The sequence below is a fragment of the Lutra lutra genome, chromosome 16 (assembly GCF_902655055.1).
Source record: "Lutra lutra chromosome 16, mLutLut1.2, whole genome shotgun sequence".
Lineage (NCBI taxonomy): Eukaryota > Metazoa > Chordata > Mammalia > Carnivora > Mustelidae > Lutra > Lutra lutra.
Window position 1 is genome coordinate 20,732,473 of NC_062293.1, and position 67,122 is coordinate 20,799,594.

At 54.4% G+C, this 67,122-nt stretch overlaps 5 protein-coding genes across 6 annotated transcripts in view; all 5 read left to right on the forward strand.

The window, feature by feature from the left end:
• The first annotated feature begins 20,392 nt into the window (after positions 1–20,392).
• On the forward strand, positions 20,393–24,740 carry LOC125087551 (keratin, type I cytoskeletal 19). Its single transcript, XM_047707986.1, has 6 exons — positions 20,393–20,889; positions 23,085–23,167; positions 23,397–23,553; positions 23,855–24,016; positions 24,131–24,256; positions 24,388–24,740. The coding sequence occupies exons 1-6, from the start codon at positions 20,458–20,460 to the stop codon at positions 24,628–24,630; spliced, it is 1,203 nt and encodes a 400-aa protein (XP_047563942.1). The 5' UTR covers positions 20,393–20,457; the 3' UTR covers positions 24,631–24,740.
• Positions 24,741–29,284: 4,544 nt separating this feature from the next.
• On the forward strand, positions 29,285–33,910 carry KRT15 (keratin 15). Its single transcript, XM_047708453.1, has 8 exons — positions 29,285–30,237; positions 31,085–31,167; positions 31,290–31,446; positions 31,918–32,079; positions 32,166–32,291; positions 32,503–32,723; positions 33,015–33,040; positions 33,556–33,910. Exons 1-8 carry the CDS (start codon positions 29,734–29,736, stop codon positions 33,648–33,650), a joined length of 1,374 nt encoding a protein of 457 aa, XP_047564409.1. The 5' UTR covers positions 29,285–29,733; the 3' UTR covers positions 33,651–33,910.
• A 7,292-nt stretch (positions 33,911–41,202) lies between these two features.
• LOC125087793 (keratin, type I cytoskeletal 13-like) lies at positions 41,203–45,410 on the forward strand. Its single transcript, XM_047708454.1, has 8 exons — positions 41,203–41,795; positions 42,826–42,908; positions 43,091–43,247; positions 43,424–43,585; positions 43,674–43,799; positions 43,889–44,109; positions 44,760–44,785; positions 45,140–45,410. The coding sequence occupies exons 1-8, from the start codon at positions 41,301–41,303 to the stop codon at positions 45,214–45,216; spliced, it is 1,347 nt and encodes a 448-aa protein (XP_047564410.1). The 5' UTR covers positions 41,203–41,300; the 3' UTR covers positions 45,217–45,410.
• Positions 45,411–56,781: 11,371 nt separating this feature from the next.
• On the forward strand, positions 56,782–60,547 carry KRT36 (keratin 36). The gene is made up of 7 exons (XM_047708452.1): positions 56,782–57,240; positions 57,904–57,986; positions 58,236–58,392; positions 59,108–59,269; positions 59,373–59,498; positions 59,673–59,893; positions 60,289–60,547. The coding sequence occupies exons 1-7, from the start codon at positions 56,782–56,784 to the stop codon at positions 60,482–60,484; spliced, it is 1,404 nt and encodes a 467-aa protein (XP_047564408.1). The 3' UTR covers positions 60,485–60,547.
• A 3,215-nt stretch (positions 60,548–63,762) lies between these two features.
• The window catches only part of KRT35 (keratin 35), a 6,035-nt gene continuing 2,675 nt past the window's right edge, over positions 63,763–67,122 (forward strand). Inside the window, exons 1-4 of one of the 2 annotated variants that reach the window (XM_047707410.1) lie at positions 63,763–63,880; positions 64,620–64,692; positions 65,202–65,979; positions 66,826–66,908. In XM_047707410.1, coding sequence (XP_047563366.1) covers positions 65,509–65,979; positions 66,826–66,908 — 554 coding nt within the window. In that variant the 5' untranslated portion in view covers positions 63,763–63,880; positions 64,620–64,692; positions 65,202–65,508. Of the gene's footprint in view, positions 63,881–64,301; positions 64,693–65,201; positions 65,980–66,825; positions 66,909–67,122 lie in introns of those variants that run through there. The other variant, XM_047707411.1, reaches the window with a different exon arrangement.

Below are 67,122 nucleotides of genomic sequence, written 5' to 3' on the forward strand. Positions count from 1 at the left end.
TGAGAGACAAGGGGGGTTGGTGGGGACGCTGAATTCTGGGCTTGTTGAATACATGTGCTCAAGTGTGACAGATGCAGGAACCCCTGGCTCTATTGATTAATGATTCTGAAACTCCTCAATTTCTTTCTTTCTTCTTTTTTTTTTAGGATTTTATTTATTTATTTGACAGAGAGAGAGCAAGCATACAAGCAGGGGGAACAGTAGGCAGAGGGAGAAGCAGACTTCCCACTGCAAGGAGCACGAGGACGTGGGAAATGATCCCAGGACCTTGGGATCATGACCTGAACCGAAGGCAGATGCTTAATCTGAGCCACATAGGTGTCCCTGAAACTCATTAATTTCACAGAAAACCTTCATTTCCCAAGTTTTCTCCTTCCTGTGAGGCCTCACCTCTCTCTCCAATGTCATAGCTCTCCTCTGCCACAGGGGAATGCTGCTCTAGTTTTCTCTTAGGTCCGAACACCAGGAAAGCAAAATACTCTTTTCTCTTCCCTTGGTTCCCTTCCTTTCCCTTCTTGCTGATGTCTGAGATGCTTTGGAATTTTCAGACGAAAGTTTGGCAACCCAGGGAAGGCTTACTAAAAAGCAACAAGGAGTATTCAGAGATGGACAAACTTGCAGGATTCAGGGATCATGAAAGGTTTAGAAAACCATGCCAGGGAAGTGGGCCCACTGAAGGTCCTGTGTTTGGGCTGTGCAATCTTCCAATGTCAAATTACTCGAAGGCTTCTCCATTGCCCACATTTCCCACTGTGTGGGGAAAATGCTGGGGGATAGGAGATCTTGGTGGAGGGTCCCCTGGTCCAAACATAGACCCACCACCTCTCCCGCAGAGTGTCTACTCCCACTGAGCGGTTTTGGGAGGTTCAGTGAGTTGTCTTAGACCAAGAGCTATGGAGAAACTCACTACCCTCCTGGATTTGAACCCGAGTACATGGGATTCCATGACTAGTGGCTTTTCTTTTGGCATCCTGTCTCAGCCCTTTGCAAAGGATTTAGGGCTGTTTCTAGGTCACATTGGATATAGGCTCCTATCTGCCCTGCCTTCCTTGGGTTGATCTCCAAGAGTCCTAATCAATTCCACTCCCAGTAGAACTGGATTAGGAAGATTGTCCTATTCCTGGAAGTGTTTAACCATTCGGGTCACACTGTGATTCCAGCAGGTCTGGTACTGGGAGGCAGGAAGCTGAGCTGAAGCCAGAGGGGCACCAGGGGCAGGGAGTTGGGCTGGGGAGACGTGGGTGCCAGCTTCCTTCACAGCTGTGGCTGCAGCGGCCCCTTGTGGCCATTTTACACACGGGGAAACTGAGTGTTAGATAAGGGGAAGTACCTTCCCTTAGAGAGATGGCCTCCTGCATTCGTTTGTTGCCCAGAGAAGGAAGGACGCATGCCCGGGGTCGCACAGCTGGAATCCAGATCCTTGGACTTCCAGCCGTCCTGGAACTCCTTCTCCTGTTACCTCTCTCAGCTCAATGACCTTTCTTTGTGCGTAGAAAGGCCGGGGAGTAGCCTGGAGTGTGGGGCCTGCCTTAACCACATAGGTCCCCTCTGGTCCTTCTTCTCGCTTCAGAAATGAGCAGGGTCAAGGGTACGCAAAGAGGGGTCAGGTGGCAGGAGGGAGCGCGCCTGGTGGCAGGGCAGCTTCTCCGAGCGGCCTCTAGGGGCCGCTGTGGCACCGGACTCTCAGTGTGGGCCTGTGTGGTGACTGGGGTCCTCCCCCAGCTCCCTGCCCTCTCCTTGCTCCGCCCCTGGGCGCCCGCTGCAGGGGCGGAGCAAGCTCGGCGGAGGGAGGACAGAGGGCGGGCAGCCGGACTGAGGAGAGTGTGGGGGAGCCTGCAAAGGCGGCAGCCTGCCCTGTGCAAAGCTGTGGCTGGCTCCACAGTGGACACCAACACGTCTTTCCGTGGCTCAAGATGCCAGACCTCTAATCCACCTTGGAACCCCTCCTCGAAACTGCACTTTCCAGAAGCTACCTCTTCTTGTTGAGTTTCCCCACATCCAGGGAGGTGGGTAGGCAGGACCACTGTCCCTGTTACTAGGATGGCAAACAGTTTCAGAGAGGCCGAGGTCTTGGCCAGGTCCCCCCAGCTGATAAGGGGGAGGCTGGCTTCCAACCAGAGCTTCAGACTCGAAATCCAGTCCCGTTTCCTACACACTCAGGTTGCTGTGAGTTTGGCTCGGGGTTAATGGGAAGGTGTGCTGCAGCGGGAGAGGGGGCTTTGAAGTCCCCTCCACTACTACCTGCTGAGGGGGCCTTGGGCAAGTCACTCAGCCTTTCTGTACCTCCTCTTCTCATCTGTAGAATGGGTGGTCATCATTTCCCTTGGGAGGTGGCAATAAGAAATGGACATAAGGATGGAAAGAGGCAGCCAGGCACCTGGTCTAGGATGGCCAGTGTTGTAAATACCGCAGCCACTAGGCCCTGTCCTCTGTATAGCTTTCTCCCTAGGGATCCAGGCTGGAAATGGCAAAGCCCTGCTGTGCCTCTCTGAGGCAGAGTGTGCTGGTCTGGACTCTGGGGTGCAGAGCGTGGGGCAGTCATTGCTCAGATTGCTGGAGCCATGCGGCAGTGGAGCTGAGAGGGGCCAGGTTTGCTGGGGTCAGGGGCAGGGCAGGGTGTGAGGGATGCGGGGTGAGTCACTCACCAGCCCAGATGCTTCGGAGTGAAGGGGAAGGAGTGTGGGGGCTGGCCAGGCCTAGCGGCACCAGGCACCAGGATACCAGGCAGGGAGGGTGGCCGCCCAGTAGTGGGAGGAGAGGGTATGGTCCTGTGTCTGGCCCACACTGCCAGCTCCTGTCTTGTATGGTGCACCTCGGGAATGGGCCAAAGGAAAAATGTGGTCTGGGATTCTCAGTGTGGGCCTGTGTGGTGACTGGGGTCTTCCCCCAGTTCCCTGCCCTCTCCTGCTCTCCCCTGCTCTTCACCCTTGCTAAGGCCTTTCTTCCTGCCCCTGTGGCTAGGGCTGGAGGAGAAAGCTCTGTGGGCCTCTCCCAGCCCCCAGAGCGTCCCCATCTAAGACAGACAGACCGAGACAGTGTCCACAGTACATCAGGCCCGTTGCAGCAGACATTAGCCACACCTGCCTGGGTCAGGGGGTCTGCAGGGTACTATGGACACTCAAGATCAACTGAAAGGACTTTACAGAAAGAACAAATTTTGGAAGTGTGAGCAGGAGCAGGGTTGGGCCCGAACCTGGGGCGTGGAGGGTGGGAGGGGAGTGGGAGTAACAGCGGGAGGCTTAGGGATAAGTGAGGGTGTGGTATGATGGTCGCTGGTGAGGGTGGTGGTGGGGAGGGGTGCCCAGGGCGCTTAACAGATACCCCCCACCACCTGCAGCTGCCTCCCATTGGCTGACCAGCCTTCCTCCATCAGAGCAGGGCACAGAAGGGTGGGGGAATGGATCTGGAAGGACTCTGGAGAATGATCAGTATGATGGGAACATCAGATGAATAAGCCAGGCTCTGCCCTCCAGTTGCTCACTGGCTGGAGGAGGCAAGAGCCAGCTAAGCTCCCCAGGTGGGAAGAGGATAGTCCCAGGAGAGACAAAGCATTAGACAGGCCTGGAGGAGGGAAGGAGCTGGGCCTGGGCCGCACGGGGCCGGGGACCCCAGTGGCTTTGAGGAAGAAGCTTCTTTTGGTTGCTGTTACAAGTTGTCACAAACTTAGTAACTTAAAACAGCACCAGCTTGGTGTCTTATCGTTGTAGGGGGCAGAAGTCTGAAATGGGTCTTATGGGCCAAAGTCGTCATGTCAGCAGAAACGTATTCCTTCTGGAGATTCTAGGGGAGAATCCTTTCCTTGCCTTTCTAGCTTTTAGAGGCTGCTGGATGCCTTGGTTCGTGGCCCCTTCCTCCTTCAAAGTGCATTGTTCTGCCCTTTTTCCATGGTCCCATCTCCTCTCTCTGACCTTGACCACCTTGCCTCCCTTTTATGAGGACATCAAGCCCACTCCGATAATCCATGATATTCTCTCCAACGCAAGACCCTTAACTTCATTGCATCTACAAAGTCCCTTTTTGCCACAGAAGGTGCGTGTTCAGGTGTTCTGGGGACATGCGTCTCTGGAGGGCCATTATTCTGCTGACTGCAGGTGGCGCTGGAGGCAGGGTGGGGCTTAGACGTGTGAGGGCTGAGGGAGGGGACGCTGCAGGTGGTGGGGACAACCTGAGCAGAGGCCGGGACCAGAGGATGGGTCATCATCAGCTGGCTCCTGGTGTGTGGTTGTAGGAAGCTGTGATTTGGGGGAACAGCCCTGGGGAAGCTGAAAGGCCATTGCCCACTCCATGTCTAAATAAACCCAGCCTGCTTCCGAGGCGACAAGGCCGACTAGCCCCTGAAGGGTGGTGGGTGTGGGGCAGGCCTGTTCCTCCAGGACTTAGCACTGCTCTTTTCGGGTACGGTTCCCAGAATACCCTGATAATTGTTTCCCAGGGGTGTCCTCCATTTAGCCCTGCCCCCTCCCACCCATGTGACTCCCACTGCAGACTTCCTCAGAATCTGTACCATCCACTCCTTCCCTCTCATCCTCCCTTCCTGCTCCGAATGGTGGATCTGGGCTTGTTTTCCCTCCGTGGCCTGTGCCAGCCTCCAAATTCTGATTATTTCCTCCGGCTTGACTCCCCAGCCACCCTGAACGGTTCCCTGCTCCTGAACTTCCCCCTTTGGCTCACTGGTTAGGCCCAGACCATTCTAGCAGCCCCCCTCCCCCTTCCCCACTATTCAGCCTTGAAGCCTCAGCTCTTGGGAAGGCTGCCTCCCCCTTACCTCCTCTCCACCAAGCATGGAAGCTGTGAGCGGCTTCCAAGGGATCTTATATGATAGCCCGTGCCTGCTGAGTGGCCGTCCAGTGCCTGGATGATGGACACATCACCTTTAGTCTTCCTGCCAGGAGTAAGCACTGTTGACTCTTGAAGGCTTAGTGTGTGCTGGGCACTGTTTTTCTCCTTCCTCCTCCTCCTCTTCTTCTTCTTCTTCTTTTTTTTTTTTAAAGATTTTATTTATTTACTTGTCAGAGAAAGAGAGAGCACAAGCAGGGGAGCAGCAGGCAGAGCAGGCAGAGGGAGAAGCAGGCCCCCTGCTGAACAAGGAGCCTGAAGCAGGGCTCGATCCCAGGACCCTGAGATCATGACCTGAGCCAAAGGCAGCTGCCTAACCGACTGAGCTACCTGGGTGTCTCCCTGGGCACTGTTCTTGACACATGGTTTTGACTTCTCCCCAACAAACCCTCTGAGGCTCATCTTATTGGCTGTAACTGGCCTTGAGTGACATGGCTTTAAAATAAATAGTGGATCCATGAAATAAATCCAGGCCTCATTTTATAGGGGAGATTTAATAACTGGGCTAGGCTAAGGAAACCAAGGTGTGGCTCGTTTCAAAGGCCACGCTTGTTGCTGTCTCACTACATGGTCACTCATTAATCTTAACTGCCACACGATGCCACTTAGCCTCTGCCTTGTTGTTTGTACAGATTTCTCCTACCCCACCTTCCCCTTGGCCACTATCTGCACAGCTGGTTGGGTGCTGGGCCTGGGTCTCTCACCTCTGTGTTCCATACCTGGTACAGGTCTGGCTCAGAGCACAAGCCTGGCCAGATGAGTGAATGGAGGACTAAATGACGTTTCCCCAGTCATGGCTCTGGGCAGAGGCCACCAGCAGCCACTGAGACCTGGAGGGGCTGCAGGCTTGAGGTCGTGTGAGGTACAGACCCAGGGTTCCGGCCCCTCCACATTTCTTGGCAGATCCAAACATTCAAGTCTGCTTTTTAAAAAAATTTTACAAATATATTTTATGCATAGTTCTGGGAAGAGGTAACACACGCTCAGTAGAATACAAAATTGTAAAAGGACAAAAAGGATCTACAACGAGAGGGTCATCTCCCTGCCTCCTGTGAATCCTGTGCTCCAGCTCCGGCTACAAGGAGCAGCCTGTGCTGTCACTTTCTTATGTGTCTTTCTAAACATATCCCTGCATTTAAAAACCTGTTTGTGGCTATGTTCTCCCCAGGAGCATGCATACAAGGTGTGGCCATTGATGCACATGGCTCTGCAGGCTTACTTTTTCATTTAATAAAATATTTTGAAAAATCTTTCCTATCAGTCTGCTGGACACATTCTTTCTGGAGGTTGCACAATATCTTATTGTACAAGAGGCATCCTATGATGGATATATCGGTGTTTTCACTCTCGCAACTACAAATAATGTGTCGATGAATATCCTGGTACGTGGTGTCACTTTGCACGTGTGCAAAACTAAACCTGAAAGATAAAACACCTGTAAGAGAGGTTGACAGGACAAAGCGTGAGATTTAAAATCCTGATAGATGTTGGCAATCATTGTTCATGCAGGTTCTCCTGATTTGACCTCTACCGATAACGTGTGGGTATCTGGCTCCCCCTGTTCTCAACAAACAGTAAGATATCAACCCTTTTTATCTTTGCCGATCTGACACCTGTTAAAAAGGAGATTTTAGGATGGTCTAAATTTGCATTTCTCTTACTGGGAAGCTGGACAATTTCATATATCTAAATGCTGTTCATATATTCTTTCCTAGGAACTGTTTGCTTTTATTTTTTGCTCTTTCCCTCCGGGGTTATGGATCTCTTATTCAGTTCTTTGTAGGAAGTCTTTATATGTGTTAAGGATATTGAACCTTGGTCCATGATGGAGGTTGCAAATACCTTCCCTATCGTCATTTCCGCAAGGTCTGTTGTGAAAGGCTACCTGCTTATCACTTTCCACCTTTGACTCTGGTGCCTTGCCCCCCTGCCTTATCTCTTCCGTAATTATGTCTCCTGGGCTGGGTGTCTTCCTCTTGTGTGACCTGGTTTACAGCTTCTAAGCTCCATGCAATAAGAATTCCCATTTATGGACATATCAGATAAAGGGCTAGTGTCCAAAATCTATAAAGAACTTAGCAAACTCAACACCCAAAGAACAAATAATCCAATCAAGAAATGGGCAGAGGACATGAACAGACATTTCTGCAAAGAAGACATCCAGATGGCCAACAGACCCATGAAAAAGTGCTCCATATCACTCGGCATCAGGGAAATACAAATCAAAACCACCATGAGATATCACCTCACACCAGTCAGAATGGCTAAAATTAACAAGTCAGGAAATGACAGATGCTGGCGAGGATGCGGAGAAAGGGGAACCCTCCTACACTGTTGGTGGGAATGCAAGCTGGTGCAACCACTCTGGAAAACAGCATGGAGGTTCCTCAAAATGTTGAAAATAGAACTACCCTATGACCCTGCAATTGCACTGCTGGGTATTTACCCTAAAGATACAAACATAGTGATCCGAAGGGGCACATGCACCCGAATGTTTATAGCAGCAATGTCTACAATAGCCAAACTATGGAAAGAACCTAGATGTCCATCTACAGACGAATGGATAAAGAAGATGTGGTATATATACACAATGGAATACTATGCAGCCATCAAAAGAAATGAAATCTTGCCATTTGCGACGACGTGGATGGAACTAGAGGGTATCATGCTTAGCGAAATAAGTCAATCGGAGAAAGACAACTATCATATGATCTCCCTGATATGAGGGAGAGGAGATGCAACATGGGGGGTCGAGGGGGTAGGAGAAGAGTAAATGAAACAAGATGGGATTGGGAGGGAGACAAACCATAAGTGACTCTTAATCTCACAAAACAAACTGAGGGTTGATGGGGGGAGGGGGTTGGGAGAGGGGGTGGGGTTATGGATATCGGGGAGGGTATGTGCTATGGTGAGTGCTGTGAAGTGTGTAAACCTGGCGATTCGCAGACCTGTACCCCTGGGGATAAAAATATATGTTTATAAAGCTGTAAAAAAAAAAAAAAAAAGAAAGAAAGGATGAATCCCCAAGTTTTGTAGCAACATGGATGGGACTGGAAGAGATTATGCTGAGTGAAATAAGTCAAGCAGAGAGAGTCAATTATCATATGGTTTCACTTATTTGTGGAGCATAACAAATAGCATGGAGGACAAGGGGAGATGGAGAGGAGAAGGGAGTTGAGGGAAATTGGAAGGGGAGGTGAACCATGAGAGACTATGGACTCTGAAAAACGATCTGAGAATTCTGAAGGGGTGGGGGGTGGGAGGTTGGGGGCACCAGGTGGTGGGTATTGTAGAGGGCACGGATTGCATGGAGCACTGGGTGTGGTGCAAAAATAATGAATACTGTTATGCTGAAAAAAATTAAAAAATTAAAAAAAATATATACATAAACCTCTTACCTTTTTATAACTGGAAAAAAAAAAAAGAATTCCCATTTATGTTGGGAGACAATTATTCATGGATCTGTCCCATGTATTCTGTACACCTTGCGACCAGGGGCGCTGAATGGCTTTCGATGTGGTCTGTCGTCTCCAGAATGTTTTAGGAGCTGACTGCCTTGGAGGGCAGAGAGAGCATCTCCCACTGTTCCGTGTAATAATGACGATGCTTCCCGCTGGAGTGAAGACTGCCCAGGTTTGCTTGCTGCTCATTATAAAAGATCTGGTTTCCCAAAGCTTGGGGTTTCTCACCTGTGAATCAAAACCCGTGGCATATGGAGCACCAGCTGGGTCAAGCTTTGCATCACCCCATGGTCCCTGATGGACGGGGTGAGAGGCGTCAGCCCAAACACCACACCACAGCTGCTTGCTGTGCCTTGAGTAATCAGATCCTTTGTCTCCGACCCAGGAATCTCTGGTCTGTCAGCATCCAGAAAACTGCGGCAGGCTAACTTGTTAGCTTGCCGAAAGAGTAAATCTCAGACCCTTACGGTTGTTGACAATTCGGCAGTTGGACAAGGTGAGACTTTGTTCACCTGAGCCCAAGGTCACCCAGATAGAACGCAGCAAAGCCGGGCCTGGAATTGGATCTCTTCCTTCCGAGCTTTGGCTATGCATAGCCTTCCCTCGCTGACAGGGAAGCTGGCCATGTCTAGGCTCTTGAGGCTGATTTATCTTCGTGTCTTTCCCATGCCTCCTGCACGGTTCCAACATGGCGGTTTGATGACTCTCATTCTGACGCTAGTGGTTCTCAAGCTGCAGTGAGCCTCAGAGCCATGAGCATATAGAAGCTGTGGACTGAGAGCGCCTGGGGGGCTTTGTCATTAAGCGTCTGCCTTTGGCTCAGGTCATGATCCCGGGGTCCTGCAATCCAGCCCTGCATTGGGCTCCCTGCTCAGCTGGAGGCCTGCTTCTCTCTCTCCCACTCCCCCTGCTTGTGTTCCCTTTCTCGCTGTGTCTCTCTCTGTCGAGTAAATAAATAAAGTCTTAACAAGAAAAGAAGATGGGTACTTATTGAAAATTTAGGCTCACTGCCAGAGATTTGATTCAGTAACCCTGGGGCGGGGGGCACCCAGGCATCAGCGTTTTAAACAAGCTCTTCTGGTGATGCTTATGCAGGGGGTCTAAGGACCCCAGGCGGGGAGTCACTGCTGTGAGCTGGCGGCCACTGCAGTTCATGGGCAGAGTGACTTGAAGGAAGCTGGCTGGAGACGGAGGAGCCTGGTACTGGGAGAGGCACGGGAGATCAGCCCTGAGGGAGGCACCGCTGTTGCTGGCTCTTGAGGTGATAAGGCTTGGATTAGGGGGGCGACAGAGGGAAGGAATGAAGGGGGTGTGGGGACGCTTAGCTGGGACCATGGCCCTGGTGTCCCAGCTTCGGGGCATCCTGTAGTGGCTGTCTGACTCATCTGACACTTTGCATGTGTCACCTTGCTTCTGCGTTCCAAAAAAAAAAAAAAAGAAAGAAAGAAAAGAAAGAAATCCGATAGCCTGGTTTGCAAGGTCCTTCCTTGACTGAGTCAGCTCTGCAGCCTCCACTGCGCTCATCCTTCTTTGGCACAGAGGTTAGACCACGAGTCATAGGCCAGGCGTCCTGGGTTCAAACCCCAGCTCTGCCACTTACCAAACTCTAAGCTTAAGCCGGTTGGCCTCAGTTTCCTAGTTAGTGAAATGGGGAGGTTGCTATTGGCCACAGTGTCTACAGCATAGGAGCCCTGATGATTTAAACAGGTCAGCATACTTAGAGAGTCAGGCCTGTGGTAAGGACTTGATAGATTTGGATCCTTTGTTCCTGGGACTTTCTGCCCATCTGCCACCTCCGTGTGCTCACTCCCTTCACTGTTTATGGTGGTTTGCCCCAGGCTCTACTCAGAGCCCTCCTCCTCTAGGAGGCCCTCCCTGCTCACCCCAGGCCTCCCTCTGGGCGTTGTCCTTCCCTGAGCCCCAGCAGCCCTCTGATTTGCATCCTTCTCTAACCCTGGCCTGCACATCTGCCCTTGTCCAGAACCTGTGATGTTTACCTTACTCTCCTGTAAGCACAGATCTTCCCTTAGGGGCAGACAGTCCGGATCCGGGACACCTGCCCGTGGGGCCCAAGTTCAGCGGGAAACCAGCTGTGTGAGCAGGGGCAGGTGGAGTATCAGCTACTGTCTCAGTTTACTGATCTGCAGACAAAGGGAGTTGGGCTGACGCACCAGCTATGGGAGTTTAAAAGAGGGAGACCTTCTGCTTAAGCAAAATCTTATGGGAAGCGGTATGTATGTATGTATGTAGCACGAGGGAGGGCTGAGCTGCTCTGGGTGAGTGTGCACATGTGTGTATGAGTGTTGAGGGTGTGAGTGTGTGAGCATGTGAACACATAACAGTGAGTGTGGAGGGTAGGTGAGGGTGTGCGAGCGTGTGTGCATGAGTGAGTTGAGTGTGGGCAAGTGTGTGTGTATACATGACTGCACGTGTGTGTGTGTGTGTGTGGCTGGTCAGCGGCTGCTCTGTGCTGTGGGCTTTGTGGGCCACGCTTGGAAACCTCTCGGTGAGGAGGTTTCGACACTCCCATCTTACAAGGGTAGGAGTTTGTCTGATTCATCTCGCTAGGCTCCTAGTAGATGCTTTTTTTTTTTTTTTAAAGATTTAATTTATTTATTTGACATAGAGAGATCACAAGTAGGCAGAGAGGCAGGCAAAGAGAGAGGGGGAAGCAGGCTCCCCACTGAGCAGAGAGCCCGATGTGGGGCTCGATCCCAGGACCCTGAGATCACGACCTGAGCTGAAGGCAGAGGCTTAACCCACTGAGCCACCCAGGTGCCCCTCCTAGTAGATGCTTAATGCTTCTCAGTGGTCAGGAGGAGGAGAAAGACAAGGGAAAACAGGCCTGGCAAAACTGGCAAGTTCTATGTTCCTGAAGCCTCCCGCTCCCCTTCCTGAGCTCAAACCCTTCCTTCAGAAACCGCAGATACCGATCTGTGTGTATGAAGGCGTCTGTTTGGTTTCTGTGTGCCGGGGGCCCTAGCTGTGTGTTTACTGAGCTAGGGCTGATGTCTTTGCTGGATGTTCTGGTCTCCGCAGGCCCCTGCCCTAATCCCAGATGAGGTCTGCAGAGGAAGTATCCCCTCCCCAACTCTAGCACATTCCGAGGGAGGGGGGCTGCGTCTCAAGTAGGACTGGAGGGCTTCCTAGCTGCTTCCCGATGCCTTTTCAGTGTTGGCCTAGTCGGAAGGCCTCAGGCTGGTGCTCAGGCACCTTGGTGAGGGCTGGGCCGGATAGGTCCTGCCTCGACTAGCCGTGAGGTGCCCATGGGAGCCAATGAGGCTTTGTCCTCTGGTAATGGTGTGTGTGTCTGTGTGTGTGTGTGTGTGTGTGTGTGCGCGCGCGTGCACGCGCCTTGGCTGCAGTAGAGATTCCCTTTCTCTCCCAATCCACTGTCCACTGATACCAGGCCCCTGGCTGGTGCTTTCTCTGAGTAAAGGGCATCTCACCCATCAGACCCCAGACCTGGGCACTCCTAGTGTTCCCAGCTTCTGGCAGCCCACCTTGCCATGGTATTCTCTGTGGTGTCTGCTAACGAATGTTTATGCTGCAGCCGGCTGGAGCCAGGAGGGGCCAGGCAAGGCCAGGAAAGGGGGGCTCAGCATTTTGTCTCTAGAGCAGCTCTAAATTCCAGCTGCTCTCAAGAATGTCCCCCCGCCCCTGCCTGTCTTCCTTTCGGAGGAAGAAGCAGCTTTTCCAGAAACTCAGCTAACCTGACCATCCCCACCCCAAGTGGGGGCCCCACTTGCCAACTTGAAGCCAGTGGAACCTGGGGCAAGTCAGAATTGAGAATATATAAACGCCCCTTATCTCGGATTATAGAGGTGATACCCGTTCATTGTAGCTTTGTTGAAAATGGAGAAAACCACACGTCAGAGATCACCTCCCTGCTTCCTCCCCGATCTGTGGGCTTCCTGGGTGAGCACAGCCTTTGTCCTTCCCCTCCTTGAGGGGGTGTCAGTGCTGCCAGGCTTGGATACAGTGAGGGCTTGGTGCTTGGTGAGAGGAGCCCAATGAGAACCTAAGGCTGCTTGAGGACCCAGCTCTGGGGATGACCCTGGGGTGACCACTATCTATCTGGAGGGGCATCAGAGAAACCGTGGCCCCTGCTGACCTGTCCTCTGACTGCAATGCAAAGGTCAGCCTCAGACCTCAAGCTCAGAGTCACCTGGATGCCTCTTCTTCCCTCTGCTGCAAGGGAACGCACCCGCTCCCCCTGTTCAGAATGCCAAGCCACCTCTCACATGTACGCACACACGGTCCCCCCCATGGCCCCAGAATAAGCTCTCAGCATCTCTAAACTTTATAAGAGTCTCTTATCAGATTTCTAGCTTCCACCCTTGCCCCCCACCTAGCTCCAGAGAGCAGCCCCAGCGCTCCCAGTGCTGCTCTGAACAAAGCTCTCAGGACAAAGCCCAGCCCTTGAGAACGGGACTGAAGGCCCTGCGCTGTGCTCTGGCCTGGCCTCCTCTCCTGCACACCCCTCAGCCGGGGTACCCCTCCCAGGCAGGGGCTGATGGCAGTTCCTGGGACACACCCTGCTCCTTCTTCCTCTAGGACCTTGCCCCTGCCTTGCCCGCTGCCTGGCTCCCCCAGGAGCCTGCAGGCTCCTTTGCTTCATTGAGGTCTTTCTGTCCATGTGCCACTTCCTCTGTTCTGGTCCTCCTTCGATGGCCACTCTCCGCTAGTGGCTCTTCACGCCTTCCCCGATCAACTCCTCCCCACACACCACTGTATGTTTGCCCCACCCAGATTGAAAGCTCAGGAGGGCAGGGAGTTTTTGACCATTTTGTTCCCAATGCCCAGAATCTGAAAGGTGCGTGGCACATAGAGGGTGGTCCATAATTACTGGTTGAATGAAAAAAAAAAAAAGGGCTTCTCCGTGTCCTCCTTCTCAGCAAATCTTCATTAATCATTCTCTAGGACTGGAGTCAGCCCCTGAGCCAGAGGTGGGGTAAGCTCCACAGGGCTGTGCCTCTAATGTGGAGAGTACAGGGGTTGTTGGGGGTGGGGGGCAGTAGTGGGAAAAACTGGCCTGGCCTGAGTGCATCACGGAGGACGTTCCAGAGGAGGTGATGCCCAGGCTGGGCTTGGAAGAGGAGCTGGAGTTCCTGACATGGAGGGAAGAGGCAGGCAAGGAGCGAGGGTTCTCCAGGCCCGAGGAAGGTCCTGGTCCCTCCTGGAGGGCGGGGATGTTGCCCTCGTGGCCACATGTTGGCTTCTGGCTCATAGTAGGTGTTCCGAGAAGCAGCTGAGGCAGCCAGTGTGCTGGAGCCACACCTGATCTTGAGGAAGACCATGTCAGCTGCCGGACGGGAGCCTTGTGGGGGTGCGGCTAGCAAGGGCTCTGTAGAGCTTACTTAACGGGATCAGATGAGCTTTGAAATGGACAGAGCCCCAGGTCTGAGAGTCTCTGTCCCTGAGGGAGGCAGCGCAGCTTCCCTGGTGGGAAGGACTAGCTGGCTGGAAAGGGAGGACCATTCGGACAGAATCAGGGCAGACACCAGACACTCTTCTTTCTAGACACTCTTCTTTCTCTCTGTCAGTCTCGTGTCTGGCCCTCTTGGTGTCCCAGCCCAGGTGGGATGGGCTGAGGTTTGGCACAGAGCTCCAGATGGGGCCCAGAGAGCCCGGGGCCAGGACAGATGCAGAGAGACGCACCCCTGGCCAAGAGGACAACTAGTCCCTCCTTGTGTGCCAAGGAGCCTGAGGCTGGTCACGTACTCTGAGCCCCTCAGAAGGGGTGGGGTGGGAGGGAGAGGCAGCCGGTCTTCCCAGAGTGTGGAATGTGGCACCTGGGGGGGAAGCTGACCCTCTCCCTTCCCCCACTGCCTGGACAAGGGGCAGTTCCCTAGGACTCAGAGCTTCTTCCCTTCCCCCAGGATTGGCTCTGGTTCCTGTCAGGCTGGTTTTTCCTCCCCTGGGGCTTGAAGAGGAACACCAGGGGCCATCCTGACCCGGCCTGCCCTGCCTTACCTTCCCTGGCTTCCCATGGTGGGGGTAGTGACTGAGATGAGCTACCATAGAGGCAGCCGGACCTCGGCTGCTGGCCTTGGGGCCCTATGGCACCACGCACCTGGCTGGAGCAAGGTCTTGAGTTCCTCACAGCGTGACCAGTGTTTCATGTCTCTGTCCTTTTACAACCCATGCTCCCTGCTAGGACTTAATTCAGGCTCTCTTTATCTGTAACTTGGGCTCTATCAGCAGACCCTAAACTGGTCTCCCTACCCCAGGCCACGTCTACCTTCCTCGTCTCACCAGCCGTCTCACCACTTGGAACCCACAGCGATTTCTAAAGTGTAGGTTGGGCCACATCACATCTCTGGTTAAAATAACTTCCCATTGTCTTTAGGAAAAAGACCAGCTCCTTGCTTGAGCTTACAGCCCCCTCCCCGACTCCTTCCCTGATCCCTGCCCTCACCCACGTACCCCAACCAGACCAAATTACCAGGGGTTCCCCAAACTGGCCCCAGTGGTGCTACTCTTCCAGGCCCCTGTCCCCTTGCCTTTCTGTCTGATAAGGACCTACTACTCTTTTAGCCTCTTGCTCAAGGGTTGTGCCCTCCATGAAACATCTCTCCATGCTCCCAGGCAGAAATGAAGGCTCTTTTCCTTTGCCCCTGCTTTGCTCCTGTGCAGACCCAATTCCCAGCACCTACACACTTGATTCTACTGATCTGTTTGAGGCCTAATCCCTACTGACTCAACAGTTGTAGAAAGGTGGCCCCCATAGGGGCTACTTGCTCCAGCACCTCTAGAAATCCCCCAGTTATTTTGGATGGTCCCGGAGGAATGCCCCGCTGTGCTGCTGGCTGTAGACCCATGTGGGGTACACTCTGCTTCCCTCCAGCTCTAGCACTGCCCCCGCCCACACGGTCCATGTGTACTACCTGGGCTGAATGTCTGTGTCTCTGCTGACAGGCTGACTCTGGATGTTCCTAAAGCTTCCGGTCTTGGGGAGCCACAGCAGGGGTCTCCCTACCACATCCCTCCTTTCCACATCATCAGGCCTGAAGGAGTCCTCCTGCACCCAGACTCTTTCCCAGTCTCTTTTGTAAAGTTCTGCCATCTCTTCCCTTCTACCCTCTTGCTTCCTAAAGAGGGGAAACCAGTGCAAGGGACCCAGAGGTGGAGGCAGGAGCCTAGAAAACTTCTTGGGGGGCTCTCTTTTCCCCACATCTGCTGCTGCCCTTTCCAAAACTTCCTCTCTAGTGTATGAGACAAGAATGTCAGTGGTGCACCGATGGAGAGGAATCAAATGAGGTTGGTTCTCAGTGTACATCATATAATGTTTCTTAAGAAATTATTACCTGTTCATACATAACATGAAACAGGTTCCATGTAAATACATCCTTATAAAAATAAGAAGAGCAGAGACAAGTGTGGGTTCTCCTTGACACAAGCCTCCCCTTGACTATGAGCCTTCATTCAGCTTCTCTCAGAGGAATCCCTTGTATTCAGGCTGGTGCATCTCCTCCCACATCTATGTGCTTACATGCATAATCATATGTATATCATATATGTTTATGTGCACAATCATACGTACACCACATATACTTATGGGCACATAGGCACACCATATACTTATATGCACAATCACATGCAACCATATGTGCACAATCATATGTACATCGTATGTGCATACGTGCATAATATGTACATCCATATGTGCTCACACGCAACCATATGTACACCACATATGCTTACATTCACAATCATATTACATCATATGTACTTAACATGCACAATCACATGCACATCACATATGCTTACATGCACGATCATACGCACATCATATGTCATTGAGTGCATAATCATATGTGCATCACGCACATATGTGCATAATCATATGTACATTAACGCCAGCATTAATTTATCATGTGTGTTGCTCTCTTGCCACTTTTATCTACGACTTCACTCTTTAGGGATTTTTATGTCACTGTATATTGACATTACTCATTCTGTTTATGTTACCCAGTTTACTCAACTGTCACCAGTGGTTTGTCTTTCCACCCTGACAAACAGCGCTACCCAGAGCATCCTTTCATAAGCCTCCCTGAACATAGGGCCGAGCGGTTCTTCGGAGTAAATGAGAAAGAGTGGCACTGATCGATTTTTGTGGGAAGAACCTGCCCAGTCAGCCTGCAAAGTGGCCACTACATGTCCCCTTCTGCCATGTTTAAGGGAGTTCATTGGCCCCTCAGCTACCCCAACACCTGCCATGATCGGACTTTGTAACTGTGCCTTGGCTGATGGGAAAGAGTGAAGCTGCTGTCTTCTCCTGGCTGCCCTTGATTGGGTAGGGAGTCTGGGAAGGGAGCCTGGTGGTGTTTATGGAAACTTACAGCCAGACTGTTCAGTCTGAGCCTCCACTGCCCCACTTAGGGGACCTGGCACCCCAGTTCCTGATCTCTGAGCTTCCTGCCCCGCCCTCCTCTCCCTATGCTCCCAAGCTCTGGTCTCAGCTTTCTCCTGTCTCTTGTGAGTTATCATTTTGGGGGTTTCAACGTTTTGTGGGAGTTAATCATCTTCTCTTGCCTCTTGTTTTATTCTCTCCAATATTCCCTGTCACCTTAACAGGTTTTCAGGAAGGAGTGGAAATTAATGTGAGTATTCAGGTTAACACATTTCATCAAAACTAATCCATCTCTATAATCCCCTGAGGGATTGTTAGCTTCTGAGAAGCAGCAAAAGCTTGTATATCCTTCTGTATCCCAGCACCTAGTACTATGCCTGGCAGACAGGGGACAGATACAGGGTCGATGAATGGAGGCACAGGTCAGAAAGTACCTTTAGCATCCGTGCTCATGGTCCCTGGAGAAGGGGATGGTGTCTAGAGAGGGGTTGCCAATTTACACAACAAGCAAGTTCATGAGATCTCCACTTTCTTTCTTTCCTCCAGCTTATGAATTCTGTTCTGTTCATGTGCACGAGTCCACCTCCTCTGTGGGGCTGATCTTAGAGCTTTGCTTGAATGACTCACTGACTAAATAAATAATTGCATATTGGAATAGGAAGGACAGGTTAGGATCTTAACAGGTGACCCTATGCCTTTCCCAGCTTGATGACTCTTGCTCCAGGCCAGTGGAGGAAGGACCCCTGACCTCCATCCTGTGAGAGGAACACAGCTTTCCTTTGGTGCTTTGGTCCTTTCCTTTGGTGCTGTGGCTTTAGGGTATTAAAGGTCTGGGCTTGAATACTTATAATGATAATATAACAAATACATGTAAGTATTTATTATAGAATATTGTGAAATATCGTGATATTACTATTTCAGATTATATAATAACATTTTTTGGTGCTCACTATGTGTCAGGCACCCTTACAAGCACCATCTCATTTAACCCTCAAAACAACCCCATGAACCAGGTTGTTACTATTATTACTTTTATCTCTATTTTACAAGTGACTCAGGGCATCAGAGACTTGGGTACCACACACTGAACTCTCTAACGAGCAGTGTTTCTGATCTTATTGGACGGAGCCCCGCTTTCCTTTAAGGACCTCATGATGCTGGGGTTCTGCAGATATGAGTTGGGGGCAGCTGGGCAGGATCCACTGTGGGATCCCTTCATGCTTTAATATTCCCTTCCCCCTCCTGACCCTGTGTGCACCTGCCATGGAGACGACAGAACCCAGGCTCGGGGACCAGAGCTTGGGAAGGGAGTGCCTTTGGTCAGGTTTTGCCTTCAAACAGCCAGGAGCAGATCTGAGACTCCTGGTGGTGGGCAGTCCGTTAGTGACCCCTCAGTTCCATCTCTGGGGAAGGCAGCCTGTAGAGATCGTTCTCCTGAGTTCTTGATGAATCAGAGAACTGGTCAGAAGCCACAGCTCATGGTGGAAGATGCTGGGGACTCTGCTGGCAAAAGAATGGGAATGGGGGATTCCTGCTGACTCCACCTGCATTTCAGTCTGGGGCTTACTGCCCTGGCAACTGGTATACGACTTTGGAAATGGGACCCAAAGGAGTTGTTCTAGAACTGGGACCTCTTCGGAAGGGAAAGCAGAGCCTCTGTCACATTCAGGAACCCAGGCCACAGGGCTGAGGATTGAGAGGCTGGAAGCTGGACTCTGACACACCTGGCTGGGGACCCAGCAGGTCACTGCTCCTCTTGAAGCCTCTGTTTTCTCCTGTGTGAAATGGGCAGGGCTGCCAGAGTATCTGATGAGACCTACAGAGACTGTAAGCTGGACACCCCCAGTCAGTTGTTCTTAGGACTATGGCCCTGGGGTGGGCACTGGGACCGAAGCTCCTCTGGAGTTTAAGGAACTCACAACCCCTTAATATCTGGGGGTGGGGATTGTTGGTTCTGTTACTTTGTTTCTTAACACAAAGTCCTTCCTATCAGGCCAGAAAACCAGAGATCCCAACTGGGGCTTGGTGTGCGTAGCAACTATCTGGCCCATGAGGAACAGGCCTCCTTCTCAGGGTCAAATAAAGGGTGACTCACCTCAGACCAGCCCTGGCGGCTACAACCTTTGTGAAGGCCCAGCCGCACCCTGTTTTCATGGCCAGCTTGGATCACGCCCGCCTCCTTTCCCTTTCGGGCACTTCGGACCCACTTGTAGGTCTGATTCACTAGTTTAAATAGCCTCAGGCTGGCCTTCCTGAGTGGGTCTGGGCTGCTCCGATAGATTACAGGGTATGTAGGCGGTTTCCTGCCCCCGTTCCTGGATAAGTGGGTGGCTAGAAGGCAGTTTATTGGGGAATGGTGAGGCTGGGACAAGTCTTCCTTTAGCCACGGGTGATCCAGGTGATGATGTGTAAAAGGAGGGCTGAGATTTCACTGGGGGAAACTGAGGCCTGTTGCTGGCCCACCTCCCTAACAGCGTCTCCAAAGGGCTTGGAGCCCCTGTCTTGCAACTATGTGACTGCTCTGACCTAAGGAACCACTGGGGCAGTTCTGAGGAGGGGTGAGGTCCTTGGGGACAGGAACTGGGGTGAGGGGCAGGTAGTGTCTGGTCGGGGGCCCGGCCCTCTCAAGTGATCAGAAAGGATGGGGAGAATTGTTGAGCAAGGTGAAGAGCGGGGATCATGGAGAGGAGGGCTCCTTCCTCTTATTATCAAAGCTGTTTGCTTTGTCTGTGAGCACCCTGCAGGGCCTAGCAGCCCACTCACTGATCCAGGAACTAGGACAGGACACTGTCAGGCTCCAGGACTGAGCTTGACACTCGCCTTCCAGATGCTCACAACGAGGGAGGGATCCCATCCCGTTTTCCCTCTCTGGGTGGCAGGTGCTAAATGTCTCATGGGCAAGTTACTTGCCTCCTTTAGGCTCAGATCCCCCCATCATGATTTCAGTAAATCTGTGATGAATGAATGCATGATTTTGGGGTTGGAGGTTGGGGTTGTTCTGGAGGGGTGGGAGGTAAGAGGCCCCCAGTGGGGGCAGGTGGGGGCAGGCTTGAGCTTGTGGTTGCCAGGAAGTCCCTTACAGTCCAGGGACAGAAGCCTCCCTGCAGCTGTCCCCAGGAGTCTCTGGTGGCCCCAGGGCTTTGTCTGGCTCCAGCAGGGCGGGACAGCTTTGTCTCTGGAGGCCAGCGGCCAGGGCATCCTCCTCTGGGGGACTGAGAGGAAGTCAGGATGTGGGTGAATCCCCAAGGGGCAGGCTCTGAGAGGTGTAATTCCAAGTGGGGTTTAGGAATCTCCTGAATGTATTGAAGGAAAGTGTTTAACTCCAATCCCCAGAAAGGGGCTTCAGAACAGAATTCCAGAGGGGGTCTCTGAGTGACGCGGGGTTGGAGGGAGGACAGGGTTTAGGAGCCTACTCTCTGGGGCACTTAATTCCTGGGGGGTTTCAAGCCTGGGGAGGGTGAGAATGTGAATGAGGGCGTCTCTGTGTGTGATGGGGGTGAAGAAAGGAATGAGTGCTCTAGGAGGTGAGGAGGAGTGCAGTCGGGGCTCCGGAGGAGTTGGGGTGGGGCAGTTCCCCGCAGGGCCGCGGGAAGGAAGTGCTGGAGGTAGAGCCACCAGGAACTGACCAATTGGGAGAACGCCCATATTTGTACCCTGCAAATTCCTCGGGGCTCAGATATCCGCCCCTTCTCCCTCCCCTTTTCCCCGCCCGCCCCGGACATAAAAGGCGCCAGGTGAGGCCCTCGCCATTCCTCTCGCCTACCACTGCTCCTCTGACCAGTGTGGCCCGAGTCCTCCTTCGCCATGACTTCCTACAGCTATCGCCAGTCGTCCGCCACCTCGTCCTTCGGGGGCCTGGGCGGCGGCTCCCTGCGGCTCGGGGCGGGAGGTGCCTTCCGCGCGCCCAGCATCCACGGGGGCTCGGGCGGCCGCGGCGTGTCTGTGTCCTCCGCCCGCTTCGTGTCCTCGTCCTCCGGGGGCTACGGCGGGGGCTACGGCGGGACCTTCGGCAGCAGCTTTGGGGCCCGGTCCGACGGGCTGCTGGCGGGCAATGAGAAGCTCACCATGCAGAACCTCAACGACCGCCTGGCCTCCTACCTGGACAAAGTGCGTGCCCTGGAGGAGGCCAACGGCGACCTGGAGGTGAAGATCCGGGATTGGTACCAGAAGCAGGGGCCCGGGCCGGCCCACGACTACAGCCACTACTTCAAAACCATCGAGGAGCTGCGGGACAAGGTGGGCGGCGGCCCAGCTGCGGGAGGTGCACCTGTAGCGCAAACCTAGCCAGCCCCGCGGGCCGGGCGAGGCCGGAGGAGGGACCCGCGCCACCACCCGGCCGGGCGGGAGCTAGCCCGTTAGGAGGTGGGAGGGCCGCAGAGTGGGGCGGAGAGCAGGGGGCAGGTAAGGAGGGGCAGGACGGTGGGGCAGGAAGTGGAGGTCTGGGTATCGGGAAGGGGGTGGGCTAGTGGGTGGGGTGTGCCGAGGCGGCGGGGGCGGGGCTGGTGGGTGGGGAGGCCTGGGAGATGGGGTCCGGAGAAGTGGGAGGAGGTGGGACAAGACTGTAGGTTGCCCAGGGGCCTTGGCCGGGGGTGCAGTTGCTGCAGGGACAAGCAGGAATTTGGCCTGAGAGGAATGCAGTCCACCCCGGGCCAAACCTACCCTCTGCTGCCCCCGGCATGGGCCCGTCTGCATTCCTTTTCTCTGGTGGGGCAGCTCTGGTTTCCATCAAGCTCAGGCTGAAGCCCCTCCTGCCCCGCCCGGGCTGGGGGCGGGAGGACACCCCGTAGTTAGAAACTTCAAAGAAGAATGGAAGGGGACATATGCTAATGGCCTAAGGATCTGGTAAAGGCGAGATAACACAAGCAGAGCCACCCCCCCAACCCCGTCCTTTTCAGGGTTGGGGGTGCTGGAGCCATAGGTCTAACAGGGAGCCCCTAAAGGCTTGCAGCGTGCCCGGAAGAAATGTATCAGTAACCAGCGGGACATTTTAATGATCCCACGTGCTGGGGCTCCAAACACGCAGCTCCCCACGATGTCGCCCAGTGCTCGCCAGGTGCTGGGTGCCACGCCCATGGAGCAGGTAAACCAGACCTGTGGACAAGGAGGAACAGCTAGAGTTGTAAACAACAAAATAGAATACTGCTTACACACTTTAAAAAATTGTAACCTGACAATAATACATTTTACCATGTACCTTCTTCATCCATTCTCTGTCCTACACACACCCAAAATGGAAGCAAAATTTCCCTTTTTTTTTTTTTTAAAGATTTTATTTATTTATTTGACAGAGACACAGCGAGAGAGGGAACACAAGCAGGGGGAGTGGGAGAGGGAGAAGCAGGCTTCCCTGCCTGGTGCAGGGAGCCAGGACCCTGGGAAGTTCAACAACTGAGAGAGCCCGGCGCCCCTTCCTTCCCTTCCCTTCCCTTCCCTTCCCTTCCCTTCCCTTTTTTATTTATTTTTTTTTTAATTTTTTTTTCCCTTCCCTTTTTTAAAAGATTTATTTATTTATTTGAGAGAGAGAGAGGTGTGGGTAGGGACAGAGGGAGAGGGAGAGAGTTTCCTCAAGCAGATTCCCCTCTGAGTGTGAAGCCCTGTGCAGGGTTCCATCCCAGGACCCTGAAATCATGACCTGAGCAAAGAATCAAGAGTTAGCTATTTAACCAACTGAACCACCCAGGTGCCCTAGCGAAACTTTCTTGAAACAATACTTACTGTGCTGTGGGTGATCTCATATTTTATATTCTCTTCAAGTTCATTAAAAAAACTATGCAAATGTCCTCCCAGTACAATGACTAATGAGTCATGACTTGCTCTTTGAAAAACATAAACCCAAGTACCTTAATCAATGGCGTAAATATGTTCATCACAGCAGAGGGACTTCAGGTGGGGGTGAACTTGGACAAGGAACCCTGAGCTTCATTTCTTGCCTCTATAAAATAGGCATACCCACTGACCTGGCGTGAAAGATGAGGGGCAAAGTGCCTGGCACATAACTGATGCCCAAGAAATGGGACTTCTCTTTCCTGAGGCAGAATGTGCTTTGAATGGGGCTATGGACAAAAGTACCCCAACACTGCATCTGGTCGGCAGATCGCTAGAGACTGCCTCCTGTAAGACTATTTAGAGTTTCCCCTGGTACAGTTCTCAGACACTTTCCTCCCAGACTTACTTCCCTGTCCTCCTGCACCCATGCCCTACTGTCAGCTCAGCATCCCTGATGATGGTTTCTCCTGCTGCAGCTCCTGGGCCTGGACTGATTTCAAGACCTTCCCAGAGAGCTGGCCAACGGACGGCTGAGACATGGCTGGGCTTTGGTCTCTAGGGGTTAGAGGCATACTCATTTGCTCTCCTCTCTTTCCTAGGAAGAAAGGGGGTGGGCAGTGCCAGTACACTAAACTGGTGCCAACTTCCTGCCTCTTATCTTCCAGATTCTTGGTGCCACCATCGAGAACTCCAAGATTGTCCTGCAGATTGACAATGCCCGTCTGGCTGCAGATGACTTCCGAACCAAGTGAGTGTGTTTGCCTTGGTGGGTTGCTGAAGCCGGGGAAGAGAAGGAGGGGCAATCCCAGGTCCTTTGGGGGCTCAGTGCAGTGGGGGGACCAGACTCTGTCCTCACTCTTCCCAGCTGGCGTGAAGCAACTGCCCCCCATGGACTCCTGAACCCTGCGGGAGATGGGGGGAAGTCTTCAGGGGTTCAGAGGAAATGCTGCTCTGACTATATCTATTTCCTTTGAAAGGTTTGAGATGGAGCAGGCCATGCACATGAGTGTGGAGGCTGACATCAACGGCCTGCGGCGGGTGCTGGATGAGCTGACCCTGGCCAGGACCGACCTGGAGGTACAGATCGAGAGCCTGAAGGAGGAGCTGGTCTACTTGAAGAAGAACCATGAGGAGGTGGGTTTCAGATTGGGCCATCTCTCCATCCCACCCCAACTTCCCAGGGCTGAAGACATTTTTATCCGGTATCCTCTTGACCTTGGCCATACCTGCTGCACCATTGGTATGGCCCCGGGTATGGAGCGGGGCTCCCAGGGCCCCAGCAGTGGATGGACTGTCCACTAGTTTGTCTTGTCGGTGCTGGCTCTGAGGTCTGCACCCGAACCAGCCCCTTCCGTCTGGGAAATGGGGGAGTGATCTGGCCCAGGCCCAGCAGGCTCTGGGCTCTAACATGCCCATCTCTGCTGTGTCTTTCCAGGAAATCAGTGCCCTGAGGGGCCAGGTGGGGGGCCAGGTCAGCGTGGAGGTGGATTCCACTCCAGGCATCGACCTTGCCAAGATCCTGGGTGACATGAGAAGCCAGTATGAGGTCATGGCTGAGAAGAACCGAAAAGATGCTGAAGTCTGGTTTATCAGCCGGGTACGCAGTGGGTAGCAGGTGTCCTTGGGGGAGGTGGCAGGGAGAGAGATCTTCATGCTCTCCGGCAGAGTTCTGCCTCAGTGCTCATTCCTTCTGCCTCCTCTCTTCTTGCAGACTGAGGAGCTGAATCGGGAGGTGGCCGGTAACACAGAGCAGCTGCAGATAAGCAAGTCGGAGGTCACGGATCTGCGGCGCACCCTCCAGGGTCTGGAGATCGAGCTGCAGTCTCACCTAAGCACGGTCCGTATGCCCAGGCTGGTGGGATGCATAATGGAGCCCGCGAAGCCTTGCACGGCCTGGGCTGTGGCTGTGCCCATGCCCTCTCTGGGAACCAGTCTCCCCTGAGTCTCTTTCCCTCTCCCTGACCTCAGAAAGCTGCTCTGGAAAGCACGCTGGCAGAAATAGAGTCCCGCTTTGGAGTCCAGCTGGCCCAGATCCAGGCTCTAATCAGCACCCTGGAGGCCCAGCTGAGTGAGGTGCGTGCGGACACTGAGCGCCAGAACCAGGAGTACCAGCGGCTCATGGACGTCAAGTCGCGGCTGGAGCAGGAGATCGCCACCTACCGCAGCCTGCTGGAGGGCCAGGACAACCTGCCCACCCCCAAGGCACTCTGAGTCCAGCACCTCCTGGCTTCCCGCTCTCCTGCAGAGGGGACCCCTGGGTAGGGCCATGGGAGGGGAGGGACCCTACCCCCTGACCTGCCAATAAAGTTTTATGGCTTGAGGACGGTTGTTGGGTTTGTTTTTTTGGCCGTTAGAGATGGGCCAGAACTTCTTGGTCCTGTTTTGGTTTTATTTAGATCAGAGTGCACCCTGTCTGTCTCAGGGGAAGGTGGGAGGGTGCTCACCAGCAGCTACTGGTAGGGTAATTCCTGTTTGCGGAACTCTTTGTCTATCTGACCTGTTCTTTATTTTTTTTTTTTATTTTTTTTTTAAGATTTTATTCATTTATTTGACAGAGAGAAATCACAAGTAGGCAGAGAGGCAGGCAGAGAGAGGAGGAAGCAGGCTCCCTGCTGAGCAGAAAGCCCGATGTGGGGCTTGAACCCAGGACCTGGGATCATGACCTGAGCCGAAGGCAGCGGCTTAACCCACTGAGCCACCCAGGCGCCCCCTGACCTGTTCTTTAAAACAGGCTTGTGAAACAAGCATTGCTCCCCCAGCCCCCGCACATTTTTGAAAGGTTTATTTATTTGAGAAAGAGAGAGGGAGAGCGCAAGAACAAGTGTAGTGTCCATGACTGGGGTGGGGGTGGCAGAGGGAGAGAATCCAATCCCTAGGCAGACTCCCTGCTGAGCACGGTGCCCAGCGCAGGAGGCGAAACCAAGAATCAGAAGCTCAACAGGCTGAGCCACTCAGGCACCCCACATCGCTCCCTTTTTATGGATGGGTAAACTAAGGGTCAGGGATTAAGTGGTTTGTTATATATGTGACTCTTCTAACATGGCAAAGGTGGGATTTGAAACTATGGGGTTGTTTTTTTTTTCTCTTCAGATTTAGTTTTCTCTCCACTTCCTCAAGGGTTGGTATATATTTGTGTGTCTGAAAGGAATGCTTAATTGAGCACCTAGTATATACCATTTGATCAAACAACCCTAAAAGGCAGTTCAGATGAGTAGCATCTTATAGAGCAAGAAAGAGTTTCAGAGAGGGTAAGTAACTTGTCAGAGGTCACACAGTGACTTAATGGCAGAGCCAGGACCAGAAACAAAGTTTCCTGATGGTGCCACCCTATACCCCAGTCTCCTGGGATTGATGCACTTTATGCCAGGTCCTTAATACCTGTCAGTTTTGCTCCATGTGAGGGTCTGGGACTGCAGTCCCCTGGGCCAGGTCCTATCAATCCATTCCTCCACCTACCGAAAGAGAGCCTGGGGCTTTGTGGGTCAGAGCCTGAGTGATGGGGGCAGGCCTCCCACTTAGAAAGCCGAAGAGGGTATAGCTGTTGGTGTATCTGTGTGTGTGTGTGTGTGTGTGTGTGCATGCACCAACACATTCATCCATCCCTGGGCAGCCCCACAGAAGCCCCTTACACCCACCAGCTCATACCTGGGCCCAGAGCCCGGAACGGGACCCAGCTGTGACCCAGACCTCCCGTATAGACCCCCAACCTGGCTTGCCTGAAGTTGGTCCCAGGCCAGCAAAGGAACCCAAGTCCCAGCTTCTCGGTCTAACTCTGCCCTTGTGTGGGTATGGTCTTGCCCCTGTGGTTTACAGTTAAGCTGCCAAGAACTGAGGCCAATTAAAGGTAAATAAGTAGTCCCACTTCCCCTTGGCTGAGAGGTTCAGGCTGAGTGGGTGTGTTAGGCCCCATGGATCTGTCTGATCCTGTGCTGGAGGAGGCTGGGGGGGAACACTGCACCCTGTGCCCCCGGAAGGTCTCTTGGAGGGGCACACGTGGCCGCCAGGTGTGCCCAGCGCTGTACCAAGGAGGCTGAGATCCAGTCGAACCCTGTGCTGAGAATCCTGAAGGAGGCGCTCTTGTTGCCAGTTTCCTGTGGGTCTTAGACTCGCTTCAGGTCACAGAACTGGGGACTCCAGAGCCCAGCTCTTCCTTCCCTCCCTGGGCCAGGAGCTCCTTCAGCCCCTCCCTAGCTATTCTGCTGTGGCCTTGGGCGCCCACAGCCACACCCCACCCCTGCTTAATTTTAGAGGTCTGGCTCACCCCCAGGCTGGGACTGCCCAGAGATACTTGTCCCCTGTTCATGAAAGTCTCTGTTATCACAGCTGAAACCCTCCCCTATACCCCAGAGGCCCCTGGAATGTGGTTGTGGGGCGGGGTCTGGGCCCCACGCAGGTGGGACAGGTGACTGGGTAGCAGGTCTGTGTGTCAGGAATGAAGCCTTCCTTTGTGTGCGTGGTGGGGGGCCAGGGAGGTGGGGGAAGGCAAGGGCTGGGACACTTGTCTGTCTCAGTTATGGAGCTGAAACCAGAGGTGCCCTGTTGACAGAGAGGCTGGGATGGAGAAGAGGGAGAGGGAGGGAAGGAGAGAGAAGGGGAGAGGATTCAGGGGGCGGGTCTTTCCCTCCTTGCTGGTCCTTGTGACCTCTTCAGTTTGTGGAGCTTTTCCTGTCGGTCACAGGCATTGCTCTACCCCTTCAAGGCAAGTGGGGGGGGGGGTTGTTTCCATTTTCCAGATTGGTAGACTGAGGCTGAGAGCGGCAGCTGGATTACTAAGAAAGTCACATACCTAATAGAGGAGGAATTATCCAGGCCCCAGGGAGTGGGGAGTGAGGCTGGATGTCGAGGACCCTGCTGCTGTGTGTGACTGGATGCTCACTGGAACCCCCCAGTAAAACTGAGTGTTAATGGCTCCATTGTCTTTTTGTGTATTCCGGTAATACACACACTGTTATTTACCATCTCTGCCATGGTTAAGCAGACAGTTCTGTGGCCTGAAGTCCGTTCAAATATGGTGCCACCAGCATCGCCATGCGTGCTCAGGACGGTTTCCATCTTGTAAAACCAAAACTCTAAATCTGCTAAACAGTTAACTCCTTCTGTCATTCGGACTATCCTGAGTCCCTCATATATGTGGAAAGATGGCCCAGCGTTAAGTTGGGAACCTGGCTCGGAGAGGTAGTCACACCCAGAGGTGGAGTCCAGCCCAGGCTTTTCCACTGGGCTGCACATGCCATCCCAAGGAGAGAAGGCCCCGGGGATGGCACTCTGCAGTGGGCCAAGGACAGAAACTGGCACAACGTTCTGGGCGTGCTGCCTGGGGCAGGGCCCTGGGCTGCAGCCTGGGCTGGAGCCAAACAGAGCTGGGTCCCCACCCTTGCCCAGCCTCCCCACCTGGGGCTAATGAGCCCAAGACCTTGAGCTCACAGGAGCTGTTTGCATTGAAAACAGGGATCTGTGACTGGGGCAGCTGCCACGCCAGATAGTGTGTGAGAGCCACCTCTCGAGGGGTGCTAGAGGGGAGTCAGGGTGCAGAAGAAGGGCTGGCTGGGGCCCAGCCCTTGCTCAGCCTGGGGTGATGGCGTGTAATCGTTCCCTTATTAATTGCTGGGGCCGTGATGTCTGCAGAGGCTTTAATGAGCTGTGGCTGATCTGAGTTTGATTATTTTTCTTTCGGAGGAAAAGACAATACCCACCCACCCACGAGACAATACCGCCCTGTCTGCGCTCAGCGCTCAGAGGTCCAGCTCATCCACCCCCACTCACCTCGGCCTGTGCTCCTTCTTGTACCACCCCAGCTCGGAGGGGAACCCCAGGTCCTGAGCCCCACCATCTGCTTCCTTAGAAGATAGGGAGGCAGGAGGAGGCAGGCTGGGGGCTCTCAGGCCTCAGGTGGAAGCTGAGAGTGCCCCTTGCCACCCGAACATGCCAAGGGTTTCACAGGTAGTAACTGATGGAACCAGGATTTGAACCGGAGCCGGAGGGACTCCGGAGCTCCACGTATGTCACTGCACGTCAGCCCTGGACCAACTGATTCTGATTTTCCAGATCAGCCTTGCTTCCCTCCCCAGCCCCTGGCTCCCCCAGAGCCCTGGAGCCGGTGCCGGTGGGCCAGGGTTTGTATATTGCGTATCCCTGAAACTGGCCCCTGGTCATTCAGCTCCCCTCTCTGGCCTCAGCGTCCTTCTCCAAGAAAAGGTGTCTTCCAGTCTGCCTGCCAGGTGTCCCCGAATCCTCCCTCCCAACACTCAGGCACATAGAGCCCTCGGGGTCGGGTCCCTCCCTAGCCCCAAAGTGCTTGATGGGACAGAGTTCATGAGGCCCTGCTCTGCAGGAACATGCCTCCCTCTGGAGAAGGCAGGGGTTTTCTGGACTGTGCTCCAGTCTTATCTGCAGAGGTTTGCCCCGACGCATGTCCTAGGAGCAAGCAAAGGTTCAGGGACATGTGCGGTTGGCAGGTGGCGGGATTATCAATCAGCGCCTTGTCAGCCCTGAGCCTCCTGGCCTTTGTGAGAGTGCCAGGGCAATGGGGCTGGGGGTGGGAGGGAAGGGGAAGAGGCATGGCGGAGGAGAGTCCTGACCTGTCAGGGAAGTGACATATGTAGGCTTCTCTGATCACCTTAGTTGGAAATTGACCCATGATTCCCCCCCCCCAGCCTGTCCCCAGAGGCTCTGCAAGCCTCCCCGTGCCTCCCCCAACTCATTCTCCGACACCCCCTCCACCCCAGGCCACTGCTGTCCCTGGGCCCTGCAGGCTCACTCGTGGGGTTTGAGAGTGGGACAACACAGAGAACTCTACCCAAACTGAGAGAGGGGAGCTGGCCGTCTTGGGGGGAGGGTCCTGGCCTGGTGGCAGCAGAGAAGTCTGGCGAGGACAGATGGGGCCTGAGCTGCTCCACCCCTGCAGTCGGAGGCCTGGGAGCTGTGGGGTGACAAGGTGTTGCTCCCCTCTACTCTCCCCACTACTTGCTACTCTCCGTGTTCTCCCAGAGTGCGGAGATACCTGCCAGGGAAGTGTTAAAACCATGGCCCTGGGGGCAAAACACGATTCATTCTGAATCATCTCTTTTGTTGCATTGAAAAAAAAAAGAAAGAGAGACTCCACATCAGTCTTCAAGAGGTGTGCAGTCAGTCCCGTTTGAACAAGGGAGTTGGCCTCCCTTTGGGGGAGGAGACGCGGTCCCACAACCCCCTCGGAGGGGTATATAAGGAGCCCCAGGCTGGGGGGTGACGGGGCAGTGCTCACTCCGCTCTCAGTCCAGCCTCCTCCTCGCCCAGCGCCTCTGTGCTTGCTAAGAACTCACCAACCACCCAGCCATGAGCACCACATTTCTGCAGACCTCTTCCTCCACCTTTGGGGGTGGCTCTACCAGGGGGGGCCCCCTCCGGGTTGGGGGAGGCGGCTTTGGTGGGGGGAGTCTCTGTGGGGGTGGTGGAAGCCGCACTATTTCGGCTTCTTCTGCTAGGTTCGTCTCCTCGGGGTCAGGAGGGGGCTATGGGGGTGGCATGAGCTGCGGCTTCGGTGGAGGGGCTGGTAGTGGTTTTGGGGGTGGCCTTGGAGGTGGCTTTGGTGGGGGTTTTGGTGGTGGCTTTGGTGACTACAGTGGTGGCGATGGCGGCCTCCTCTCTGGCAACGAGAAGATCACTATGCAGAACCTCAACGACCGGCTGGCCTCCTACCTGGAGAAGGTGCGGGCCCTGGAGGAGGCCAACACGGAGCTGGAGGTGAAGATCCGGGACTGGTACCAGAAGCAGAGCCCCAGCAGCCCGGAGCGGGACTACAGCCCCTACTTCAAGACCATTGAGGAGCTCCAAGACAAGGTGAGTCCTCAGGTGTCAGGGAGACGGGAGCAGGTGGCTGGTGCATGCCCAGGTCTGTAACATCAGCGCTCCAGTTGCCTCAAGGAAACGCTTTCCTGCCCGGGCAGTGAGTGTCGGTGTATAGCTTGGAGAGCAGGGAACGCTTTCCTGGTGGGGATGCCGGCACACATCCGCTCAACCTGGCGGTGTGGGAAGATCCCGAGACTGGTCAGGACCAGGGGGTCCGAGGTGGGGGCAGTGACCCTTTGCTTCTTTTGTAAGAGCGGTTAAGTGTTGCCTCAGGACCACCTGCCTCACCCTTTGAGGATATCTTTGGTGCCCAAAGCAGTATTGGGGCTTAGAACACCTCGAACTCATGATGTGCTCTGCCAGCCACTTACTCACCCTTCCAGCCCACTTGGACCAGTTTCCTCAGCTGCAGCATGCCTTTCTGGCCTGCCCTCTGGGGTTCTCCTGGCTGTGGGATGTTCTGTGGGTCCATGGCTGTGTCCAGGTGTGCTGGAGTCCAGTGACCAGGGCAGGCTGGTGGACTATCCCTGAGAGGGCTATTGTTAGAGCCTCCCGAACCCCACCACAACCCCTCCTGGCCAGGCAGTTCCCACGGGGGAGTCTGGGCGCTCTGGATTCCTTGGTCTTTCACGGCCTGGAGCCAGGAAGGGTGGCGTGTAGGAAGACCTCACGTGGGTACTTAAGGGGCATCTGAACCCTGTCTTGGGGAGCCTACAGGCGTCTGGGGCTGGTGTCAGTGGGGAGACTGTCGGCCAGGGGTCTGACCTGGAGCACAGGGTGGGGAGACACCAGGAAAGACAGAACACTGCTCCAGGTGCCGACTCCCTGTCTCCTGCAGATCCTGGCGGCCACCATTGACAACAACCGGGTCATCCTGGAGATCGACAACGCCCGGCTGGCGGCGGATGACTTTAGGCTCAAGTACGCTCCTGCTTCCTTTCCCCTCCTGGATACCCCGCCTCCCCACCCCCTTTCTTGGCCTTCTTTCCTTCCTGCAGCTCCAACAGCCCCTTCCTTCCTCTGGGCTCCCTCTCTCTTCCCAGGTACGAGAACGAGCTGGCCCTGCGCCAGAGCGTGGAGGCCGACATCAACGGCCTGCGCCGGGTGCTGGACGAATTGACCTTGGCCAAGACCGACCTGGAGATGCAGATTGAGGGCCTGAACGAGGAGCTGGCCTACCTGAAGAAGAACCATGAGGAGGTGAGGGTCAGCAGGGCTGCTGGAGGTAGGAGGCAGAGTGGCACCTCCTTCTAGTTAGCGGAAGGGCTTAGTGGTTCAGATATGCTCCCCTCCACCAAAGCAGGGGTCCCCATGGAGAACAAGGGGTATTATCCTTTGAGGACCCATACCCCTTTCCTTCTCAGATCCATAGCCGGGCCAGGGGGCCAGTGTGACCTGCTGTCCTGATTTGTGTCATGAGCTCAGACAGGGGTTACACTGTCTTGAGGTCCTCCTGTAGCATCCAGCAAAGAAGAGAGGCCCTCAGAGCCAAGGGGCCCACGTGATTGAACCTCTTCACCTTCAACAGGAAACAGAGGCTGGGGTGGGTACACAGGAATGCGAAGGGTGTGCAGTGAGTTAGGGACAAAGCCAGGATGGGCCTGTGGGAGTCCAGGCTCCCAGCTCTCCCTTCAGCCCTCTGTCCCTAAATGGGACCTGTCCACCCTGCAGGAAATGAAGGAGTACGGCAGCCAGCTGGCCGGCCAGGTCAACGTGGAGATGGACGCGGCACCAGGCTTGGACTTGACCCGCGTGCTGGCCGAGATGAGGGAGCAGTATGAGGCCATGGCGGAGAAGAACCGACGGGACGCCGAGGCCTGGTTCTTCAGCAAGGTGGGCCTGACCTCGAAGCCCCGCCCTAGCTCCCCAGGTCTCCTAGGATGCCTGTGGGCCTCACTGGTCTTGTGTGTGACCCACAGACAGAGGAGCTGAACAAGGAGGTGGCCTCCAACACAGAGATGATACAGACCAGCAAGACGGAGATCACAGACCTGAGGCGCACGATGCAGGGGCTGGAGATCGAGCTGCAGTCCCAGCTCAGCATGGTAGGGCCACCTGCCCCCCAGCTCACCACAGCCTGCCGCAGCCTGCCCCAGTGTCACCTGGCCTTTCCCATCATCCAGGGCTGGTTAAGTCTTGGGTTCCCAAGCCCTGGCCGAGGGGGTCCCCTGTCCTCCGTTCAATGCTGGTTCACATGCTGCGACAGCTTCTTTCCTGGTCTGACAAGATGTCTGTCGATCTGCTGCCCGCCCCCAGAAAGCCGGGCTGGAGGGCTCACTGGCCGAGACGGAGTGCCGCTACGCCACGCAGCTGCAGCAGATTCAGGGGCTCATCAGCAGCCTGGAGGCCCAGCTGAGCGAGCTCCGCAGTGAGATGGAGTGCCAGAACCAGGAGTACAAGACGCTGCTGGACATCAAGTCGCGGCTGGAGCAGGAGATCGCCACCTACCGCAGCCTGCTGGAGGGCCAGGACGCCAGGTGGGGGCGAGGGTGCAGGGGGGAGGGATGAGAGAGGGGCCGGCTGGTCCTCCCCGGATAGCAGTGAGACAGCGAAAGGAAGCGGATATGGTGTTAGTTTGATTCGGAATCTATCTGCTTGAGGGTGGCAGGTGTGGACAGGCTTTCAGGATGTCCCAGCCTCTAGAGAAGTCACATGTGCGGCTGGTGGTGGGGGCCGCTGGAGACGATTGCTTGGCCAGCCACTGGGGACTCCCTTCCGGAGACCCGGGCTCACGCCCTTCTCTTACATCAGCTTCCCCTCTCTTTCAGGATGGCTGGCATTGGCGCCAGAGAAGGTAAGAAGGCTTCACGCTTCCTGTGTGGAGTGGCAAGGGGGCTGTTGAAGCCACCATTCCCCCTGGAATGGGCTGGAAGGAGAAAGATACCAAACATGCCAGTTGGGCGGGGACACGTCCATTCAACACCTCTTCTACAGGCACCCTCTATCAGCCCCAGTAAAGTGGGGGTTAAAGATTTCTTGAGAACCTTCCAGCCTGAGCAGGCTTTGTCAAAGGAATATCTTCCCAGGGCCCACCTTCTTGCATTTAATGCTAAGAGGCCCCCAGTCACTTCCTGTTCACTTGCAGTTAAATCCCTGGCTTTCTTGCTCACTGCGGGGCATAACTGTTGCTACCAGCTGCCTCTATGATGAGTGACTCAACACCAGACCTCCTGGCCACTCTGGAAGGATCGGCCAGTGGTCATTCTCCGGAGTGCTGTCCAGTTCTCCCTGAGCTTAGCCAGGTCCTGGCTGCCTTGGGGGAGAAAAGTGAGGGTCCCCCACTCTGAAGCTTGCTCCTTCTTCCTACAGCCTCCCTGGGAGGCAGTGGCGGTGGCAAAGTTCGCATCAATGTCGAGGAGACAGTGGACGGGAAGGTGGTTTCTTCTCGCAAGAGAGAGGTCTGAGTGCCCGGTATAGGAGAGATGTCCCTCTTCACCTCCCCACTTCCCAGGCTGAGTGGAGGACGGGCTAGAGGGGCCAGAAGAGCAAACCCTAGTCCCTGCTTCCAGAGGGTCAAGCTCTCTTTGTTGGGTGCTTGGCATGCTCTCCCTTCCACTCCTTTCCAGCTCTCCCCATCTGTTTTTGAGCAGTGACGGGCAGGAAGCCACTGGATTGTGTAACAAGGTTGTTTGTGCCATGTGTGTCCATGCAATAAAGAATTGCTTTTCCTTTTGCAAATATCTTTGGTAGTATGTCCAGTTTTTCTTTTCTTTTCTTTTTTTTTAAAGATTTTATTTATTAATTTGACAGAGATCACAATTAGGCAGAGAGGCAGGCAGACAGAGAGAGAGAGAGAGAGGAGGAAGCAGACTCCCTGCTGAGCAGAGAGCCTGATATGGGGCTCGATTCCAGGACCCTGGGATCATGACCTGAGCTGAAGGCAGAGGCTTTAACCCACTGAGCCACCCAGGCGCCCCATGTCCAGTTTTTCTGTTGGGGGCCTCTGTGGGTCTAGGACCCACAGGCTGACATCTCTTTTTACTTTGGCTTTTTCCCTGTATGGTCCTAATTCACTCTTTGGGGTGCCTAGGGCACCTAGGACCAACTCAGGCTGCATAGGTGACTTTCTGTTCTGGCTTATTCCAACCAGTGATCATAGAAGCAGGAGATAGGGACTGTCCTCAGAACATCTTGGTGCACCCAACACTGTACTTGTCGCATTGAACAATTATTTACCAAACAATTGACTGTATAGATTGTATTGGTTCACCCTTGTGTGGGTTCGCACTGTGCTAGGCAACCCCACCTATGGGTCTTGTTTAATGTGATTGTGGGCGGTCAGGATTTATGATTCCCATCTGAGAGATGAGGAAGTCATAGAGGTGAATGACTTTGCCAGGGTCCTCATGGATGGATAGTGAACAACAGGGCTGGGACTGGGCCCCATATCTGCATGACTCAAAGTCCACCGCTTGTTCCGGGAGCGCAGGCCTTGGCCCTTCACAGGTCATTGCCAGGACCTTCCTCCTTATTTCTGGCCCTCCCACATGTGTTCCTAGAACCTCCCTTTTTTTCCCCTCCAGGCACATCTGACCTCCAGAGTGGCTGAGCCACCTAACATCTCTGCCTCCAGCAAAGAGGGACCTTATCCACCCTCTCACCCCCTGAAGCCACAGTCTCCTTCCCATAAAGCAATTAAGGGGAAATCAGAGGGAAAGACACCAACTCCAGGAAGCCCTCCATGATTTTTCCAAGCTTAAGTCCAAAGAAACATCAACCCCCATTGTCCTCCTCAGTCCAAACCCTGCTCCTGATCCCCCATACCCAGCATCTCTGACCTTGGGCTCACTGGAGCAACCACATTCACACACACTTAATTTGTTGCCTCAGGTCTGACACTGGTTCCTCAGGGATTCATAACCCCAGACAGAGGGCAAGGAATGAGGAAGCCGAGAACTCTCGGTGCTGTGGCTGGGCTGGGCTCTGGTGAGGACAGGGGGGAGAGGGAAAACCGGTTTCTTAGTCCTGCTGGGGAGAGGAGGTTGGAGGTTCCTTTCTTCTCCTGAGAATCAGATCATTTTCGGGGGGAGATTCATGCCCTCTGAGAGGGCATCCATGAGTCTTGCTGGGTGAAACTCCTTGCCCAGCAATCCTGTTTGGAGAGGGCAGGGTACATGTTTTTTTCTGAGGAAGATTTAATCTAGAATACATCTCCTGAGTACACACTCTGAGGCCAGACTTCTCTGGGGCTGGAGGAATGAAACAGAACTTATTAAGCATCTACACTATGCAGGGCTCTGGGCAGAGCATTCAATGGATAGCATCTGATTTGCTCCCCCAGAGGCTTTGTAAAAGTGTGGTCATGAAGGCATGAGCCAGGAATCCGTGAGGCTAGGCCTGGGACTGGTCTCTCTGGGTTCAGACCTTTGCTTTATCCTGGATGTCGTGCAGGTCACGGAAACTGGCAACATATTTCTTTCTTTTCCTTCTTTCTTTCCTCCTTCCTTCCTTTAAAGATTTTATTTATTTATTTGACAGACAGAGATCACAAGTAGTGGAGAGGAGGGTAGAGAGAGAGGGGGGAAGCAGGCCCCCCGCTGAGCAGAAAGCCCAATGTGGGGCTGGATCCCAGGACCCCAGGATCATGACCTGAGCCAAAGGCAGAGGCTTTAACCCACTGAGCCACCCAGGCACCCCTGGCAACATCTTTCTTAGGTGAGTGTGTTAATCTGAAGCCCCTTTCTTCACCTCTGTGGGAAGCCTGTCATCCAGCCATTACTGCTAAAAAGATCATTCTCAGTCTCTCACAATGGGGCTTAAGCTCATGCTGAAGCGGTCATGTCCCTGACATCCTGAAAACGGCCAGACCCCTTCCTGGGTCTCCCAGGCCCAACGGCCGGACTGCTGCTCCTGCTTCACTGGCCTCCGGGCCTCTCTCGAGGAGTCTCAGATCTTCAAAGCAACCCACAAAGGGTTTTCTCAGCCCGTAGTTTGCCAAAATAACCTCTGCAAAGCCGCGGAGATGCAAGGTGGGGCTCCCCCCTCATCCAGCGGCCTTTCTCTCAGGCCAGACCCTGGGCTGGAGAGGGAAAGCTGCTTCTGTTTCCTTGGAGGGCCCATTCCTGCTCTCCAGGGATCCTGGGGTCCGAGAGAGGTCCTTGGACTTGCCAAATCCTGTTTCCTGCCTGACCCTGGAGAGAGACGCTCACACCCGGGATAGCTTGTTCCTGGCTGAGCCCTATAAATAGTCTTTGGGCAGAGATGGCCCGCCTTCTGCCTGCCCCTGGGCTGAGGTCAGGCTTGGTTTCCAACCAATCTGGGAAGCAGGCAGCAGGCCTCCCTTCTCCCTGAGAGAGAGGCTAGCTTTGGGGCCAGGCATTAGGGACTTAGGCTAGTCTTAGGCGAGGCTAGGTTTCCCAGAGCAGGCACAGGGCATGACTATGCATCTCCCTGGGGACTTTGCCAGGTCCCTGTCCCTCTCCGGGTCTCAGTGTCCTCAGCTTTAAACTGGGGAGGCTGGCTGGACCAGAATCAAGGTTCTCTATGAGTTCATCTGTATTGTGGAAACTCCAAGGGGAACCTGGCCTGTGAGATTGGTGACATCAGGGGCAGGGTTTCCTCCTTGCACTTCTGAGCTCTCGGAGTGGGAGCTTCATAAATATTCATTGAATTAATGCATGACCTTGCTTCTCCTTTGCTTTTTCCTGCCTTAGACATGGCTCTGGACATTCCCTACTATTTTGGGTGAGTGTGGGCCTGGTGGTCACCTGTCCCGGCACAGGCAACTGGCAGCATAGGGGGAAATCAGGGGCTGGCAGCTTCTCCCGTGAGATTTGCGGCTGGGATGATCCCACTGGGTACTTGTTTTGGCCCCCATCTCTTCTCCCCTAAAGCCAGCAAAGTCTTCCTTTGCTGGAGTAGTATTTGGGGCTACTTAAGGAACTTTTCCTCAGGGAATGTAAAGCTGAATTGGGGAAATAAGATATGAATGCCACCAACTGTCACTTGTCTGGTCCTTGTGGGCACCTTGCTGGCTGAAGGGACCAGAGAGAGAAGCACAGCAAACTGGCCCAGAATGGAGGCCCAGGACAGGTCACGACCCAAGGATGAGCTTGAAATTCCTCCTCTGTAAAAGGGAGAGCCTAGCTAGCGACCTTCTGCCTGCCAAGTTTTCCCGCATGTCAGGCGCTTCTCCAATGCTAACTCATCTAATGTCTGGTTTTCAGCCGTGGCCACCAAACCACTGAAAGGTTGAGTAACTTTCCCAGGGTCACACAGCCAGTCGATGGCAGATACAGGTTTGAAACTCAGTTCCACCTAATTCAAAGCCTCTGGCGACCTCCCTGGGTTCCTGGGAACCCCGGGTGGTGTAAAGGATTTTAGAAAGCTGGGGATTATAGGTATGTGAGGACTGGGGGCCTTGACACTTGGCAGGAGAAGGCTGCTGAGTACTGCTATGAGAAACAGGTGTCTCTGAGGGTGAGGACGGCTGACCAGATGGCCCAGCTTCACTGTCTGGGGAAGGTCTGCTTTTCATGAGAGGCTCCTTTTCTCCACGGGGAAGCCTCGAAACATTTTGGGAGGTGGGTCAGCCATCCTGGGCTCTAGACCCTATGTGGTCTAGGGAAAGAGATAAGCAGGGAGGAGCCTGATCCAAGAGCCAATCGAGGATCCCTGAATTCAGAACTTGGGGGACAGGATCGAAGCCTCAGCTGTGCAGGTGAACAATCTGGCAACTTTGGACAAATCCTTGAGAACCAGAGACCCAGAAAGGCATTGCACAGGGAGACTTAGAAATCATTCAAGATAAGGCCCCCAGGGAGCTAGTGGTAGAGATGGAAAGCCGCACGTTTCTCCTTGCTTCCTACTGCCTTAGGCCTTGGCATTCTGGGTCTGGGACAACTCTGGGACAACTTTGACATTCTGTCTTGAGCACCTTGCAAGCCCCCAAGCTTTGGAGCTCACACCAGGACAGATAGCAGACAGGCTGCCCCATCAGGCCATCAGCTGCATAGGCCCAGCTGCTGTGGGAAACAGGACCCCCTAGCTGCTGGGCCTGCAGTGTCAGGAAGCCTGGGAGCGTGGTGGGTGACAGAGGATGCCCCTGCTTGGGTGGGGTGGCGCTGAGGCTGGCCTGAAGGGTGCAGACCCTGGAGCCAAAGGTTTGGATCTTGGGCAAGGAATTTTCTGGGTTTCAGCGTCCGCAGGTGAAAAGGGGATGTGACCAATGTCATAGAGTTCTTTTGAGGTCACACAGGTAGAGTGTCTAACACAGCATTCAAGAAATATTAGCTAATGTTATTTTATTATCTTTAAAAAATACAGAATGTAACATTCAGAGATCATCTACTGAGTTCACAGCAAGGCTCCAAGGCACCATCAGTCGGGGTAGAGAGAGCCAGAGACAAGCTTTGAACCTTGCCTTCATGGTGACCTTGAGCAAGTAACTTGGCCTCCCCAAACCTCAGCTGTAAAATGGGGCCAAGAACACCCCTTGCCCATTGTCGTGAGGACCCAGTGACAGTGTGTGAAGCCCACCTTGTTTGTGGGGGCTGCTCATGCATGGGGCTTCCCCTCCTCTTATGACGTTGGTGTGATTTTGTCAGAAAGCAAAGAAGGGAATCTCAGCCCCAGGACTCTGTCCTGCCCCATCAGGAGCAGGGCCAGGAGAGGTGAAACTGGGGCCCCAGGATGGGTCCTTGCACAGCTTCCTCCAGAAGGGCCCTGGGGTTCACCGTGGGTCAGAGGAAGACATTTCTGTGTTATGCACTGTAAGTACCTGCTTGGGGAGGGGATGGGAGGGGAGGGGAGGGACCATGCCCTGACCCTGCAAGGGAGGTATGTCGCCACCCCCCTGTGTTTATACTACTGGGACTTTGGAGGATCTGGGGCATTGTTCCTCTAAGAGGCGTTGGTCTCAGCCCACTGTCAGCCCTGGGGGGAGGATCGTCACTCCAGGCCTGGCAGGTTTTATTAATCACCTTTTTGTCAGTTTTGATCCTCTACTGAGAGCGAGAAGAGAGGGAGAGCCTGAGAGCTCCTGCTTTGGGCTGAATCACACAGCTTTTCAGAGAGTGAGAGCGCTGAGCTGTCAGTTTGGGCCAGGAGGGCTGGGCAGGGTCAGAGGTCAGCCTGAAGCCCTGGCCTCCCTGTGAGACCCCAAGCATGCCGTGACCTCCTCTCTGGTGCTGACACCTGCTGGATGAAACATAGGCCTCCTTCCCTACCTGCAGAAGACGAAGGGCAGGAAAGCCCTGACTCTGAGCCTTGTTTCCTGGCTTGCTGAATCAGCAAAGGGGTTCTCGGGATCACTTTGAGCCTGGGTCACCCTACCCTAGTCCTTAGCCTGGTGCAGTCCCCCTGGCTGCTGTGGGTCAGCAGGCTGCCCCTGAGAGGCCATTCATGGTAAGTCTGGCCGCCTTGGTGAGTGGGTGTTGGAGCCTGAGTCCAGAGTTCTCCATTCTTAGCCCTGGAAACTTCTCCATCTAACTTGGGCTCTGAGAGGCCACCTCTAGGCCCTTTTATTCAGGTCTGAAGCCTTCTCTGGCAGGGAGACTAAGCAGTCCCTGAGTTTTAGCTATGTCTGAGGCTCCTTGGCAGAGACTGTATCCTCCCATGTGGCCTCTTGGTCAAGCGCTCACAAGCTGGACAGATGTCCCGTGACCGGGGGGCTAGAAGGAGCCCTGTCAGGCATTCTAAGACTTCCTTTCCGTGTTCAACCATGCCTCGAAGGCCGCTGATATGAGGGTATGATTGAACACCGGGGGCAGGCTGATCCAGCCCTTCTCAACTCCATACCATTGACCTTTTGGGCTGGGGAATTCTTTGTTGTGGGGCCTGTCCTGGGCATGGTAGGATATTTAGCAGTATCCCTGGTCTCTGTCTTCTAGATACCTGTAGGATCCCCCTGTTGTTGCAGCTGAAATGTCTCCAGGCATTGTCAAATGTTCTCTAGGGAGAAAAAGAGCCCTTAGCCGAGATCTTTGAATTAATCTAGGAGGGCAGAAGTGGGAATCGTGGTCTTATTAGGGGCAGGGGGTGTAGGTAATTGACTGGGAAAGGGTACAGGGAGCTTTATGGAGTGCTGCCAATGTTCTGGGTGCTGGGTACACAGGTGAACGCGTGTTTGAAGCTTCCTACATAGGTAAGAATGCATTGAGTTGGACACTAATAGTTTGTACAATTTACCATATGAATTATATACTTAGAAAAGGAGTCTTTGTGTCAGTGTGAACCCAACTTGGGTTTTAGTCCTGACTACTCTTAAGCCTTGGTTTCCCCATGTGTAAAATGGGGTGACTTGTAGGACCTGCCTCACTAGGTTGCTGCAAAGATTGAATGACACAGCGAGTATACTTAGCTCTGTGCCTGCTTATGGTGAGGGATCTGAGTGTGCTAGCTGTTATGATGTGCCGGACTGCTTGCTTCTGTATTCTGTGCCTCAGTTTCCCCAGCTGTGTTAGATGGTCCCTAAGTTCCCTTGTTGCTGGGACTTTATCAGATTGTCTTGGCGCTCCCCCGCTGCCCGCCACCAGCCTAAACAGCTTCAAGGTGGTCAATTCTATAGGACCAAGCCAAGTTTGTCAACAGATTCGCTGGGAGCACCGGAGTAGGAGAAATGCTAAGAAGAATGCAGAACATCCTAGTCTGAGGATTTAGAAATAGAAAGAAGGGAGCTGAGGGCTGCGGTGACTTTGTAAAAGCACAGGGCCACCTCGCAGCTCTGTCCCCATTCTAATACTGGGTGGAGCTGAAAGCCTGCGGAGTGAGCACCCGAAGTGCAGAGCTGAAGTGGAATTCAGCTGTCAAAAGGGTAGTCTCAGGCAGAACACTGTGCCCTCTGAATCATCCCTTTTGTTAAGGATTAAAAAAAAAAAAAAAAAGCCACCCCCAAAGGCACAACCCACCTTGGAGAGCAGAGGTAACTGGGCTTGTGGGAAACAGAGTGCAGCTGGCAGCAGTCAGAGGGTGGGGAAGGGAGGAGAGAAGATGGGGCAATTGTTCAACCTGGTGGAGGACAGTATAAAAGGCACCCACTCTGGGGAAGAGCCACAGTCTTCGGCCCAGGCCAAGCCCGGCTCCTGTCCACACCTGCTCCTTCTTTTGCTCTCACCATGAGCTGCCGCCTGCAGAGCTCTTCCGCCAGCTATGGAGGTGGTTTTGGGGGTGGCTCTTGCCAGCTAGGAGGAGGCCGCAGTGTCTCTGCCTGCTCAACCCGCTTTGTCTCTGGGGGGTCAGCTGGGGGCTATGGGGGTGGCATGAGCTGCGGCTTTGGTGGAGGGGCTGGTAGTGGTTTTGGAGGTGGCTTTGGAGGTGGCCTTGGAGGTGGTCTTGGAGGTGGCCTTGGCGGTGGCTTTGGTGGGGGTTTTGGCGGTGGCTTTGGTGACTACGGTGGTGGTGATGGAGGCCTCCTCTCTGGCAACGAGAAGATCACTATGCAGAACCTCAACGACCGCCTGGCTTCCTACCTGGAGAAGGTGCGGGCCCTGGAGGAGGCCAACACGGAACTGGAGGTGAAGATCCGGGACTGGCACCAGAAGCAGAGCCCCAGCAGCCCGGAGTGGGACTATAGCCCTTACTTCAAGACCATTGAGGAGCTCCGAGACAAGGTGAGTCCTCGGGTGTTGGCGAGCTTTCTTCCTGCAGGGCAGAGCTGCAAAGGCCAGGGAACACGGCATCCCAAAGGACCAGAAGATGGAGCGTGGTGGAATCCTCACCCCGCCTTTGGAGGAAAATTCTAGTCTTTTACTACCAAGCGTCTCTACTCCTGATAAGCTTTCTTAGGCCACTGCTCCCCAAACGCATTCTTTTACTGTTATTACTCACGTCAACATTTTTACTGCTTCCTAAACAGTTATGTTATTATTAATGACTTGATCCCTATAATTCCAACCCACGGAGATGTTTGGAAACCATGACAGTTTTAAAAACCACTAAGAATGACTCAAATCAGCAGAGAAAGGAATACTGGTCTGGGAATACTAGTTGATTTTGTAGGGGTCCCATTTAAACTGTTATTCTCAGCTGGCTAGGAGGAGCAGGAGAGGAAGGCAGAGGCCTAGGTCGTACTAAGCTGAGCTGAGATTGCTTCATCAAGGCCTGTCTGTCACGCTGGGGTCCCAGCTTGTTGGAACAGAAATCCACCAGCCTGGGCTGGGTCCCAGCTATGTGGGGTGGGTTTTAACTGCTTCGGTATATGAGAGTTTAGACAAGGAATTCAAATGGATGGCAGTGTTTATCGGCTCTTCCTTCTGCTCAGCCAGGAGGCCAGCTCCAGTGAGCTTACTATGAGCTGTGTGGACCCAGGCTGACCCCCTCCTGACCTTAAGGAGAAGGCTGTCCCAACGGTGAGCGAGAGAGGTTGCTAGTCTGAGGCCTTCAAGACATGACTAACCAAGGAAGTCCTGGGCAGGGTCATTCCCCTGAAATGTACATTCCGATCTTCCCCGTCATGACCAGGCGTAGATAGGATGTCAGAGTGACAGACTCAGAGGAGGGACCTGCCCGGCCCCTCACTTCACTGATCTCAGAGAGCAGGGCCTTATCCCTGTGCCTTATCCGGCACCCAGGTGTCTGTGTTTTCTCTTCCTCTTCCTCCAGCTCGTGGACCCTCCCGTGATGACCCTTTGTATTTTGCAGATCCTGGCGGCCACCATTGACAACAACCGGGTCATCCTGGAGATCGACAATGCTCGGCTGGCGGCGGACGACTTCAGGCTCAAGTGAGTTCCTCGTCCCCACTGGTCTTTCTGAACTGTCTTTTATTTGAGACAGAGGCTCATCTGAACACTGAAATCGGAGCATCCCAGGCATGAAGGTCTTGGAGACTCCAGTGCAGAAGTAGGGGAGGGTCTAATATCATTTCTGTGTTGCTTTTCCAAAAAAAAAAAAAAAAATCCTTTAGGTACGAGAATGAGCTGGCCCTGCGCCAGAGCGTGGAGGCTGACACCAATGGCCTGCGGCGGGTGCTGGACGAGCTGACCCTGTCCAAGGCCGACCTGGAGATGCAGATCGAGAGCCTGAACGAGGAGCTGGCCTACCTGAAGAAGAACCACGAGGAGGTAAGGGTCGGCAGAGGCTGCCATGGCTGAATCACCTCCAGTGAGAAAGGGGAGCAGCCAGACTTAGCCTTCTGCTGGGGGACCCGGAAGTGCTTCCCGGAACATGCTGGTAGCCCTCAGAGCTGAGGAGGAGGAGGACGGGGAGCATCATGTGTCTTCCTCTTCCATTGCTGTAGGAGATGAAGGAGTTCAGCAGTCAGGTGGTAGGCCAGGTCAACGTGGAGATGGACGCCACCCCGGGCATTGATCTGACCCGCGTGCTGGCCGAGATGAGGGAGCAGTACGAGGCCATGGCAGAGAAGAACCGGCGGGATGCCGAGGAATGGTTCCACAGCAAGGTGCCCAGCCCTCTTACCCCATGGAGCTGGGGGCTGCCTGGGCCTTCCACGGGGCTCCTCCATGACCTTTTTCCCGCTCTAATTTCAGAGTGCAGAGCTGACCAAGGAGGTGTCCTCTAGCACTGCCATGATCCAGACCAGCAAGACAGAGATCACGGAGCTGAGGAGCACGCTCCAGGGCCTGGAGATCGAGCTGCAGTCCCAGCTCAGCATGGTACACCCGAGGCCCTCCGTCCGGCAGCCACCACCTCTCAGCCTTGGCTTGGCCTGACTCCCCTCATCGCTTCTTTGTCGCTCCCCCAGAAAGCCGGGCTGGAGGGCTCACTGGCCGAGACGGAGTGCCGCTACGCCACGCAGCTGCAGCAGATTCAGGGGCTCATCAGCAGCCTGGAGGCCCAGCTGAGCGAGCTCCGCAGTGAGATGGAGTGCCAGAACCAGGAGTACAAGACGCTGCTGGACATCAAGTCGCGGCTGGAGCAGGAGATCGCCACCTACCGCAGCCTGCTGGAGGGCCAGGACGCCAGGTGGGGCCTCTCAAGTCTCCCTCTTGGGAAGGTGACCACAGGGCCCTTGGACAGCCGAGCGGGCAGGGCCTTAGGGATCAGGTCCGCATGGCCCTCCCAGAAGGGGACCTTCTGAGCTTAGACTGGATGCAGATCCAGGACCAGAGCTCCCTGTTTTCTAGAATCAGACTGTGGGGGCATTTCCTCAGCAGGCCGCAGGGTCTGTCCCTTTAAACTCTGTAGTTTGGGCCTTTGGATTAGATGGGCAGGAATAGGGACCACGGACAGAACATCTCATATTGGAAGAATATTACCTTGGGTTCAGGTCAGCTGAACAAAGCTATGATTGTGGTGTTTTAACTCCTTTCAGACCATTTACAAGGACTAGGCCATCCTTGTGGGCTCAGGGGGAGGGATTGTGGGAGGGGAGTGGTACCAAATGGACCAGAGGGAGGACAAAACTTCCAACAAATGTGCTGGATTTGGGGCCCAAGACAGACAGCGGACAGGCCTGGCAGGTACCAGCTGCTGCCCCTTTGGCTAAGGGCAGAGTTGGTAAAAAAGCCCAACTCAGGGTCTCTGAATGATGATCTGAGTTGCTCCCTCTGAGGATGGGTGAGCCACTGTCCTCCGGTGCCTTCTGCTCACATGACCTCTCTTCTTTCTCCCAGGATGGCTGGCCTGACCTCCTCGGGAGGTAAGGAGACAACCCCAGGGGTGGGGAGGGGTGAGTTCAGCTCCTGTTCACTGCCCTGGGGGGCAGGGAGATAGGCTGTGCTGGACTCTCCAGTGTAGGGAGGGAGGGAGGGGGCTCTGGGGGACGTGGCCATTTGCTCGTCTCTTTTCTTTGCAAAATAGCTAGGTCTGCCCACTGGGATATATCCCACTGGCATACTTTGGAGGGAGCCAGCTTTGGGGACAATAACATGAGTCCCTATCAACTGACCTCCAACCTGACCCATGAGGGGGCTTGGTGCCCTCCTGGGGGACCCTGACCTGCCGAGGTGGGTCTTCTCCAGCTTGAGTATGTCTTGCCCCCTCCATGTCTCAGGGAACACCAGCGTCACAGTCACCACCACCACCAGCTCCTCTTCCGGTCGCCGCATTTCAGACACCCGTAGGCTTTAAATCCACTCGGCATCCTCTCCCTCTGTCTTCAGCATCCAGAGGAGAGAGCTGATGGGTCCCTGCTGGAGAAAGGGGGAGAGAGCAGGATGCTCCCTGGCCCCGCACTTTCCTGAGGGCAGTCGCTCCCTGCTTCTCTCCCCGTGCGCTTCCTCTTCTCCCTTACCTGGTTCCTCAGGCTTCTCAGCTTCTCTACTCAAAACAAAAGATAATTCAATAAAGTTTCCTGCTTTTTTGCAACTGTATTTTTGATTCTGGTCTGGTCTCTGAGGGTAGCACCTGCCAAGGCCCTGATCTGGGGCGGTGGGTGAATGGGTGCAGTTGGCTGGGTGTCCCCCCTCACCGCCCCCAACAAGTCTGGCCCAGGGAGCTCCTGGCTGGAAAGGCACCCGGACCAGCCATCGGGGCTCATCGATGATGGTGCTCAGCAAACACAGACAAATGGGGCGAACTGGAGACATGGGAGAACACGGGAACCAGTTCTACACCTTGTAGAACCTACGGCAGCAACGGGTTCTAGTAGTGTCAGGTGATGGGGAGATGTGGGAAAGAGGCACAGAGGGCTCTGTGGCAAGCTTCAAGGAGCCAGTGCAGGGCTGATTGAAGGAGGAGACCCAAGACAATTACCCCAGGCCCAGCATTCTGCCTCCTTGCTTTCTACAGAGCCCTTCCTTCTTTTCTTTCTTTCTTTTTTTTTAAGATTATTTATTTTTTTTTTCGAGAGAGAGAAAGCATGCACGCACATGAGGGGGTAGGGACAGTGGGAGAGGCAGACTCCTGCTTGAGCAAGGACCCTCATGCAGGGCTCCATCCCAGGACCCTGGGATCATGACCTGACTTGAAGACAGACGATCAACAGACTGAGCCACCCAGGCTCCCCCAGAGCCTTTTTCTTTTAAGATGAGAGACATCCAGACTTTCAGTTGTCCCTTAGCTCCTGGCCTACCCCAGCACTCAATGCATCAGCCACGTGACTCAATGAGTAGCCTCCATCTGAGCTGACCTTCCTCCCCAATGCCCCTCCGCAGCCCTGTGCCCCTGCCTCTCTCGTCCCAGCTCAGACTTGCAACCTCCTCTTGCTTTGCTCACTCCTTACATGGAGTCTGGTCCTCTGGGTTCTGGCACAGGCACACTTTCTCCTTTTCACTCTCCCCTTGGCCCATCTGGAACATGTCCTTGGTCACAATTGCCAAAACATTCTGATGACACTCCAGGGAGGCCCCTTTCCTCCGCGCCAGACTCTCACGCCCACTACACTAGCCGTTGCCTCCTCAGATCTACTTGTCGGAAGGAGCACCCCTCATCCTCCCAGATCTGTGCCTTCCTGGTCCCCCATTCCAGAGGACCTGGAAACCCAAGCCAGGAGCCCAGTAGTCACCTTGGCCTCTTCAAACCCTATTTCCCTTCCAAGTTCATCTTGTGGTTGCTGTTAGCTATAATGTCCTCACAGCCTCCCTGGCCTCCCTGCCTCCAGTCTGAACTTCTCCTGCATCTATGCCCCACACTCCAGTGCGGACGATTGCTGGAAATGGAAAGTCTTCCTCCTGGCCTAGCAAAGCTTCCATAGCTACCCCCCGCCACTGAGGAAAACACCAACTCCTCCCTGGCTGAGGGACCCCAGGCCTCTTCCTGCCTCTCTCCAGCCCTGAATTCTATAATTGCCTCCTCACTCCCTGCTGTCCTGCCAGGGCAAACCGTTCTCTGTGACCCAGCCATGTGGCTGGGAACCTTGGGCCCTTGTTCTGTGAGTGACCTCAGTCTGACCTTCCTCCACTCTTTCTCTCTGGATCCCCATCTTAGTGTTATTGGAGATGACCGGGTTTTTATTCAACATTCTGCCTGAGATGAACATCCCCTCCCCTGTGGCCCCCGGATAGTGTGGGGTGTGTTCAGGTGTGTGCAAGCCTGCGCCTGTACAGCGTTGACCCTGGGCTCGGAGGGCCCGGCTGTCTCAGGGCTGGTCTGCTGCCGGGGTTCAGCCCCGCTAACCAGCAGGAGGCACAGACGATGAATGAACTGGGCAGTGTCTGTCCGATGCCATCTAGTTTCCATTGTGGGGTTTAGGCCAGAACATGGGTGGGCTCTGCCGCCCCTGCCAGCTGTCCCGTTTCCCTGCCCCCTCCTCATTTTCTCTCTCTTCCCCTCTCCAGCCCCCTGCCCAGTTTACTCCCCTCATTCTTTGCCCTCCTTCTCCTCCTCCAATCCCAAGACTGTTGTGGGTTCAGCAGGCTGGCTTTGTCCCACAGGGGTCACTCAGACACAGCCCACCCGGCTGACTAATCCAGATGGTTTCAGATCCCACCTCCAGCAGAACAGGCAGGGCCAGGTTCTAGCTCCCATGCCCAGAACTGTGCTTGAGCTGAGGTGGGTGTCAAAGAGAAACAGGACCTGGCCTCCACTCCTGACAGCTTTGTACCTGTCTGTGATTCAGTTTCGTCAGCTGCTATTTGTTGAGTGCCTGCTGTGTGACAGGCCCAGTGTGGGGACCTGGAGAGAAGGGCAAAGGTGACGTCTGTCTTCAAGGAGCTCACGGACTGATTGACAGGGCAGAGGGAGTAGACACCTCCAAAAATAAGTGATTGTAACCTTCAAAGCTCAGTGTATGCTTCATCTTCTCTGGTCTCTCTCCACCACTCCGAGCATTTCCGATCTGTCCCCACAGCCTCCCCATGGTCCCTATCTGTCCCCCTGTGTTGATGATGATCGCAGCAGTTATTGGAGAGGAGGGCATGAGGGCCACAGGTTCTGGAGGACATCTGTGTGTCCCAGCTCTGTTGCACGCTGTGTTCCTAACCCTGGCCAAGAGACTTACCTTGTGGGCTCACTTTCCTCAACACCCCCCCCCAGCACTATTGCCCTTGGAGGCTCAAAGTCAAGTGCTTAGAGCAGTCCCCGGCACACAGCAGGTGCTCAGTAAATGAGAGCTTTCCCCCTCTCCTCCCTAACCGTGAGTTCTTGCGGGGCAGTTCTTTGTGGTCAACCTCCTCCTCATACCCAGAATGTTCTAGGAGCTCAGTAAACCTGCTGGATGGAGGATGAGAGAGTGGATCCACCACAGAGTGGTTAAAGATAAGCCACGGGGATGAAAGAGGTAAGGAGGCGCACTGCACTGAGATCACCCGGAGAAGGGGTGTCCCCCAGGCTGAGGGAGGGACCTGGGCCAGAGGAGCCCCTCAGAGCTGAGCCCAATGGCTGATCCAAGGCCCCTGGGTTCCATATCCCAGGCTTTCTGGGCCAGGAGCAGCCCCTCTCCCCGAGACCCAGGTGAGGGCTCTTTAGGGGGGGCAGCCCCACTTTTTTTGAGCTTGTTTTGAGGAGCCTGGTGGGGTTTGAGGTTAGTGGTCCATGTGGAGCTGTGAAATGAGCTGGACCCTGGGCCTGGTGGGGGATCTGGTCTGGGGCCCTTTCACCCAGACCCCAGGGAGTCCCTGAGAATCTGGGCTCCCCTCAAAGTGAGGCCCTATTGGGAGTCCCAGGGAAGCCAGGAGGGAAGCCCAGGAGGGGCTGTGCCCACCAAACCAGGAGGCTTCCCAAACTGGGAAGAGGTGGTTACCTTAGTAGTGCCACTGAGGGGTGAGACTTTGCAACCGGGACTCAGTTTTCTCCCCGTCATCTGCAGGTGGTGGCCATTGGAAGGGGGACAGCTTCATCAGGGCTGCTGGGTCCATATTTCCCACCCTGTTGTCTAGGTGCCCCCTGCCCACCCTGGACTTACACCCCTGCTTCTCAGGGCTACGGCTATGAGTGACTGGCTAGACTCCGTCATGATTGCCACGGAGCACACATGAAGGCAAGAGAGGCCAACCCAGAGGGGGTAAAAATAAAGGGGAGAAGAACAATGTGTCTAGCACTTGACTCTTTACCAAACTCCTTTTCATTCTTTATTTCATCTTTATAACAAGCCCATGAGTTGGCACTATTGTGCCCATTTCACACATCTGAAGACCGAGGACCAGACTGGTGAAGTGGCCTATCATGAGAGCGGGGATCCGTGTTCCAAGGCGCTTTCCAAGACCGTGGTTGGCCTTCTGTTAGAGTCAAGTGGTCAGCCCTGGGGATCTAGGGAAAGAAGCGAGGCTCCCTTCTAAGGCCAGTGCTCAGGGGACAAGGGCATCAACCTCGGAATGTTCCTGTGGCGTCCCAGTGCCTCAGAGCTGGTCAGGCTCTGGAGGCAAGTGCTGCCACACGGTGGGTGCTGCCCAAGGGTCGCTAATTGCGGAGTTGCCTCTGGCTCATGGCTGCTTCAGCCACCTTGCCCTGCACCAGCAGCAGAAGGTGCCTCCCTCTCCCTCAGGCTCCACCCCACGGACGCGGCAGTGAACTTGTGGCACTCAGTGATGGGGCTGTTGGTCCTGCCTGGGCCCTGCAGGGGGCAGGCTCACCCCAGAAAGCAGATCAGCTCCTCTTGGGCCACCTGCTGGGATCCAGGCTGGAGGGACAGAGCCCCAGACCCTATCCTATCTGGGCTTGGTCTCAACACAAGGGCCTGGCCAATCCCCTGCCTCGTGTTGGGCAGCTCTGGAGAACAGGGCATGGTGGAGGCTAGAACTGTAGCCCCAAGAAGCCTTGGGTGCCTCTTTTCTCTCTGTTTTAGGTGGCAACCTTCGAGGGTCCACAAAAGACCCAGAGTGTGAGACGAAGCGTGCCTTGGGCTTTCTGGGAAGGGGAATCTCAGGTCCTTCCCAAGGGAAACTTGAGGGAAGAAGAGGAAGGGGTATCACAGGAAGGCTGTGGTGAAGGACGTGTGACTCTGCACAGTTCCATGTTTCCCATGACAGCTGCTGGAGCGCGTCTTATCTCTCTGCCTGGGTCAGCACATCTCAGGGCTGCCCGGGGACCTGCCGCCTAGTGGATGGTGTTCCTGGGGTTGTTAGTGGCTGGAGTGGAGCAGGGTATGTGGGTGGTGTCCCTTTGAGCCATTCCTCTGGGAGGTTCTACAGGAGCTGAGCACGCATCAGACTCCATCCTCTGCAGAGGCTGGGAGGGGTCAGGTTGGTGGGTGGGTGCTGAGACCCATATGGGTACCCACGGAGGGTGGGGAGAGGGGGCAGCTGGCAAAGAGCTGGTATTCACTCTTCTGGCCCATTTTTATGAACTGCTATAACGACTCTGTGGCTTCTTTCATCCAGGGATCTCAGACTAGTTTGAAAGTGGAATCTACAGTATAAAGCGTAGTTAATTACAACCTGGAGCCCACAGCCTGGTTTGCAGACATGCTGTTGTGAGGAAGAGATTCTGAGACCAAGGGCACACCAGGTCCTGTAAATGTGGACGGGGGAATCCAATTAAAGAGGCTGTTTGGGAAATTGGCTTTGTAGTTCAGTTAAGTGGTACCTGAATCAAGGGGACGCGGGACAGTGAGGTTCTGCTGCTTTCTCCCAGTGGGCTTGGCTGCGCGTCTCCCACAAACCACAGGTTTCTCTAGGCACACTGGGGAGAGCAGTGACAGCTCTGGAATTTTCCATAAAAGCTGGGTGGGGGGAGTTAGGGGCTGAGTGGATCCGAGCAGGAGGCCCTGGGCTCTTCCAGATTGGAACTGTCAGCCGACACAGCTGTGCAGGAAAAGCTGGCTGTAGGTGAGGGACGTGGGCCCTGGGACGCCACAGGTGGAGTCCAGCGAGAGAGAACTGGAGAGGTATGGCTGAAGATGGGGGTCAGGGTGGCTCTCTGGGTCTCCTCCAAGGCCACAGCAGTTTGGAGCTGGATCCTGAAGCCTTGAGCAATCGCCAACATTACACCGCAGGGAGACAGAAAGCACCTTGTATTTTGGGGGGGAAATGAGAGTTCTGGGGGAGTTCCAGGGCTGGTGAAGTGGGAGTTTCAAGGCCTAATCTGGGTGAGGTCCAGGCCCAGTGGGGACTGATTCAGGACAATGCAAGAAGCAGCAGGCTGGGAAGCCACATCCCCAGAATCCCTGTAGAGCTCTTGAGTCCCCGCCCCAGAATCCCTGTAGAGCTCTTGAGTCCCCGAAGGGGCCACCACTCAGGGTCGTGGTCTACTCCTCAGCTCTCCTGAGGTCCCTGAGCATGGGCTCTGAGCCCTTTAGAGGGGGAGTGAGGAAGTAGGGACAGATCACGCCAGTCACTTAGCATGTGTCCTGACTGTCCTGAGCTTGGTGAGGGTAGGCAGCAGCAAGGGGTAGCTGGAGGTCTGGGGCTCAGACTCGGAGAGTGAAAATGAGCAGGGACGGACTTGCCAAATCTTGGCCAAGAAGATCTGAGTCACCTTGCTCAAGGCAGCTGCTCCAAGAGTGGAATGCCACGGAGGTGGCCAGGACGAGAGAGAGGACAACCCAGCGGGGTACATCTGAGTCGAGCTCTCTGTTGCCTGTGAGGGCAAAGTTGGCAGACCTGCCCAGTTAATTTGGAATTGCAGATAGACAATAGAATAATTTGTAGTACAAGTATGTCCCAATATTGTATGCATTTTTATTTGCTAAATCTGGCAACGCTATCCTTAGCAGGTCTGGGAATAGCTCTGAGTCTCCTATCATCAAGACTAAATAAAGAAGCAAGACCTCTCTCTGATTCTTTGGACAAATCAAATTGGTGGCTCAAAATGTCTTAATTGAAGGTTTTTTTTGTTTTTTTCCTCCCGTAATGCTTCCTTCAACTTTGTGTACCTGTTACTGCATGTCTACACTAGAACCCTATAGCTGGCCGCAGATCTGTCACGAGCTTTTGATGTGGTTATTAGAAACAGAATATATAGTAACTGTGCTTTTCAGGGAGGAGCCAGGAACCCCGGGCACTTTGTTGCTTGAAGAAATGGAGAAAGCAAGTTGTGTGGGGGGAAGAAATGAAGATCAGTGTGGGTCTCCCCGTCTCTGGGTGGGAGGGGGCTGGGTAGGGTCTAAAGTGTTGAAGAATTTGGATCAGCATTTCTGCTCTTTAAAAAATTATTATTTTTTAAGATTTTTAAAAAAGATTTTATTTATTTATTTGACAGACAGAGATCACAAGTAGGCAGAGAGGCAGGCAGAGAGAGAGGAGGAAGCAGGCTCCCTGCTGAGCAGAGAGCCCAATGTGGGGCTCGATCCCAGGATCCTGGGACCATGACCTGAGCCAAAGGCAGAGGCTTTAACCCACTGAGCCACCCAGGCACCCCTTAAAAATTATTTTTATTAAAAAAATTTTTTTTGAAGTTTTTGTTTCTTTAAGTAATCTCTACACCCAATGTGGGCTTCAAACTCACAACCCCAAGGTCAAGGGTCACATGCTCTTCTGACTGAGCCAGTAGTTCTTAGATGCCTTTAGAGTGGGAAATTCTGCAGAACCTGTGTGTATGGCTGTCAGAGATCAAATAGGTACCAGGAGAAAGCCGGGAAGCTCAAGCATAAGCCAGCAGTCCACTCTGAGAGAGAGAGAGAGAGAGAATGAGAGAGAGAGAAACATTGTGCTTCTACAATGATCTTACTCCTTTGGGTACCCATTTGTAGGTGACCTGTCTGCCCCATGTTCCATTGTCTGCTTCCTCTGATGCCTTTGGTGGTGGCAACTGGCACCTTTTAACCACAGCCCTGAGAAGCAGGAAAAGAGGAACCCTGATTTCTTCTTCAGGCACACTGTGACAGGTTGTGCCTGGTCCCTTCCACGTTGAAGGGACTGATCCACTGGGAGGGAGACTCAGGCTTGATTTCTTGGGTTGCTGCCCACAGAGAACCTTGGCTTTCAGACGGAAGCTCATTTGGGAATGGAAACTTCTTTTTAACCAAAGGAGGACCCACAAATCCAGTGGTTGATTTTGAACTTGGTGGCCTTCCAAGGTGGGCTTTCTCTCTTGACCCTGAAGCTGGGGCCATGGTGGGCAGAGAGCATCCTGTCAGTTCCGTAGCCCTAAACCCAGCACTTTGTGCCAGCAGGAAGTGGAGGTGGCTTTGGAAGCTGCTAGAAATAAGTGTCAGAGGGCTAGTCTAGGGGTTCCTGCTGCTCTGGACACAGTCCCAGCCATGGTCTTCCCTTGCACAGCTGGGCTCGGCCACTATCCCATGAAACCAGGGCGAGTGGTTTGTGCCCTTGGATATAGCATTTGACTGGGACTCAGACTAGATGGGCTCTAAGAACAGTTTTGATCTCTTAAGTCCATGACTCCAATTCCTATTTGTCATGCATGTTTCTATTGACTTTTTTTAAAAAAGATTTTATTTATTTATTTGACAGAGAGAGAGATCACAAGTAGGCAGAGAGGTAGGCAGAAAGAGAGGAGGAAGCAGGCTCCCTGCTGAGCAGAGAGCCCGATGCAGGGCTCGATCCCAGGACCCTGGATCATGACCTGAACTGAAGGCAGAGGCTTTAACCCCCTGAACCACCCAGGTGCCCCTCTATTAACTTCTCACAATCCTGTGAATGTGGTGCCTCTTGGGGAACCCGAGGCTCAGAGTGGCTGAGTGGCTCCAGCCGAGGTCTGGCTGCGTTCAGGCCCAGGGCCCGCTCTGTCCAGCCTGACACTATTGGAGCCCCTTCTTTTGCAAGCCTGTCCCAGCTCAGGTGGACAGAGATGTCATTCCATCTTGGACATGCTGGGCTGCCCACACGACATCCCGGTGACGCTGTCCCTCCGAATGGGGGCTCCTGGGAAACAGCCCCGGGAGGTGGCTCAATGTGGCTTCTGCCTATGAGGGAAGGCCAGGGGGAAGCTCGTGCCATAGTCTTGTGCTGTGTAGGCTGGAGGCAAAGGGTGACCTGGGGTCCCAGGGAGGGTGCAAAACCAGAACAACAACAAGAGAAGAAACTCTATGTCATGAGCTTGACGGTCCATAACTCCTCTTTATTCTTTTATGCTGTAGGTCAGCAGCAAAGAAAAGGGTGGTGGTTGTGAGGGATGGTGAGAGTCACCAACGTATCTGGTGACGCCTGGGCCCCTGCACAGGAAATGCCTATAATGTCTGAGAGGGAAGGGCCTCAAGCTTACCTTGTCTAGGCCCTTCCTGTTCAGACTGGGGCTCTGGGGCCCAGAGTGGACGGGGCTCACTCAAGGAGTTTGGGGCTGAGCTTTGCCTGGAGTCCAGGCCCTGACCCTTAGCCCAGTGTATTTTAGATTAACGTTAGAAAGAATGGCCTCAGAATAGGGACTCTCTTTTGAAATAAAACCTGATGAGTGGGACTCCTGGTTTACTTCACACCAAACAGGTGGATTTTCTCCAAGGTTGGGGAGCGGGATGGGCAGATCTCCGGGCCTGTGCTGGGAGATGAGCGGCTCTGTTGAGTCCTGGCTTCTCTTCCCTGACACAGGTAGAACATCTGTTCCACGTGATGGTCCTGGCTCCTGGGTGGAAGAAAGCAGAGGAATTCCTCCCATGAGGCCCCCTCCACACTTTCCTCCGAGAGGTGGCCTTATGGCCTACAACATGGTGAAAAGACAGGGGACCTAGCGGGGCCAAAAGCCCTTCTCTGGCCCTCTCTGTAGGAGGGGAATGTGCCTCTCCTCACAGCTTGTAAGACAGCTGCCTGGACTCTGGCCCTCGGTGGTCCTCCTGGCGCAGCAGCTGAGAATGATGGGAAGAGCCAGAGCAGCAGCTGCCCTGGAGGAAACCTGGCGTTACCTTCAGATACAGATGGCACAGCAGAGGAGCTTAAAAACCCCAGAAAATGAAAACATCCCTTTTAGATGCCTGACAGCCAGACATCCCAGAGAAGAGCCGCTTCGAGGCTCAGTGAGGGCTGCCCTGAGAGTGAGCGCTGTGTCACCAATGAGATATATCGAAGCCTTAAGAACTTGCCCGCCTGGGCCCCGCCTGGGCCCCGCAGGGACAGCCAGACTCGGCACTGGTTTTCCTAGGAGTAAAAGGCAGTGTCTGTAGGAAGTCTGGTCAGAGCCCCCGTTCCTGTCCTGATGGTCCAGCGGTTCTCAAACAAGGGTGGTTTTGCCTCCCAGGGGATACCTGGCAATGTCTGGAGACAGTCTGGGGGAGGGTGTGGCTATTGGCATCAGGTGGTGGAATCCAGGGATGTCGCCAACATCTTACAGGGCACACCAAGTGCCCACCTCGAAGAATTCAGTAGTCTACGATGTCAACAGTGCCGAGGCTGAGAAACCCTGAGGCTGTGCTGGGACAGCAGGGATGCTGGAGCTCCTGTAAGAGCCCAAGGTTCTTGCTCTCACTCCCAGGAGGGGCTGCTCTCAGGCGTCCCGTCAAGGTGCCCACTGCGCTGGGCGAGGCGTGTGCTCCACAGCCAACCCTCCTGAGTAATTCCAGAGAGAAGCTTATAAAGCGTTTTAAGAGGTTGCTAAATTACAGCTTCAGAAGCACATAAATGCTTCCATAAACGCCAACCTTGCAAACCAAGTCCGTGTGGGAGAAGAGTGAGCCAGTTGCCCGAGCCTTGGGAAGTCCTACTTGGTGAGGCGGAAGAAGGAACTTCCCTGGGGCGGTGACTTCTCGGGTGCCCCTCCCATCTCGCTTGTTGTCCTAGCAGCTCTTTGTTTGTCCTTCTTATTCCTCCCCTGTCCAAAGAGTCTGTATAGACCCATGACTTGGGGACTAGGGGGTCAGGGCAGACTGCCCCAGGATCGAGGTCTCTACTCTTCTGGGTTCAAAGAACTGTGGGTCACAAAGGAAAGTGCCTTCCAAAGCAACCCTTCAGAGGGCTCACACTTGTGATCCTTGGCCGGCCACAGCCATAAACCATCACCAAGGACTGTCCCGTGTAAGCAGTATTTCTATAGGGCACAGTGGCTTTCAAAAACACTTTTACTTCTGTTCTGTTTGATGCTCCTCGTATCCGTGTGAGGCAGGCAGGGTAGGCTGATGACCTCCACCATCCTGATGAGGACACTGAGGCATGCCAGAAAGGGACATACGCTCACATGACAGAGTCACCATTCGGACCTAGGTTTCTGGTCCCTAAATTCTGGGTGCCTACAGTTGCCCTTGGTTGTAGGAGAGAAGTGTTGGGACAAGAGTGTAGGATCTGGGATCGGAGAGCCCTGGTCTCAGTTCCAGGCTCCGTCACTCATTGCCTGTTTCCCTTGAGCAAGGTTGTTCTTGGCCATTTGGCGTCTGTTTCCACGTGGGTGAAATGGAGACAGATCGGTCACCTCCCAGGACTGTTGTGAGGTATAGAGGAAGTAACCAGGGCCTGGAGCGTAGGAGCTCCATGAATTGTAGTTCCCTTTGAACTATCCTGGGGGTCCAGGCATCCGTGAGCACCTGTGAGTGCAGGGGAAGTGGGTGGGGGTGACAAGTGGGATGACCAGGATGCTCAGGGGAAGGCCCAGGACAGAGAGGAGGAACCAAATGTCATTTGTGAGGCCACTCCCAATTTATGGGATCTGGTGCAAAGACTTTGAAGAGGCAATAAAATTCATATTCTCCCAGGAAATGACAACAGATGAGAGTCCTGACTTAGCAAGCAAAATTAAAAAAAAATTTTTTTTTATAAGGTAAGAAATTCTGGATGGGTGGCAAAAATCACATTCTAATGAGATTAGCTTTCTGGAAGAGGAACAGGCTTTCCCAAGACTAACATGCCAACACCCCACAGAGAGTGTGTATAAATACTCCAGAGAGGCCTTGAGAGCCTAGAACCCAAGCTCCTTGCTATATTATAACCTGCCTCTGCTAGGATCATGGCCACCCAGGTCTGCTCCCCAGTCTTCTCCTCTGGGTCTGCCAAGGGCCTATGCAGCCCAGCAGGTGGCCTCTCTCGGGTGTCCTCCGTCCGCTCTGTGGGCTCCTGCAGGGTTCCCAGTCTTGCTGGAGCTGTGGGGTCTGCCTCCTCCATCAGGATGGGCCTGTCCAGCCTTGGGAGCTGCTTTCCCGGCTCCTACCTGTCCGCTGGGTGCCACCCCTCTGGTTTTGTCGGGAGCAGGGGCTGGTTCTGCGAGGGCTCCTTCAATGGCAGCGAGAAGGAGACCATGCAGTTCCTGAACGACCGCCTGGCCAGCTACCTGGAGAAGGTGCGCCAGCTAGAGCGGGAGAATGCAGAGCTGGAGAAACGCATCCGGGAGTGGTACGAGTCTCAGATTCCATACATCTGCCCAGACTACCAGTCCTACTTCAAGACCATTGAGGAGCTCCAGCAAAAGGTAACGGGGCCCTGGCCCCTCTCCAGCATCCCCAGCCCTGGGGGTCCCTGTCTCATCCCAAGAGACTACCCAGTGATGGTAGCTCTTGGGGAATTCTCTGTCCAGGGCAAGCTCTTCTGTCTGGGGTCCTGGTTTCCTGGGAGACCCACACGTCTGTGCGAGTCCTCTGCTTGCTTATAACTCTGCCAGCCATCCTCTCCTCCCCTCTCCATCTCAGCCTTAGGAGGGGCAATAGCATATACCCAGCGACTACAGGATGTAGGCGCCGTGCCTCATGCTTGGTATCCATTGGATTATTTATTCCTCATCTTGGAGAGATAGCTATTACTGGACCCATTTAACAGATACAGAAGTTAAATATCAGGGCGGTTCAGTAACTTGCCCAAGATTGCACAGCCTCTGAGTGTTAGATGCAGAATCAGAATCCAGGCTGGCCTGGTTCTTTCCACCTCACTCTGAGGCATCCTGCCGTGACACCTTGGGGTCTACTTCTAGGGGTGGCCCTCCTGGACTGGTGATCCCTCCATACCTGGGCTCAGGGCTGGGGCTACTGAGGGTACTGGTGGGACTTAGAAGCATGGCCTCTGTGAGCTGGGCGATCCCCGCCCACCCACCCCACCCTGCTGGGCCTTCCCTAGCTCACGGGATGCCATTGTTCCTCAGATCCTGCTGACCAAGGCTGAGAACGCCAGGCTGGTCCTGCAGATTGACAACGCCAAGCTGGCTGCTGATGACTTTCGGACCAAGTGAGTGGGCCCCAGCGGGGAAGGTCTGCTGTGCTTTCCCTCGCCTCTCTCCTCGGCCTTGGGAGCTGGTGAGCTGGGAGGAAGGCCAGAGGGAACCGTAAGTGGGAATACGGCACAGGCCCTGGATCCCTTCTGCGTCCAAGGAAAGACTCACTGTGCTGCTGACCCCAAGTCAGCCCCCTCAGCTGATGGAAGGCAGCCTGTGCCTGGCTCCCTCCCTGCAGACTCAGCAGGGCTCTGTGTGTGCAGGTACGAGTCAGAGCTGTCCATGCGGCAGTTGGTGGAGTCGGACATGAACGGGCTGCGCCGGATCCTGGACGAGCTGACCCTGTGCAAGGCCGACCTGGAGGCCCAGGTGGAGTCCCTGAAGGAGGAGTTGCTGTGCCTCAAGAAGAACCATGAGGAGGTGAGGCTGGTGCTGTGCAACCTTCCAGCGTTTCCCAACCTGGGTGACCCTTGGGCACAACGACGGTGACCATGGCTCCCACAGGAACTCCAGCTGGCATCTGTTGAGGGCGTACTGTATGCCAGAAGCTATCTGAAACTCTTTGCATTAAAAAAAAAAGACTTTATTTATTTATTTGACAGAGAGAAAGAGAGCACAAGTGGAGGAGGGTGGCAGCAGAGGGAGAAGCAGGACCCCGCTGAGCAGGGATCCCGATGCGGGGCTCCATCCCAGAACCCTGGGATCATGACCTGAGCTGAAGGCAGATGCTTAACCACCTGAGCCACCCAGGCGCCCCTAAATACTTTGCATTTTGCTCTCACTTCATTTCATCCTCACAATTGTCCCATTTTACAGATGAGAAAAATGAGGCACAGAGCAGTTAAGTCCCTTGCTTAAGGTCACACAGATCCCATGACACTAAATCTCCCTCTGGACATTAGTGCCTGATAACATTTATTCTATTTGCCTGACATTTGCATCATCTTTGACTCTCCCGTATCCCCAGAGTAGGTAGGTGTATGTCCATGAAGGGACCTAGGCTCAGAGAAGTTAAGATCCAAGTCTGAGGTCACACAGCCGGCCGCTGAGGGAGGAGGATTTGAACCCAGCCTCCTGTACCCTCGATCCGGCATCCTTTCCACAACCTTGGTGCCGTCGTGCCTCCCTTCCACAGGAAGTCAACGTGCTCCGTTGCCAACTTGGGGACCGACTGAACGTGGAGGTAGATGCCGCCCCCCCAGTGGATCTCAACAAGATCCTGGATGATATGAGATGCCAGTATGAGGCCCTGGTGGAGAACAACCGTAGAGACGTGGAGTCCTGGTTCAACACCCAGGTGGGGCTGGGGCCGCCCTGGACCACAGGCTCCTGGGGCAGTGGTTCTCCTCGAAAGGAGCTTCCCTTGATCTGACCACACTCTGGGGCCTCTTGCGTTTCAGACTGAGGAGCTGAACAAGCAGGTGGTGTCCAGCTCGGAGCAGCTGCAGTGCTGTCAGACAGAGATCATTGAGCTGAGACGCTCGGTCAATGCCCTGGAGATCGAGCTGCAGGCCCAGCACAGCCTGGTGAGTGGCCTCTGCCTGAGGGACCAGCCGCAGCCCCTGGCAAGCCCTGACCCACCAGTCTTGGCACGGGGCTTATCCTGGAGCGTGATCATGCAGGATGTGGAGATAACCGGGGCTTCAGGGCTCTGGGCGGGACTCCTTCCCGTGAGCAGCCCTTCCTCTCTCCCCTTACAGAGGAATTCCCTGGAATCCACGCTGACGGAGACTGAGGCCCGCTATGGCTCCCAGCTGGCCCAGATGCAGTGCCTGATCAGCAACGTGGAGGCCCAGCTGGCCGAGATCAGGTGTGACCTGGAGCGGCAGAACCAGGAGTACCAGGTGCTGCTGGACGTCAAGGCCCGGCTGGAGTCAGAGATCGCCACCTACCGCCGCCTGCTGGAGGGCGAGGACTGCAAGTGAGTGGTTGTGGGTCCCGGAGAGCCAGGTGTGGGGACAGGGCTCCCTGGACCACCCCTCAGGGCCTCAGAGAGGGTGTCAGTCTCTGCAGAGTTTAGTGCGCAGAAGACGGGGATCTATTCAAAGCCTTTCTCTAGAGATCCCTTCTCGTCCCAGCTTGGTCATCACAATGGGGACAAGCTGCCCCCTCGTGCCGCCACAGCTCTTCGCCAACGGTTGTGCTTGGCTGGGGGCTTCTTGTCTTCATCCCTGCAGCCCTTGGGGTTTTTAGAGGCACTGAAGCCATTCGTCGTTGTCACCCACCTATAGTCACTCTATCCTCTAAATCTGTTTAATGGGGATCTCAGTCTCATGCCTCATGCCCAATGCCCTCTGATCGATTTCATTTCCTCAGGCTGCCTGTGCACCCTTGTGCTACGGAATGCAAACCTTCCATGAGGGGACCTTATGTCTCGACCGGGCCCTGTGCTCCAGCTGTGCCCTGCGGCCTGGCCCCCCAGGTCAGCACCCAGATCCGAACCATCACTGAGGAGATCAGAGATGGGAAAGTCATCTCCTCCAGGGAGCACCTGCAGCCTTGCCCGCTGTAGCCAGCCCCGGGAAGGACATGCCTATGGCTCTCGGCTCTAAATGACCCCCCATTCCCTAGAGAGGCTCCCTGCTCAGCAGATTTTTTTCTACCAAAATACTTCTTATGTTGTGTTTCTGGACTTCACTGCTTTTATGCTACGCAAAACTAGTTTCCTCTGGAAATATACCCAATAAACTGTGTTCTCTTGGCATTGCAAACTTGACTCTGTCTGTTCTTGTGAGGTTAGCTAGTGCGGATGTTTGATCAAGGGTCAGAGTAAAGCTGTGGATTTTGGTCTCAGGTCTATCTTCCTGCATCTGAGTGGTAGGAAGTGACAGGACGATTAAAATATTTAAAAATGGGGATACCTCAGACCCTGGCCGTGTGAACAGAAGGGCATAGCCATTGCCCACAGTCTCGGCCCTGCCCATGGGTACCCACCTGGGGCGGCCCCACAAGGGACAGTCTCCCAAGCCAGCCTTCCTCAGTTGCCCTGTCTGGATCTGGGGGCCCCTTCTCCTCCCCTTCAGCTTCTCCTCCTTTGTCCAGCTTGTACCACCCTGCTGGCTCATCCCCAGGCCTGACCCTGGTGACAGTTCAGGAGAGCAGTTTCCAGGACCGAGTGGGGAGAGGCAGACCACAGCCAGCCAGCCTGGACTGACCACCTCAGGGAGGGGAGCTCGGGGACGAAGGCAGGAGGGCCAGCTGACTCCCAGTGCCGGATACGGGGCTGAAGTGAAGGGCGTCAGGGACAAGGACGTATGGGGGGTCAGACAGGGAGGAGGGGGAAGGAAGCTCACTGTGGGGCAGAGGGCAGAGTGCCCCGAATTCTCCTGGCTGAGCTGTGCCCTTCTGGGAGCCCAGCCTAACTGTGCCGGGCCCCGGACACCCCTCTGAGCAGAGAAGCATGACCTGTGAGATGTCTGAGAGCCCCTCGGCTTATTCTTTGTCCCCTGGATTTATTCTTTGTGGAGAACACAGGGCCGGAGAAGACAGCAGCTTGCTCGGGGCCACACAGCAGCGAGTGACAAGGAAGAGGCCATGGTCCGGCCATTCCGATTGGGATGCTGGCGCCCTTCCCCCTAGTATTGTCTCACCTCTCCCCAACGACTTGAGTCATTACTACCTGCTGGACAAAGTCAGTGGGGCAGCCCTGCCCTGTCCTGCTCCTCCCTGTGCTCCGCACCCCTGATGTCCGCATTTCTCCGTTCTGGCCTGAGGCTCTGGACAGGAGAGGTGGGCGGCTGGGGGTGCAGAGAGCGTGTCCCACCCTTGCGTGCTGGTGCACGGAGACAACCAGGGATGGGCAGGGACGGACGTCTGTTCTGACTTCACTGGGTAAGGAAGCCCTCCTATTCTCAACCTCGTAACCTACCCTTAACTGAGTTCTAGCTTAAATTCCTCACTACTGGGCAGACCAGAACTTAGCACCGCCAGGGGCCCACACCGACGCAGCGAGTGGCAGGCTTAGGATGCCCTCTCAAGCCTTTTGATGCCCATGTCATTGCTCTTTTCTCGATAGCAGAGAGAGAGATGATAGGACACATTATATTTTATCGAATTTCCCCAGAGTGAACATAATCCTTTTTTTCAAGGCATTTCTGATCTTGTTTATACTGATGCCAAGATGCCATCTGGCTCATTGACACACACTCAGGTCAATTAGTCAGTCAACAGATAGGTACTGAACACCCCGTGTGTGGAAAACCCAGTGCTAAAGCAGCGGCACGTCTATGGAGAAGTGGGGACGTTGGGGAGGCAGCTGGACCCAGTGTGGGATCTCAGGCCTTGTCCTCAAGAAGCCGATGGCCCAGCTGGGGAGACGGGAGACAACGCCTGTGCCGCCCCCCCCAGCACTGGGCATGGCAAGTGTGCGTGTGGGGCAGGCTCTCGGGTTCTCAGGACGGGGAGAGATCAAGGAGAGTTGGGGGTGTAGGGGAGATTTGGAATTAATGGGGGCCTTGAAGGATGGGCAGAGCAGGAAGGAGGAGGGCAAAGGGTTTTTAGAGCATGGCCATGTTCTGGAGACAGTGCAGACCCCATCTCAGCAGAGGGCTCAGGTCCTGGAGGGAAAGTAATTCGGAGACTTACTAAGCAAGATTGGTTCTTGCCAATAAGGGATTCCAGGTAATTATTTTTTTCTATAAGAAGAGTGCTAAGGAAGAATGGAAATAGTCCAGAATGATTTAGAGGTTATCTCATAGCTTTAAAAATATTACTTTTCTTTTTTTTTAAGATTTATTTATGAAAGAGAGCAAGTGAATGAGTGAGCATGAGCAGGGGGAGGAGCAGAGGGGGAGGGGGAGAGAGAATCTCCCACAGACTCCCTGCTGAGCCCAAATCCAGATGCGGGTCTCGATCTCGTGACTTTGAGATCATGACCTGAGCTGAAACCAAGAGTTGGAAGCTCAACTGACTGAGCCACCCAGGCGTCCCTAAACATATTACTTCTATGTTTTATAAAATTAATCTCTTTCCATCTCTGAGCCTCAGTTTCCCTATGTATAGCAGTAGAGAGAGTAAGACTGTCTTTGGAAGTGTCTTTCTCTTCCAGCTCCCTACCCACTTTTTTCTCCTTCCTACCTTATTCCTTCTCTCCCCTTTTATTATGTTCCCCTTCCCTCAAAACCTTTCCTTTGCCTTCTTAATTAGCACAATTCACCACAGGCAAAGCATTCATTCATTTACCCTTTCCCTCTGAGACATCTGGAAGCCAGCACTGTGCTTGAACAATAGAGATTTCAAGAGAAATAAGAGGTCTGTCCTTGCCCTCGAGAATGTACAAGTCTCCCTGGGAAGATAGGGCTCAAACACCAGACAATTTGAGCACATCAGTGAAGGGAGGGTCAGCAGATCAACCATCAGTCGCTGCCATGGATGTTCAGAGCCAGGAGGGCAAAGCGGGGCTGGAGCAGGGGTAGGCTCCAGAAACATTCCAAGCCTCAATTTACTCATCTACTAAATGGGGCTTTTGGTGATGCTAGTCTCATGAGATTGTTGTGAGCTGTGAATGAGACAATGCCTGGAGACAGCTCAGCACGAGGCCTGGCAGTCCTAAGCACTTAGTGACGGATGGCTGGTACCATTAGCCTTGTCATTAACTGGTCTGTGTGGGGGAGACAAACCCGTTCTGGGCAGCACAGGTGTGGAGCCCTGCCTAGGAACCCATGTGACCCCCAGGGGTGTGTAAACAGCATGAGGTTTCCCAGGCCTTGGCTGCTGTGGCTTTTCAGGGTCCTGTGGATCCAGGGTAGCCCTCACTGAGCCCAGAGCACGGGAGGCTGTGACTTAGCAGGGCTTGGGTGGAACCCTGTATACACATGGATGGGAAACATGAATGGCAAAGGTGGCTCATCCGGGCTCTCAGCTCAGCTGCGTCCTTTGCACTGGGGCATGGATTTCCAGGGAGGAGAAGGTGAGGCAGACAATGGGTCCTGGGATTTTGTTGGGCAGGTGCCGGTCTCACCAGGCTCTTGGGTGTGGGAAGGGCATGGTGACTCATGAGAGTTCTAGATCTGAGGCCCCCAAACACGGCACCCGGCCTGTGGGATGGTGGCCCAGGTGCTCAGAGCCCATCCACACTCCCCAGTGACAGCTTCTTAGCCTTGTCAGCTCAACTACAGCAAGACTCAACCCATGTGGGGACCAGTAATCATAGTGGTTGCCTTTCCTGAGCACTCACTACGAGCAGTGGTGTTCTAGATGTTTCCTCGGCTCTGAGGTGGGGGTGACAAGCCTGGGCTCACAGGGCAACATGACGGGGAAGTGAGACCATGCATGGCAGAGCAGTGAGTCCCACACCAGGAAGGCTGCTGGAGCTCAGCTTGCTGCTGTTCTCCTGACAAGAAGGTAAAACCTATCCCTAGAAGAGCCAACAGGACCCCAAACTGCAGGGCCACCTAGAAGGCAAGTTACACGGGGCTCCTCCTGATGAGGCTCCATCCGTTGCAGCTCCACCTGCCCTCTGGCTCAGCTCTTGGCCCCTCTCCCAGGCCTCGCTCCCTTGGCACATTGGGTTTTCTGGAAAAAGAATCCACCCTTGTCAAGCCTTCTGGACATCAGCCCAGACAACTCCTGTAGCAGAGCTGAAACTCTGAAGTTCAGACTGTGTCTCCTGAGGGGGTCTGTGATCATATCCCAACATTCCGCCTCAGCCCCCAGGCAGCCGCAAGAAAGGCTGCCCTACTTCTCAGCCAGGACCTGGGGAGACATAGCTTCCTACGTAGGGTACGTGTCACCACGTGCTGGTGCTCAGTTAGCTGACCTCTAGTTGTTTTGGCTGATGTTGGGGCTATACAACCAGCCAGATTTCCTTGTGAGGGAGGGAGGGAGGGAGTGGGGAGGTTGTCTGTCCCCCAGGGCTCTGCTCTGTCTGGGGTGACCAACTTTCCCATTTTGTGTGGGACTGAGAAGCTCCCAGGGTTAGGCGGCTTTCGGTACTAAAGCCAGAATAGTCCTGGGGAAACGGGGATAGCTGGTCACCATGGCCCTATTTCCAGGGTCATTCTAGAGCCTTCTGTGTCTCCTTGGGCATGAGGTCTCTGCTTCCTACAACAACTAGGCTTGCTCTTCCATCACCCAGGGGCCAACCCAGGAGCCTCCTCTACACCACCCCCCCACCCCCCTGCACTGGGCCCATAAAAGGAGATGAAGCTAGAGAACGTCAAGACTGTGGTTGTGGGTTCCCACACCTCCTGAGGCTGAGGCTGAGGCTGAGGTCTGGGCTTGGATGACAGGCCCCTTTGAAGAACTGAGGATACTTGGTCTTTTCGGCAACACGGGGCGGAGGAGATGTCTCGACGTGGCCGTCAGTTCAACGGGACTCCCACTTTACGAGGCCGGGAAATGTTCATGGGAAGCTAACTAACAGGGTAATGAGGGGTTCTTATAGAAAATGGTATTAACTTTAATGAGGAGAAAACCCTTTGTAAAGGCCAACGCCCACTGGAGCAGAGGTATAAACCTGGGGTGAAGAGCGGCTTCTCTGCACTGGGGGGCATCCGGCCTCGAAGACCTCTCACTTGAGTCTGGGCTGCTGAGGCCATGGCTTCCAAGTGCCTCAAGGCCAGCTTCTCTTCAGGGTCTCTCAGGGGCCTGGGGGGAGCTGGCGGCGGCTCTGCTCGCGTGTCTGCAATGTACTCCAGCAGCTCTTACAAGCTCCCCAGCCTCTCCCGCGGGGCCCGGAGTTTCTCAGCATGCTCCGTCGGGCTGGGTAGGAGCCCCAGCAGGGCAGCTGGCTGCTTGTCTGCTCTCTGCCTCCCGGCCGGAGGCTTTACTACCAGCTACAACCTGGGTGGGGGCTGGTTTGGGGATGGCATCCTCACCGGCAGCGAGAAGGAGACCATGCAGTCCCTGAATGACCGGCTGGCCAGCTACCTGGAGAAGGTGCGCCAGCTGGAACGGGAGAACGCCAGCCTGGAGGGCCGCATCCGGGAGTGGTGTGAGCAGCAGGTGCCCTACCTGAGCCCTGACTACCAGTCCTACTTCCGGACCATCGAGGAGCTCCAGAAGAAGGTAAGGGGTTCAGAGTGTCTCTGGCTGTTCGGGAGTCTGAAGCCATGAGCCCTGGACTGGAAGCTAGGACACCCATGCTGTTGGCCCTGCTCCCATGGGACACTTCAGAGGTCACGGAGCGTGTGCACATCTGTGGCCTCATCTGCTCCTCCCCGTCATCTGATGAGGAAGATATCATTAGCCCATTTTACAGATGGGAACACCGGAGCTCAGGCTGATTAAGTGACTTATTCTAGGTGGTCCGGCTGGCAGCTGGTGGAGCCAGGCTCTGTGAACTCACTGACTGTATAACCTTTGCTAGCATGGTCTATCTCTATGAGTTTTAATTCCCCCCCTCCCTTTTTTTTTTAAAGGCGAGGGGATTGGACTTCATTTCTTTGGTGCAGATCAGATTTTCTATAAAGAACTCAGGGAAGGAAAAGCCCATCAGCAGTTTCCTTTTTGTTCAGCCCGCATCCTCTGAGGGTCCCTGCTGGCTCCTGGGAGGGACCATTTGTGACCAAGGAATCAGAGAGTATGCTGCTGTTCAGGACCTGCCCTGAGGCCCCAGTGGCCTGGGAGTTAGGAAGGCAAGAGTTAGTCCCCCTGCCAGTCTTTGCTGCAGCATTTCCTCATCTCCCCTAGTCCATGCCGGGTTATGGGTCTCAGAGGCTCTGCACTGGGAGGGGCTGTACAGGTTTCCCTGTCTGATCCCTACTGTGTGCCCATAAGCCTTCACAGAGCCTCAGAAGCCAGGAATCCAGAGAGGGTTGATTCCTTCCCTCTGGAGGTAGCTCTTGCCAGCTCTGGGGAGCTCTGGCTAGCAGACTGTCCTTCCTTTCACATGTCACTTCTTTATTTTCCCAGACCCTGTGCACCAAAGCAGAGAACGCCAGGCTGGTGGTGCAGATCGACAATGCCAAGCTGGCCGCAGACGACTTCAGAACCAAGTGAGTGTCCTGCTTGCTCCTTGGTTGGGGGCTGGTAGACCTGGATATTGGCAATGCCAGGATGCAGGGTTTTTGCTGTCTTTTTTTTTTTTTTTTAATTTGGTTTTTGCTGTCTTAAGTCACTGAGGTATTAAGGTGGGACACACAGAATGAGCACAGCCTGGGGTGGGATCTGACTTGGACATAAAAAGGAAATGGAGCTTCAGGCATCCTG

Coding starts and splice junctions, on each gene's coding strand:
- LOC125087793 (XM_047708454.1), top strand. CDS start 41,301: ATGAGCTGCCGCCTGCAGAGCTCTTCCGCCAGCTATGGAGGTGGTTTT. Junction 41,796..42,825: donor TTGAGGAGCTCCGAGACAAG/GTGAGTCCTCGG, acceptor TGTATTTTGCAG/ATCCTGGCGGCCACCATTGA. Junction 44,110..44,759: donor CTGGAGGGCCAGGACGCCAG/GTGGGGCCTCTC, acceptor TCTTTCTCCCAG/GATGGCTGGCCTGACCTCCT.
- LOC125087551 (XM_047707986.1), top strand. CDS start 20,458: ATGACTTCCTACAGCTATCGCCAGTCGTCCGCCACCTCGTCCTTCGGG. Junction 23,168..23,396: donor GCAGATGACTTCCGAACCAA/GTGAGTGTGTTT, acceptor TTCCTTTGAAAG/GTTTGAGATGGAGCAGGCCA. Junction 24,017..24,130: donor AAGTCTGGTTTATCAGCCGG/GTACGCAGTGGG, acceptor CTCTTCTTGCAG/ACTGAGGAGCTGAATCGGGA.
- KRT36 (XM_047708452.1), top strand. CDS start 56,782: ATGGCCACCCAGGTCTGCTCCCCAGTCTTCTCCTCTGGGTCTGCCAAG. Junction 58,393..59,107: donor TCAAGAAGAACCATGAGGAG/GTGAGGCTGGTG, acceptor TCCCTTCCACAG/GAAGTCAACGTGCTCCGTTG. Junction 59,499..59,672: donor TGCAGGCCCAGCACAGCCTG/GTGAGTGGCCTC, acceptor CTCCCCTTACAG/AGGAATTCCCTGGAATCCAC.
- KRT15 (XM_047708453.1), top strand. CDS start 29,734: ATGAGCACCACATTTCTGCAGACCTCTTCCTCCACCTTTGGGGGTGGC. Junction 30,238..31,084: donor TTGAGGAGCTCCAAGACAAG/GTGAGTCCTCAG, acceptor TGTCTCCTGCAG/ATCCTGGCGGCCACCATTGA. Junction 33,041..33,555: donor TGGCATTGGCGCCAGAGAAG/GTAAGAAGGCTT, acceptor TTCTTCCTACAG/CCTCCCTGGGAGGCAGTGGC.